We start from the raw sequence: 72,089 nt of genomic DNA, 5'->3' as shown, positions 1-72,089 counted from the left end.
TGTCGCAGGCATCTGGTTTAATCTCCTTTTTGATTGAACCACTAGCCCGTTCATTGGATGGCGCTACTCAATTGTGTGACTAGGCCGACACTCTACACTTTTAAAGAAAAGTCACATCACTTTTGAACGGCTATGCTAATTGCTATGGATAACTTACCTATGACCCTAAAAACCCAAATCGAAATCGTTTCAGCCGTTTTGGAGCTTCTCTACCACAGACATACATATACACACATAGGTACATAGACATGTAACATTTATAACACCTCTCTTTTTCCGTCGTAGGTTATAAACATTATAACCCTAGCCCCTTTTTCCGCACTTATTACGAAATATCTAGTCTACGGAAGCTGTGGGTTCTCACGAACCACTGTATAATTTTACTATAAATAAAATTCTTAGTGTAAAATTTCTTGGACCGAACTGGACTAGGGGCGCTTTGAGTATGGAAGAGGCTTCTTTATTGTACAATATTGCACTAATTGTTCACCGGTCCCTGTAACCATAAACGCTGACCAAATGTTTCATGACTTAGGTAACCTATGACGTGTTTGTTTAAACACAAACATAATTAAGTACATTGCATGTTGTATCGTCTACCCCTTTATTTTAAATAAATATTCACGTCAGTGCGTCATCATAAAATAGTAGTTAAAAAAAAAGATTATTTGACTTAGCACAAACGCGCACGTTGCATCTGTCAAATAACAATTTCTTTACCCATTGTTTTAACGTTTTTGTGGTAAGCAATATTAAATATTTATTTTATTCACCCCCAAAAGTTTCTCTCCACACTAGCCGAGCCCAGACTATGGGGAATCTCTAGCATCTCCGCACTGGGCGCGGGGACGGCCGCCATTTGCAAATAAATCAAAGCGCATGCTACTTACCCAAACGCTTCCGATATTAGACTACGGCGCAGGGATAACATTATGAATATTGTTAACCCTAAGTACTTACCTAGCTAGTAAAACTGACTATATTAAGGGGGGCTTGCACCAAAAACTAAATCAAAATTAAATCTTTGATCTCTTGTTCTGACATTATACTGTCAAAGCAAGACAGCAATTGATTTAATTCCGTTTAAATGTTTGGTGCAAGCCACCCTAAATTTAGTAACTAAGTATAAATTAATATTTAAATAATCAAAACACGTGGTCTTGTTCACCTCAGCTAAGTCTGTTGGAAAAATTAAAAGTAAAATTGTCCTCAGTGACTGAGCATTTGTGAAATGGTGGCAGAATGATTATCTTGAGAATCAACAAATAATTTTAAAATTTAACGTTAAATGATAATTCTGGTGGTGAATCGGGCTAGTTATGATTTTAATGAAGGTTTAGGTAAGTTGCTGGTTGTATTAACATTGTTACTATCGTATTGTATAATGTTCCATCAGATAAAACAAGGTGCTTTTTCCGACTGTTCAACGTAATTCCTTCGACTTCGACGACTTCCTTCGACGACTGTTCTATTCTAGCCAACCAGTATTCCATGACAATAGTTCCTCATTTCAAACGCGAATAAGGAAGTATTTATTAAACCATAAATCCTAATGTGTCTATAAACTCACCGCCCACTGGTTCTGTATAAAAAACAGACTATCTATAAATCCTAGTGGCATATTTTGCGGGTTTACTCGGAGACGCGTTAAGATTTCGTGATAAAATTTTACGATTCTCCGGTAAAGGGTGAGAAGCAGTCGACTGACGGCTCGTTTCCATTGTCCAGTAGCTCACGACACGGCACATTACATTGGCAGTCACCGACTCATGCTCTCTCAGTGGTAAAAACTTCATACTGAGAGCAACAAATTAAGTGTAACTTTGTCACTTTGGCTTATTATTGGCTACTTTACATTTGTATAGATTTTCATCAACATGCTATGGTTATTGGCTACTTTACATTCGTATAGATTTTCAATCGTTATATTGTTCGTAGCTTATTATTAATATACCGATTATGGTATTGGTCAAAACTCAACATCATCAAACTTACGCATTTAACAATTAATTTGTCCAATTTTTTTATAATTTGATTATACTTTATATAAAATATTATAAGCACGTAAGTAAAAAAAAGTAGGTACAGTACTCTAAACAGTGTGACCATCCCTAAACCCGTAAATCGGACTGGCATAGGGTTAGGGAGTTATCCCTTAAGCCGGCACCTCTTATCGTGCGGGCAAGGGTAGAACACTTCCATATTTACACTGCCCGTTTACCCTTAAGTCACTTTTTATGGTACAGCCGATCCTTGACTTGATATGGGCGTAAATTTCAGTGTTTTTATAGATTCTGCGATAAATATTAAACTAAAAAAGAGTCAAGTACTTACCTAAATAAGTCTCATTTGATATGGTAAGTATTTCTACTTGCTTTAGTTAGACCAAGTAAGTTCTACTTGGTGTCCTATGTCCTAAAAAAGGGCAGACGGCATCCATAGTGACTCTCCATCGCAACCGGTCTTGAGGTCACCTTTGATTTCAAGACTTTCCGATCTTCTACGCTTCGTCCACTACTACAGGACGCCAGGTCAACGTCATCATCATTATTATTATTATGTACTATCACAAACTTTATTATATCAATGCTAGTTGTCGGAGCTAGCGTCCTTATGTGACTCCATTCAACGTCAAATCGTCAATCGCAATGTACCACGAAGTAGACTACCTGTAACTGCAAGTGCACACACAGTATAAAACCTACCGACATAACAGGAACTAAAAATTTCTACCCAAAACTGCTTAACTAAAATCCGTCTGCGGTCCGCGGATAATGATAAAAGTAAAGACGCGGCCTGTAATCCCCTTATTGATGGATGGCCGCCCTTTCAGAGATAAAGTGAATTTCTTTTTTGTGGAAAACTGACGGTGGTAGATCAGGGGGGAGGGGGGATATTTTTATACAGGGTGGAATTTTATCAGTGACCGGGGCGAAGTTAGGTATATCTTTGAACACTCCATGTGTACACTAGTGTAGTGAACATTTTCATGAGAACTTATTTTATTAGATGGATTCGCAGTCTTACTTAATTGTGTGAAAAGTATAGAGATGTCCTTGTTAGTACTACTACTACTTGGTACCTAAGTATATACAAAGTTTTATTTGTAGATATTGTTTTATGCTGCAACACTGTAATAATGTATTTAAATAATAATGAAGTATTATTCAGATAACTCTTTAACAAACCAGCATCCACGTGTTTGAATTTTATTGTATCGTCGTGTGCCCTTTATAATGCAGATAGCATGGCTACTTAATTAAGTTGCCCATAATAATATCCACTTTTAAAGTTTTGTAGAGATAATATAAAGTGACCTAAGTATTAATTTTTTACAATTACCATTATTATAGATTTGATTTACTAGAATATCTAAAGAAAAATTTAATGGCTTTTCTATGTATAAAATGAATTGTTAGCTGCACTTATTTCAGGTTTATGGTCTCGTAACAAGTTACTGCGACAGCTACAAGATCACTAAGCTACGTAAAGGTCAAAATTAACAAAAACATTCACAAGTGTCCGCATGTCAGGACTCAGTTCTCAAGACGATTTATCAAAGCACCCCGCGAGAACCAGCTCAACCATTCATCAATATTCAAGAAATTCCACTTACACACAAACTAGTTCAATTCAAAATATGCATGCACATAAATCGCAAAATTCGCGAATTCTATTATGCAACGAACGCGGCCGTAACATTAATTATAAATTCTGGACGCATCCTATGATCTACCTCGCATTGTCCGTAAGGTCACCGCTTGACCCGTGAGAACTGACCGCTTAGAAAAAAAACTAAAAATAATGATTCGATATTCAAAATCGCGCGACCCTAAAATTTGAATATAGAATACGGGGACCGAAGAAAACATTGTATTGTGTGCGTCCGGCCGGTCAGCTTTTGTGTACATAATAATTTATTTTGGCGCATGTTTGGCAAGCGATGTTTGCAGTGCCATCTTATTATTATTTAAATTTGGAAGCAGGTGCGATTTTCGGTGGCCAAGAACTGACCTTTGGTAATAATAAATTCATAAGAACTAGAAATCAGCCTCTAAAGAGCATCAAAGTTATTCAGAAACCCTACTTTAAGAAACTGAATGACACGTCGAAGTAATAAATTCCTGTGGCATCCCCAGCCTGTCTACCTATTAATAACTTTAATTACTATCGACTAAAGTCTCATTTAGAACAAAATGTCACCTAAAACATACAGTCAGTCTCAGAACGTTGTCGGAAACCATTCACTTGACGAATTTATGCGGAGATTCCAAAATCAAATAAAATACAATGTGCCAGTGTTAAAAAGTTAATGAATGGTTGACAGGTTTCAAAGATGCTTTGTAAGTAACGATTTTATAAAGGATGCCAATTTTTTTATCTTTATCTTATTTTAATCATTTTTTTTTTCTATGGTATTTATTACCCTACTCAATATGTATACCTTATATATTATTTATACACTTAAAAGAAAAGAGCAGAACTTGTTAATAATATAATTTTTTTTAATAATATTTCTAATTTCTATTAATATAATCTTTCATTCTCCACCGCACATTATTTTAGACATTCCCCAAAAACCCTTGCAAGGAAAAAATACTTCGGAACGCCGCGAGTGTATTTACGGAAATCTAAACAAAACGGTGAAGTTTTTTAACAAGGAGGTTTATTCTCAAAATAATTTATTTAGTTTCCGGCCTCAGTGATTTGTTCGCCGGTAAATATCTCAGTAGACGCGCGACTGGGGTCACTCTATATGACGAAAAACTAACGTTCAGAGCGCTACTGCGCGAGCCACGACTCTATCTCGTTGTGTTCTATTTCTATTCTATTCTCTGTGGGGGTGTAAGTACCTGCACCTGGCTCTCTCGAGTGGAACCTTTGTGCATATCCTCAAGGTCTAAACTGCCTTCCTAAGGAACCATTGGACCATTTCCCACCACGCTGGTCCACTACGGGTTGGTGGGTTCACATATCTAGATGTGCTAAATCTAGATATGCAGGTTTCCTCACGATGTTTTCCTTCACCGTAAGAGCGATGGTATACCTACAATGTACTTAAGTTAAAAGAACTCATTGGTACATGTCAGCGCCGGGATTCGAACCCGCATCTCTTGCGTGAGAAGCGGGCGCTTACCCGACTGAGCTACTACCGCTCTCGTTGTATTAAACGTGCCGATTGCACGACAGCTGTCGTTCCATTCGTTTTTCGTCAGTATAGAGTAACCCTCCTGAAGCAAATGAAGTGTCACGCGTTAATGTCGGAATAGGCTCATTGTGGCGTTTTAAGCATTACTGGAATGTTTTTAGATTTGTTGTAAAAAAGGGGCATTTTTGGAGAGAAAATGGAAGAACGTCTCATTGTATTTTGTTTTTAGATTATGGTTTAATAAAATTTTATAAAATTATATGTCATTTAAAAACCATAAGTAGGTACTTACTAACTAATATAGTAGGTACGTAAGAGCTAATCAAAGAAGAAGAAGACCTGGAACAGAGATCTCAGACTATTATTAATACATAAGTAAGCAAATATTAATGAACCATCTGGTAATCTGTTCGATTAAATCGATTGTCTCCTGAAGATATTCGAATAATTTCGAACTCGCACAATCGCGATGCGGATTCGAGCTCACGTGCAACGCGCCACCAGAATAGACCACTCATGTACTGGCGACGATAAACATGTCTAATTAAATAATTAAATAACTTAATTAAGCTACAAAAAATACGATTTAGGGGATTCGTTTCAGAGCTGATAAAAAAATACTAATATACAGGGTGTTGCAAAAAGGGTATAAGTACTAAGCCGAAACCTACATGTGCAGCATGGTATATCTAAGCCTGAAACTGAAATCAGAATTTGAAAATTCGCGAAAAAAAAAATTCATTTTCCATAGAAACTTTGTTGGTCACGTGACTTTTTACTATGGGAAAATATTTTTTTTTTTCGCGAATTTCCAAATTCTGATTTCAGATTCGGGCTTAGATATACCATGCTGCACATGTAGGTTTCGGCTTAGTATACCAATTTTGCAACACCCTGTATATATTATGTACATACTTACCTACTTCATTTATAAATAAGTTATTGCGCACATTTATTTCTTACATATTATTATAGTAATTGATACTGCTGCGGATTCAAATAATAATTTTAAAGTTAGTTCCTCATACATGAAAGAATCAGTTCTTATATTAATTACAAGATATTTGTGCTTACCAGTCAAAATATCCTTATAAGAATGGAAATTTAATATCCATCTAATATTTTTCTCCTCAGCAATACCAAACAAACTGATTGAATTCAAAAATAGAACACACCATCCCTCTCTTTCTGTAATTTAACTTCTTTACTGAAGCAAGATGCAGGCATACGCTTTAAGTACATCCAGCCAGCCGCCATTGGTCGGTCTTAACCTCTAACCCCACCCATGAACAAAAAATATCACCCATTAAACTGAAAGAGATCCGTTTCAGCCACAGATAGTGGCCACTAGAGTGCCGTTAATGTGAAGACGGTCTTATCTTACCGCTTTTACTGCACTAAAATACTAAAAAGAACTTTCTTCGCAGTTCTGTGGAAGCGTTAAAAATGGAACGCAAAGAGGTTGGATAATCTTTCGTTCGTGATTTTGAGAACTTTTTGAAGTTTTACTTTTTATTTTGTGTTACCGCTTTCCAGCCAGCTGGTTCTGTAAATTATCCTGATAGGTTTTGTAAGATTAAACTGATTGTTTATGATATCAAAAAACATGTTAAAAAAAACAAACAATCATATTTTTCTTCTGCATAATAAATATTCTTACCTGGTCTAAGTGCCAATGGAAGTAGATAACTATGACTTGATTAATAATAATATGTACATAATTATTAACTATATGGACCGAAGTCGACCGAACACCATGAAAACCATAGCAAAACATCACAATGCACACAAATTCCTATAAAACTGTCGCAGAATAAATCATCAAAAAATCCAAAATTAAATCGGTCACGGAGAGGGGAGTACAATCACATCACATGCCCAAATAAAAACCATAAATTGCCATATTTTCATGAACGGAACGTTAGTTTCTGATTCGATGCGTCTCGCGACATTGAGTGCGGGGAAGCCGTTTATTATTGCAGTTTATGTTTCAAGAAGAAAATTATAAATTTCATAAATTTCATTCAGTATAGGTTAATATATTTTACCTCTGTAGGCCTCAGATTGGTACACAATCTAGGCCTGCACTTGTAAAATGCACATTGTACGTAGCTCATTTTTTTCTATGTAAAAGTTACTTAAGTAATGTAAAATTCGATTTAAATTTGAGCGATGGACTTTTGAGAATATTTTGTGGGATTTCAGTAGGATTTCAGCAAATAATTATATGAATCTTATTAGACATTTGCGACACTTGCCATACACCTTATTTTAAGTGAAAACTATGATTTACAGTTGCAAGCCAATCGTAAAATGAAATGTTCAAAACCCCGCATTTTAAAACCCATCCCCCTTTAATATGGTTATGAAAATGACACAATTCATTTACTCCCTATACTTTTAGCAAAAAAATCGCTTAGTCAAATACAAAATAAGCAAACCCGCTTAGCCTTAAAGAAATAAAGGGTACGTTGGAATAAAAATATTGTTGGCTGAATGCAAAGTTATCATTGCCTCAATCCAAACGAAAACTATGGAAATATTATGGCGGGAAGTTGCTTACGAATGGTCTGTTTAAAAAAAAACATGGTCGCAAAGGAAAAATGTTTAGAGCCAATGAATTTTAATGGCTACTTAGGATGGGATTATGGTTTTGTTTAGTGATTTTAGGAAGTGGATTTATTTTAAAGTGCATACTTAAACATTATCGTACAACATAATACTTAATAAATTATTTTGTTGCATACCTATTACAAAATTATTTAGTTTAGCCATTAGCATATCCCGCGAACCTACACAGCTGATAATTTAGTAGGTATACTTAACAATATTAAAATCTAAACTGCCAAATTCAAGTAATAAAAAGCTACTTATGTAAGGCACTCACATTAATAAACCCAAACATAGGGTACAAGAAGACAGAAGTCATTATCTTGTTACAATAAAAACAAATGCACCAAAATTGGGATTCCATTCAAATATGGCGGATACAGTGACCTACGAACTTCCCTTTCCGCTTTCTTTATAAATAAATGTACTTACGAGACCCAGTGGATCCCTAAAGTTGCAGTGTATTAATAAATCAAACATTCTTCCAAAACATTTGTACATAAATCATTGTAAAAATAAAGACTTTCGGCTTTGAACTTTAATTGCTCGAGATAAGGACGAAGCCTCTTGAAAAATATATCTCTGCTACTTTAAAATCAAAATAAGTTTTATGAAATGGAGATAAGGTACAATCAAGGTACTCCGGTTTCTGTAGTTTTTATGCGTACTAATTTGAGCATGTAAACGTTATTAACGAATGAGAAAGCCATCTGTCTGCGCACTGAAGTCAACACCTTTGTTATCTAGATTACGATTATGAACCATCATAATTATTAAAAATGCTTTCTTTGATGTCGAGCTACTTTATTTGTAGGATTAGGCACTTAAGTAAGTATTTTTTTATTCCTTCTAGATAATTTTAATTATGCATACGTAAGTACCTATACCTATTATAAAATAAACGTGTTGACCTATTATAAAATAAACGTGTTGACTACATCTGAAGTAAAAAATATATTATTAAATACCTACCATGACTTAAAATGAGACCACCGTAAACTCTATTTTTTATATTTTTTTAAAGATGGCGGCCACAGACCACAGGGCTGTCACCGACAGTAACCGGATACGGCTGGGGTCCGTGTGTCCACGTGCTACTTCCTTCTTCATACCACTTCCACGCAGTCAAGAGGCCATCGGATCTTGTGGAGGTATCCGTTACATTCGTATGTGTATATTTATATTGATATGAATTGTTGTAATGTTTACATTTATTTCATATGACGTAAACAGAATACAACTTAGGGACAAAAACTTTTATTGCTCGTGATCGAATGAAAGATAGAATATTTACATCTGATATCATAACTTTGTGAACATAATTTTGTGAATCTTCCAGTAAGTTCAAATTACTTTAAATACATACAACCTGAAAGTTGAAATCCGATGCCTGAAAACTTGAAGAATGTATGGAAGTTTTAACGTAGATGCTATAATTATGAAAACATAATACTATTGGTATACTTTACAGCATATTGTCTTAACACGATAAACCTACAAAACTTGGGTATCGGGAAACTTGTACACGAACGTGCTACCAATATTTCTACATGGTACCTTCATGAACTAAATTGAACCCAAAAACGTAGGTAACTTTAAAGAGGCCTAGACGCGTGATAGCGAAGCCAAAATAGTCTATCCTCGACTTAGTAATTCAATAGTAAAAACTACTTGATCTTGCCTACATTACAAAAGTAGCTGCTTCCTTCCGTTTCTTACGGCGAAGCCTTAATAAGTTCTGCGGTTAAAGTGAGCCAAAAGGCAAGACAGGGGGTGTAAGAGGATTCCATTTGACATGTAATACGATTGTGGACGCCACTGTACTCGATCACCAGGGTGGATATGGGTTCAATAATATACCGGTCCACCAACCCGCACTTGGCCAGCGTGGTGGACTAGGCCTAAACCCTTCCTTCATTGGAAGGAGACCCGTGCCCCAGCAGTGGGGACATAATGGGTCGTGATGAATATACCAAAACTAAAGTCAGCTCTAAAAATTAGGAGTAGGTACGTTATACGAATAAAGTTTCATGTTGTGATTACAAAAAGGAATTCTTAGTGTAGGTTTTTGATTTTTTGCACACGTCGAATATAGGCAGATTCTCGAATATTTATGTTTGTTACCTTACCTTGGAACTTTTGGCCCGATTAACCGATTTTGATGATCGTTTATTAATGTTTCATTTTATATTGTGAAATTGTAGGTAGGTATAGTAGTCAAAGCATATTCAATATTTCATATATTATGTATATGTTACTGTAAAAGCCCGAACAACGGTAAATCCTAAGATTTACGCGTAAAACCTAAGATTTACCAACTCTTTTAATATAGATGTAGCATTAACACATTTAGCACTCATCCAATATCATTGTCACCCTACTGACGAAGCCAACGGACAAACGGAAGTAAACGCACCAAAGAAGGTAAAGTAAGAATTGTGACAAGACTATTATTAGTTGTATTATTTCGCTATACCAAGCTAGTATAATTAGAATTTGGTATTGGTATAGGTATCAGCACTAATCCGTCGGGCTTCGGTAAATGAGGAGTCGCTGCAGTTGTGAAAGTTTCTTACTCTTTCACGGGAAATTTTCTGGATATTTTTTAATATGGCATGAAGTAGTAAGCCGGAATTTCCACGGTAAAACCTTTTGATCTTTTGAAAACAATCCACACTAGTTAATGAGTAAATGTACCTAATTAAGTTGCAATTTGTTAATCTTATTATTCTTTGTTGGTGTACAAATAAAGTGTATTCTATCTATCTATCTATCTAAATTGACACATTTTGTTTCATGCTTTTTTCAATGTAAATGTGTCATGTTGTACCTAATTCATTCATAATATAAAGAGGATACCACCAACAAATTATGCAATAACAAAGAGATTAACACCAGAATAGGCAGAGCTGCGACCAACTTCGGAAAGCTTCATGCTCGTGTATGGAGAAATAACAAGCTGAATATCTCTACCAAGGTCTTAGTCTACAAAACATGCGTCCTGAGTATGGAATGGCGAGGCCTTCTGTATGATGGAGTAGCTCACCACGACGAAGCCTGGCTCGATGGCTTGAGGCAGAAAAGACTTCGTGCAGTTCAAAAACCGTCTGCAGACTCACGCTACACTTGCGATCTCTGTGGCAGAAGGTGTCGAGCTGCAATCGGACTCTACAGCCATAGAAAAAGATGCGCACAAACCTCTTCCCATCGAATGGATTGACGCTGCAACTATCATCTGATCAAGATGTCGTGGCCAATGATGATGATAAAGAGGATTAAAATATTATGGATTTCAGTGTGGCTAAAACAGCGTCACTAAAGTTATTTAGCAAGAGACACTGATACAATTCCAATATAGGTAGAAGATGCAGCTGTCCATTGCATAATGCAAATGCAATGCAAGGATAGCACTAACCACATACATGGAAAAATAAGCTTTATCAATAATAATGTAGAGACTATAGTCGTCCTAAAGGTGTGTTTTAGTAGGAAGTTAAAATACAATGAAAATGACATAATTTGTAAGTTGTAGGAGGACAAAGCCAACAGTGGTCAATAGTGGTCATTCCGTATCAATTTCACACTAATTTCAAGCGGCGACACGCGTCCAAAGAAATCCTACATTTATTTCAATTAAGTGATTAATTTTATGGCAGTTTAGTGAATTTTGTATACAAAAAGACCGAGATATGTGGGCGTGCGGTCTCTATTAGTGGTAGAATTGCTTTGTTGCATCTGTCAGCGGACAAGGCACAAAAAAGTACAGACCACCGTCTTTTATTAGCCATTTCTAAATTATCTGCCCATTTTATGATCATGTCTTTACGTTGCTAGTTTTTTGTTACCTTAAATGTAATATTATGCTACTTAAAGTCTAATCTCATAACTATTATGCAAATGTAGGCTACAGGGAATGGGTCACCCTATAACACGAAAAACTGAGTTTCAGAGCGGTGCTGCGAGAGCCCTGACTCCAGCTCGTTGTATTTATTGCACGACAGCCTCTCGTTCGTTTTTCGTCGGTATAGATTTTCATATTTTTTTTTCAAATTCATTTATATCTGTTCATAGTATCAATTTTTTAAAATTAATCCTCCAATATATTTTTTTGCACACCTAATAAGATAGATACCTCGGTTCGCGATTAAAATGTATTGAGATTACTTACTTTATTTTAAGTGAAATTATTAATCTCTTAAGTACTTGTATGTACAGGGTGTGGTTTTTCATCGCGGCTAACGACATTCGCCGGATTCAAATTAGTGTGACAAAGTTTTGAGTCGCGTCGCCACGCTGACTACCGGAATTAATCTGTTGGGCGATTCCCATCAAGAACCATCAACCGTACCTATCTTAGAAATTAACAATATTTATTAATTTATACTTTATTGCACAATTTACAACAGTAATAATGTATAATCAGGTGGACAATGCACGAGCAGCGTCGCTCGCTTATCAAATATCTGCCAGATCCATACAAGTTACGTCAGATTTGACAAACGAGTGACGCTGCTTATGGATTGTTATTGGTAATATCCGGTGGTGGTAACCCCACTGCCCTTAAACAGTTTAAAACTATTTAGTAATCTGTGCCTGAAGTCTCATCTCAATATGCACTTACAAATAAATCTTGTAGGTTACCGTAAGAATCAACTTTGGTAGATTTACAATATATACAAGAATTTAGTAAGAATAGAACCCTCCTGTCTTCGATGTTCTATGCTTACTACGATTACGAGTCATGCGATGATGACAACTAAATACTTACCTAAAAGTAATTTAAAAAATCACTGACTGAATCTATTTTGATTAAACCAAACAATAACCTCATCCAACCGTTTCAGAGCTGATCGATATCGCAAATCGACAAAAACATAGATGCGGCAAAATTATAACTACCATATTTTCCAGCAGGGGTGTTCAAAATACGCATCGTTTGGGCAGGCCCCGCCTCCCGGCATGTTCCTGTGCGGACGCGGCCCTGATTTATTACACCTGGTCCGTCCGTGGTTTGGAAGTGTCCCACATTTTGCACTCCCGCCTTCTTTTGTTCATTAACGGTTTTCCAACTTCGGGTTTTGTCTGGAATTTGGGGAAATACAGGATCTTTTTAAACGTTTAGTAGGTAAGTAGACGACCGAATGGCGTAGTGGTTAGTGACCCTGACTACTGAGCCGATGGTCCCGGGTCCGATTCCCGACTGGGGCAGATGTTTGTTTAAACACAGATATTTGTTCTCGGGTCTTGGATGTGCCCGTAAAATGGCAATAGGCCCGCCCCCTATTACATTGGGACTAACATACACTCTGGCGAAAAGTGGGTGCAGCAATGCACCTCTGCCTACCCCGCAAGGGAGTACATTAGTACAAGGCGTGAGTGCGTGTTTTTGTGTTTTTTTTAGTAGGTAAGTATAAAAACACACCTATGCAATAAATATACCCTCTTTTAATGGATAAGTTTTGTCCCTCTCTGTCAAGTAACAATTTAATCTTTGACAGAGAGGGACAAAACTTATCCATTAAAAGAGGGTATTAAAACAGTTCAATAGTTAAAACGTCCTACAAGTAACTTTTCTATTTTATTATTACTCCTTTATTTGTATTGGGGTAGGATTTTTCTTCTGTATCATCGCAATCAAACATTGATTAGGTACGTAGCACACTGAAAAAAACACAAGACTTTTTCAACCTTCCCCATCTATTTACCCCCCTACCCCCTGTAAAAAGCAAAGACAATGCGTTGTGCTAACGAGGGAATATGAAAATGAAGTCACAGCTTACAGCAATAAATTAATACTTGGCGTTATCAGCGGCGGCGTGGCGCACGAAAATGAATTAATATTGTAATTTTGTTGTTTATGCGAGGAGACGGAAGACATTTTGTTATTTTGCAATTTTGGGTGAAGGTTGGTAGAGAGGTCTTATTAGAATGCTCTACCAAATCTGGAACGCGCACGGTTTAATTGACTCAAAATAATAGTAACAAAACACAAACTCTTTGCTTGATTCATAAAAACAATATTCCTAATACGATTACTCCTGTATAATTAGTAATTATTTCTGTAAGTAGCTAAGTTAGTTTGTTTTTTATAAGCAGTATGATTGAGGATGCGTATTGCGTGGTGCTATAGCATTACCGGTACGATATCTGCAGACATAATAATGTAATGTAGTTTCTTGCTTATGTTGTAGTAGCTAGTTAGTAGTACACTTGCATGCATATATTATAGGTTTATTCGGAGAGCTTATTAAGAGCGTACCGCCAACAAACTGTTACCAGTTTGGCGAAACAAATAGTTAAAAATAGTCGTAAGTTTTTGTTGAATAAATATATAAAAAAAAAATGTTTTCTTTTTCTTAAATCCAGCCAGTGAAACATTCAGAAATTAAAAAGACATAAATGTGAGTGTGATGGCTGCATACTGCGAAACATGTGTCCAAACCACACAACAATAATCCCATTAGTTGATTTCCGAACTGAGCCGTGGGAACGGAGGGAACAGGTGGCGTTCGGAAACCAAATGTTTCTGTGCAGAACAAATCACGCAAGGAAGTCGAATGAGTGGGAAAAAAATAGTTATGGAGTCCTTCTCATAGGTTATGTTGTTTTAGGATTTGTCAGGTGTGAATAAATTTAAAAGCTCTTATAAGAATAATAACAATGTCGTATTCGTCGTGTGTCTTAGAATACTGCATTTTAAGAATACGGAGAAGTATCGATAAATCTTTCGCTTCAACTCCCGAAATTCGTATTTTTAATCAACCTTACTTATTGTACTTTGTTTTACCACTGAATAATAACTAGTACCAGGTTTTACTAACATTTAACCATAGAACAACGTAGAGTCGGATGTATCTACTATATCACTCTACATTAATCTTGTTCCATTAAGCTCTGTACCAAAAAGGTCAACCTTAAACTATGTATTATCTTATAGGTCATTCTAATATAATAACTTGGATAATCTCACAGAAGTTAACCCAAAGTTGTGCAAAACATCTTGGTAAGTACCCATAAGGGATTCTGTTTAGAAAGCAATAAATCCTACAAAGGTAAGTAAGTTTGGCCAGAATTTATGTAAAAACTGCAATTTCCTGGTTAACTGAAATGTTATGGCTGGCTCCCACGGGTTCGGTTACATTTACAGGGTGATTTATTGAATTACTGAAATTGCACAACATTTAAGTAATTTGTAGGACTTTTTGTGGACAGCATTCAGATATTTGTTAGGTACTTAGATAACATTTTTTTTAAATAACATTGCAAAATCAACATTTTGATTTATACATTTGTAAGTAGGTACTTACTTACCTACTTCTTTCGAAATTAAATAATGATAAAATTACAACTAACACCAAAACCATAACATCCTTACTGCCTCATGATATAAAGGAAGTACTCAAACATTATTAATTATTACGTGTAATGTTTCAATGAATAGATGCATATTCAAACAGAGCACGCTGTATCACAAACATGAATGTCTGTCAGTTCCGCCCCCGAAATAACTGCAGTTTTTGTCACCAAATTCACAAGCGTAAGTATGAATGACGAAGGAATAGGATTTCCTATATCAACCCTGTATACAACTACTGTAAGTAAAAATTTATATATCTGTTTTGTTTCATAGTTTCGCTTAGATGGGTTTTTAGTTAACCTCTTTAATAGGATTAAAATATCGGCAAAATCAACCTTAATCATAATGACTAATTATGTTACTATGCACTGTGGATAGCGCATATAATTCAGAAGCCAATATAGCTGACAAGTGGGTTTTCAATGCTAGATTTGTCATTCAAAAACTTCACTAAGACAAAAAATACAAATCCGTTTTTTTTTCTCAATCTGAAATCCGTTCATTCCCGATGAATTTCAGTGTAAAGGTATTACTTTGCCCTTATTACTTTGCTCTAAATCTTTCCGAGGTAATCTGAAGATTAGTGGCTTAATAAAATACGGCTACAAAGGGGAGCCTTAATAAGCGTGACGACACCGTCGCTTCGCCTTAAGTTACCCCTTCCTGAAGATAGCTGGTGACAAGATACTGTATCAGAATGAAATATTATCTCAAGTGCATACTTGGAGACTTAAAAAAGGTACAGATAAGTTGTTTTGGGGTTAGGAACTTTAGAAAGAATTATGCTTATTAATTTGTTACTTCTAATTATTGTTTAACACCCGGATTGAAAAATAGAGGTGTTATAAAATTTATATTTGATACCTATCGGTGGCGTAGATACGTAACAATTGTACTTACTTTAGTTTTGTGACAGGGTGTGATATACATACAAAATTATGCAAAAATCATATTATTATACTTAAGTACATATTGTAAGCGAAAAACGGGTAGCACAACCAGCCAACAGAATGTTATTTCTGTCTTCCGAGGCTTTTCAGCGTAAGTATTTCCAATATCTTCAAAGAATTATTCAAGTTATCGTCAAATATTGTGCCTGCTGTTGGATAACTGTATTCGCAACACCGTATACAGTTTGGGTATATCATGTAAACAGCTTAATAGAATGACATGGGGTAGATCTACGTACACATGTTGACGTTCTCATTGGATCCTAACACGAACCATCGATTCTTCAAGTGGTAGAAAATCTTGTTACGGCCATAATTCTACTCAAATAAGTTGAGCAGTAGCTAACAGAGCTGTCTGATATGTTTTTAAGACGAAAATATAATAAATAGTACTGTGTGCTTTTGGGTGGCAAAAAACCACTGCGATTTATACCTACCAATCTAAAAAAAAATTACGACTAAGTATACTAATACTTACTTTTGCTTTTACTGTAAGTTTAACTTGTTGTTGTACTTAAAATTAATTCGTCTTCTGTCGTGCCTGTGCTGTTTCTTAGTTTAGGGTACGTCGGACGCATATAAGAAACACGTGATACGTGTCTCGCGGTGGTTGCTTTCGACCATCCTTTTATTAAATAGTAATTATAAAGTACTTATTCGTAGGTATGTTATGTACTTAATTCACAACTACATAACTCACATATTATTATTCTGCATTCCATTATAAGATACCGCACCACATCCACAGTCCGCTGGTAAATATTGCATTTGTGTGGTAAATATGACTAGGATCAGATTGATCGACTCCTAAAGTGGTGGAAAATCGCATCAGATCGGATCAATCGTTAATAGAGGGGTGGAATCCGATTGTAATACGTCGCTTTTTGTAGAGACATTATAGCCATGTGAGGGTGGGTGCGTGTTTGACTGTGATCAATGTATGATTTGCCTATCAAACAGCTGTAGGTAATAAATTGTAGGATCTTGTACCGGATTTTTAAATTATTATTAATATAAATAAAAATATGTATACATACTGATAACTAACCCCCTTGTGATAAGTAAATCTTCTTCTTCTTCTTCTTCCTTGCCTTATCCTTATTTAGGGTCGGCTTTGTTGGTCATGTCACGCCATTTTACCCTATCCTCTGTCATATCCTCATTCACTCCACACTTTCTCATATTTTCTTTCACGCAATCAAGCCACGTCTTTCTTGGTCTTCCTCTCTTGCGCCTTCCTTCGGGTCTCATTTCCAAACACTTTCTTTGTAACATAATCATCTTCTCTTCTCATGACATGCCCAAGTAAATGTCAATTAAAAATGCTTGAAATTGACCATTCATAGGTATACGTCACACGTATTAAACTATACTACATTTAGGTATAATTATATTAAATTAGTATCTCTACCGCCCCTTATTATATTTATTAACATCCCTAAACAGTAAACTGGAGCACAGACGCAAAACTCATAAAGCCATGTAGCCAACGTAAACACTAACACACACACCCCTTAATTTGAGTGGGCTGAGATCAAAGGTACTAAATGTCAAAGCACTGCGGTTTCCACTCAGTTTTCTTTCACATAGCCCTTAATGAGGCCTACCCCTGTGAAACTGTGGGTTTTGTTGCACACTGGGATGGTTGGCTCATGTCTGTTAGAGGAACGTTTAGGTTTTTTTAAACTGAATGTTTGTCTTTGGAAAAGGGGCTTTTGCGCGAACGATTGATCATCAAGTGTAGTATATCTCTGTCTTATTTGATTGTTACTTAATATTGTTTAAATGATGTTTAGACCATATACCTAAGTAATTTATTGCTTCTATTAAATTGTAAGCAACAGGCAAGAAACTAGCAACGCTTTACATTCGACAGTATCTTTTTTAGTGATGTGAAGAAAAGTAAAGTTAAGCTAGCCTTTTCCGTTTAGGATTAATTTGGTGTGCTATTTTCACTGGACCTTTTTCATTGCTCTCGAGTGTATCTACATCTACAATCGGTAACTTAACCTATGGTAATATAGGCTAGGTTACCTTTAGCTACCTGGTTTCACAGAAACCCCAGCTCTATTCAGGTACATATGTCCACCGCCGTTACACCGACACCCGGGCCTCCATCGACTAATCAGGGCGCTGCAGTAATGAATACCTCCGAGCAATTAGCAGCGGTGTACTGTGACAACACCGGTCCGGCTGCAGGGTCGGACTGCTGGGAGTGCGGACTTGGTCACGGGGGGGATATTAGGGAGGTCATTTTAGGTTTGGATCTTATTTTACATGATTGAAACAAAGTAACTAGTGCCATATTTTATAATAACAAGTACCTACTTGTTATTCTGTGGTAGTTCAGTCAATAAAAGGAAGGTAAGGTAGGAAAACGTCCCTAGCCTGAATACATTCAGTTTCACGTTTATGTTGTGTGTACTTATCTATAAATTAAAATATCCTTTAAAACATCTTTCCTTTAACTACATGTGTGACTTTTGTGATCAAATTGTTTACAAATGCGGTGTTGGGTGTGCAATTATTTCAATTCATGAAACAACAAGGTTTTTTTAAAAGTACGATACATGCGACCCAAGGACACTACGATAACAATTAAACAACAATGCGCAGTAGTTTAAAAACTACGCATTGTTATTATGATAAAGATTACGTATCTTTACGTAATTCACAGTTTCAGTGGCCACAAATCTAAACAAAGCATCGTCGATGGCGGGCGGGTGTACTAACTCACTAAACTGACTAACCGCTGCAATCTGACTAATCTGGTTAATTAACTGACAATGTGCAAGGGTCGGATGGTGGTTTATGGTTTAGAGTCTAGCCAGCCAAACAACGTGCGTAGGCCGTAGCTTTTTAATGGTTTGGGTGTAAATTAACCAAAAGTTTGGGCGTTTATTATGATGAGGGCAGTGAGAACATATGAAATTTATTGCCAACAGAGATGTTAACAATACTTAAAAAAATAAAAAACAGATAGAGAAAGCGTACTAGCAATCCTTACTCCAAAACAGGATCTCAAAACTTACCGCAAATTAACCAAAAAAACATACGTCTGAAAAAGTCGCCTGAAAGGCGCATATCCTCTTTGCAGACTCCAGGAGGTTGCTTGGTCTTGCGCGGGCGGAAAATCAATACTTTCACCCCTCTAGCCTCCCCCCTCGCACTGTGTCTGTGTGTCTCGGGGCCGGTCACTTAGACAAGGTCCCACCTGGAAAGTTTCAGCGACTGCTAAAGGACTCTTTCGTAATTAGGGTCGAAGGTGATTGTTGAATTGGAAGATCTGTTTTGGAACTTTTTGCAAACAAGTGGTTTTTAATTCATGTGCCTCGATTAAAGATTATTTTTCAAAGCTAAGTTACCTGTATGTTATGATTAGTAACTTAGTTTCAAATTACAATCATAAATAAAAGTAAGGAGATTCAGCAGAAGATTTATATAGGTATGGTTAACTTTAGCTGGATATTGTGAAGCAAGTAGTTATGATAAACATAACTATTTTGAAGCTCGCAATTTTTGTATACTATACAGGACGGTGCTCCAATAATTAAGAATACTTGAGAACCGGCGTGAAGATAGCGGTAAAAGATTTTGCTACGCCATGGAATCGTAGCAGTCGTAGCAGTGCTACGCGGCGTAGTCATTCACATTCATAAGATTTCTAAATTTATACGCTGATACGGTAGATACTTAAAATTTGATTGACTATTATTGTAGGTAAGTAAGCGAAGCATAACCCAAAAATGGCAAATAATTGCCTAAGTATAAGTACTATTGCGAAACATGTAAGAAAAAGTATTATCAACTCAGTTAAGTATAAATCATCATCAACTAACTACGCACATAAACGTAAATTATCATACCTACCAGGCTACCAACATATTATAATAATTTTTGCTATTTCCTTTCATTTATTTCTTTCTCACAATCTTCTTACCAGCCAGTATTTTTCAGTACACACATAGCCTCGTAATTACAGAGAGGGCGGCGCGGCGCGTCATTGGCTCCCGGGGTCGTGACCCCGGTTATATGATTGGCTGTTAGGTAACACCCACCGCGTTCTAAATACGAAAACACAGGACCGATTCAAGTGGAACTCCTTTATGTGGAAGTAAGGCCTCCTTGGACTAAGTTTTGTAAGGATTCTCTCTGGTTTTGTGTAATAACTAACTTGTTGTAGGTTGGTTAGTGTTAGGTACCTATGTACTTAAGTATGAATGAATATGACAAATATGCGGAAATGGTCCAACCGTTACGTAGCTACAACTCTGGGTACTCTAAATTACATAGTATGTCCCCATAAATACATTTTAAACGAGCTTCCCTTACCACGACTATAAAATCACATAGGTGATAGGTTTATCACATAAAAAAACTTAAATGTACCTACTTATTTATTTTCCTCACAAAACAAAACACTCTCTACACACAAGTCATCACATCACATTCACTGTTCATCATTTCCCTCTTTCACTTGATAAGACGTGACAATCGCTGTCTAGGGACCAGGGACTTTCCCTCACTTGAGGGTATTTTTTTTATATATTTTACGACGCGTTGCGATACCGATATCTTAATAACGGCGATTCTTTATTAGATTGTTGGGTGCTTTAGGAATATTGGGTTAGATATGAGCTTTTTGAGTAACTATACTGAGCTGTTGGCAGCTTCTAAAGACTGTAAACTTTCAAGATTTGTTTTAACACAATTTACCTACGTAGATAGATACTCATACCTACGTGTTGTCTGTGGTTCAGTACCTACCCACTGGTTGTGTACCTACTGGGTTTTTGTTTTAGATAAATTGTAATGTAATATAGGTAGTTCTAGCTCAGTATAATAAATCAGGTAGTCAGGTATACTTACCTACATTATCGAGGCAACGGAAACATCACTGATAAAATACCACCCTGTATTCTGATTCTAAAGAATCACTCATCTTCTTATCACGTTGCCTCAACATGGCTGCTCTCAATATTGTCAATAACGTGTTATTATCGTTCTGAGATAACGCAAGACATAAACAGAGAGACATTAATTATGAACATAAACTGCTTATCGCGGTGGTCTCTTGCTTGTGAAAAAATGGCGGATCTGTAGGAAATATTGTGGTTTTCTTTGAGGGTTCTTTCTTATGGAATAGACGGAATCTTTGTAAATCTATGTTTGTGTATGTCAATATGTATGGATACGCGATACGCAGAGCTAACTCAGTCGGAAGCGAATTGTTTAATAACTGGGGACGCAGCCTTAGAAAACCGTTACTAGCAGTATCTATGTGTTCTGAATTTCGGTAACCTAAAGTTGGAATGATTATGTGATGATTTATAAATGAACCGGTCTGGTTTCCAGATCATTAATAAGTAGGTACTTACCTAGTTAAGTAGAAAAATACTTATTGCTGTTTATCTACCTATTATACTTAGTACTTACCTAAAACTCACATAAGTGGTACGACTGTCACAAGTAAAACTATATACCACCTACATAATTTAACATTAAGTAGGTAGGTCGTAACTATATCGATGCTATTTAATCTGAATAACTTATTTGATATGAAATTATTATTTAACTTAGTATAACATAATGCGATATGGTTGCTACCTACTACCACATATCTCCTACCGAGTCTTACCGTAGTAGTACTTGTTATGGATACTCAGTAAGTACCTACCTACCTAGGTGCAAGTTAATCATATTGTCCAGTCGTGATGGTAATTAGGTATAATGTATTCATATATAGGTTAGGAGCTTAGGGTTAGATCATCATCATTCACAGCTGGACATAGAGACCTCTCACAGGGCTACAACAGCAATAATACCCTTTGTCTCCCTCAACTAGAGGTCAGTCAGGTCTTGCATGACAGCTCAGAAACATTATGTTTCATCAAGCAAATGTACTTAGTAGCCACAAGTCCCATAGGGTGGTCACTCAAAATCGCCAAACGAACAATCACCAGAGATCGAATAATCAACTAGATAGAATCGTGGTTAGGGCTGCAGTTTTGTTTTTCCGTAGCTTCGGAGCGCTGTGCTGGCTACGACTCTATATAGTGGTATTAAGCGTGCCGATATGCTTGATTGTTCATTCGTCGATTTAGAGTTAGAGAGTGACCCCCGTCGAAGATAGACGGCCATCTCAACGATCCTTTTCTTCGTGGCCTCAAGAACTCTGCTTCCGCGTGTGTGTGATCTATTCTTTGACAAATCTATTTGGTATGATGATGACGACCTCATCATCTAAGCGCACCGCATCATATTGGTCTCTTCACATATTCTTATCCAATGAAACGTTACAATCGACACCAAAAAAACTATGACATCACATCCAAAACACTGCAATCCGATTGGCGAAAATCCTTGAACAACCTGCCAAGTTTGAGCCCACTACCAAACTGTGCAACAAAACAAACCACGATTGCTTTTATAATGTTAACCTTTTTGTCTGGCCCTATGGCTATTGGCCTAGGGTTACAAGATACACTTTTAAGCCTCAGTGTCAATGCGTATCATATGTTACCCCCAGGGTCATAAGTGGACAGTACCGTATTGTTCTTTACGATAAACACCTACATACGACACTGTGCACTGGAAATTGTATGTAAATGAGTGCTTAATTAAAACTGTTTGTTAACGGGTTCATTTAAATGATAGGTAGGTGAGTCCCTCAATGTAGATTGGAAAGTATGTATTTACATAAATAAACAGTCATTGCTTGTTGATTCATTTGGATGAACTGTTTCAGGAAACCTTGGTAATAACTTTAACAAGGTAAGTTTTAAGTCTAGTAGCGCCATCTCTACTCCTGCCTTGGAACATTTGAGGTGGAATGACAATGTTAACAAATCTTGGCCTCATCAAGTAAGCAGCAAATTCGGATGCGCCTAACTTTAGTAATACTCTGAAAATATAAAAGATGGCGCTAATATCTAACGAAGGGTGGTGTGAAACAAATCGCTTGTTCAGTTATTTCTAAATCAATATTAATTTCCCTATTATTATCCAATTACGAATAAGGTCCATAAAATAATGTGTCCTGTTTTTGTGTACAAGTAAATCTATCTGATTAAACTAATGAAAAACGAAAATCACATACCATTTTACATTTTAAATTCAGTTTATTTTATTACACATTACATTCACTATCACCTTAATCGTAACATGATACAACGATCAATAATTAAATAAACAAAAATACAACAAATAAAGTTACGAAAAAAATTACAACATACAAAAATAAAAACACCGGTCACAGAAATATATTTTAGACACCATTTTCTGGTGTTTGTCTATCTAAAGCACTGGTTTAAAAATTTCTATTAGTTTACGTCAGATAATTAGAATGAAATTAAATTGAAATGAAGTAAAACATACACGATTTTCTTAATTTTCTAACATTTGTGACAACATGGATTTCCACATACCAATTAATGTTTTCTTCTATAAGTATACTTAAATTCTAAACAGTAATTTCTTCATAAAAGATAAATGCACAAATATGAATGCGGAAACAAGAAGTCTTATTATATTTACAGTTTTTTTTTCCATAATAGTTTTCCAGATTAGGTAATTGCTATGTTATAGGTTATATTGAGAAAAGGTCTCATTTATTTATGAACCAACAGTAGGATTTAAGAAAAGTGGTAGCCCATATTATAATTCAATTTACTTGGCAATTGGTTAGCTCGGGATACACTTCTCAAAATCATTTTCCAGAACCGTGGATAATACAATTTATTGTACAAAATCGTACATACACTTGTACCCTGGTAAATATGAATCCAGGATGGATATTAGAGCTGAAAACCTAGTTTATTCACAATATATTTTCGTTTTCGAATTCAATTACTTATATTACCTATACACCATATATTTATATGAAGTAAAACACAGTAAATGGAGCTTTGTCACCACAACATCCTTTAGTTTTACAAATAAGTATAGAGTTAGGACTATCATGAATGACTTATCTTTGCATATATCTACTCACACACTATTCTTTCATCTAGAGGTCCCTTGCAAGAGCTCAGGTCGTCATATTATATATTCCCTCCATTCAGCATTCATAATTACACCTACAAGATGACTTAAACGATTTTATAAAATCCTCTAAACAAGATACATTGTATATGAGACAGCACAGTCAAGTATAACAACTTCAAAGATTGTATATATTTATGTACTTATATGAAACACTCTCATATAAACCTAAGAACTTAGGAATAGTCAACACTTTGAATTTAGAAAGATATTTACAACTTATTTTAGCAGCAGAGTTATTACATAATATACCTTAGATCTCAAATAATATAAGTCTAAATGGAAATAAAATCGCGTTTTCTTAAAAAAATATAACAATACTGTTTCATATTGTAAACAAAAGTGCAAAATTACTTTAAAATATCACATGAAGCGAATAAAAGCAACCACAAATATGATAACTTAGCGACTAAGTCAGTTATTAATTACTATGAGACCATTTAGTATAATTCCATGAAAACACACACTTTCAACATTATTCTAGTCAATAATTCAAACATGCCTAGCACATCTTACGTCCAACTCACTCACAAGGTGTATAACAATCCCTCCTACTATCAATCAACATGCATCTTTTCCTAACTTTTTCGTTAACCGGGACAGACTCCTAACAATCCCTTATACATAATTTATATCTCACAATATTCCATTTAATTAAAATTTCCAGAAAACGTTTTTCCTACTACAATACAACAGCAATTTCATATCATTCTAACATTTAGAAAGTCCGTAGAACCGTCGAAAAGAGAACAGCCAAGAGGAGACAACACTTGAAACCTGAAAAACACATCGAAAACTTCGCGTCCACACCGCACTAACCCATCACTTTAAACCGGATCACAAAAAGCGCCCCGCCACGCGAACCTGTCACTTTAGTGTCAAAATTCACGTATTATGAGCACTTTTTTGAAGTCATATCATTCGGGTTCCGTATACATGAACGAAAACTTGTCGTGGGAGGTGGGGGGGATGACCCTGGTTTCGATCAGGCACTGCACAACCCAGGTGGTGGACACTAGAGGGATGTTATCTTGGTTGGCTTTATTCTGGACCACGTGAGGGCAGTCACAGTCGGTGACCAGGGCTATAGGTGAGCCCATGTTCATGTCTTCTTCGGTGATGATTCTGGTGTTGGCTCCGGCGAGGGTGCACACGCGGTCCCAGAACTTGACGAAGGACTCCTGGTCGCTGCAGAGAAGGATCAGCTTGTCTTTGAAGAATGATGTGCTGCGTTTGCCCGAGGTCGGCGCCTGTGGAAATAGTAATGGAAGAATTTGATTTGATACTGATACATACAAATACTGATACTCGAGGCCTCTGTGAAGTGTGATAGGTTAATTGTCAACTCAAGTTTATATCGTGTTGTTGAGTGAGTACTTAATTCATCAGATTAGTAAAGATACCGACATAGCACTTAAAATCTGCAAGCTAAATTGCCAGCCAATCGGACATATCTATGTCAGAAACGATTACCCTTAGGTTAGATGTTGAGAGTTCTTCAGTGGCGACTGGCGACAGGCCAACAAGACTTGGCAAATTAATGAGGGTCCGACAATGAAAGGATGAAAAATGTCGAGGATGGAGTATTGATGCACTCTTAAGAACAATGGTCAATTACTCTGCAATCATGATAATAAGATTAACAAACCACTCACCCAATTAACAAACTTGTTAGTGAAAAGCGACCACCCAGCAGGCAGCGTATAAGAGTCAAAGTCCTTCAGCCCATCAGTACAGGAAGCTATGACCCACGTGTGTAGAACCGCCCTTATGTCTGCCGCCAGACACTGTATGTACTTGGCAGTGAGGCAGGGCCGAGGTGCTATCAGCTTGCAGACGGAATATTTGTTCTTTGGTACGTCGTCAAAGTGGCTGGAATGGGAGAAAGTTGTCAAGTTATTGTATAGTAATATTTAGCGGGGTATATGAACACTGTTGAAATATTGTGAGGGTAAATAAAGGTTTTACGAAAGGAACAGGGGTACCTCTCATATATACTTTTTCACACATCTGACTTCAGAAACCATCTACAGTCGAGAGCTGGATGAAAGTCGACCAATGGTCATACGTCACCCACCCACATGTGGTCGAAAGTCGACAGCTAGTCGAAAGTCGACCAATTATCAAACGTCGACTGTGGTCGTAATTCGACCAAATATAAAGTACCTGTGCACGACGCCGCCGCCGGCCTGCAGCTGCTCGCGCAGGCGCTCCTTGTGGAAGGGGATGTCCGTGAACACCAGCTCTTCGGTATCGGTGCCGGCCATTGAACTGTCGTCTTCAGACGAGTAGTGACGGCTCTCCTGTGGGGAATAGCGGGGGGTATGTGTTAGAATATAAGGGTTGTAAGGCGGATGAAAGGAGCCTCTCCGAGAAAGTATTAACAGGAAACCAGAGACAATTAAAATCTATGGCGTCTGGTTTACGAATGGGTCATCGGGACGTGAGTGGATAACAGAACCCGGTCATCTGGTGACCAATAGGCAGTCAGTGCTGTCGCATTAGGAAGTCTACAATCAAATATTTTCACTAGACATTGCAGCTTCAGTCAGATGTACTAAGTCGACTGGCTAATCTTTTCACTAGACATTGCAGCGTCAGTCAAATTTAAAGCGATGATAGCACGGATTCACCAATCACAATCGTAAATACCTAAATACGCGCATAATTTCCCATCCTGAGAAATCAGACAAAATTAAAATCTATTGTCTCTAGTTTACCGCCCGGGACGTAGGTAAGTAAAGTTTTCTATGCGCTGTATTAACATTGTTTCAGTTTACACATAACTATACCTTCTCAGCGTCAGTGTGCCTCGGCGCCTCAGTGCACGTGAGCAGGAAGTGCATGCCGGCGAAGATCTCGCTGTCAGCGGGCGGCGCCGGGCCCAGTACTGAGACTGTGGCTTCGTCGTTCTCGAACTTTGTCAGTTTGGAGTTCTTCTTGCCGATGTTCTGTTTCGCCGCGCCTTTGAGTTGCAGTGGGCCCGCTGGAAGTAAAGATAATGGTTTCGTGAGATATATTTTAGATAGCGTAAGTGCTGATTGGCGAGGCATTTGTCAAGCAGTGGTCGATGCTAATGATGACATAAGGGTCGGGAATTTCAAAAGTTGCATTCTCTTCTAGCGTCATTCTTTCTTACCCTTGACTCCGTAAATTTTATTGGGTAGTATACATATAGCGAGACGCTAATATCTACATAATCATCTCTCTGTATCTTGATCCGGCTCGTAGGACCACAATTTGTGAGGGATTACAGAAGAAGTGGCTTATTTACGCACAAAAATGGTAGCAAACGTAATTAAGACACCACAATTAAGTCTCAAACGTTTCCAAATGTTAGGTAATCATCTAGAGTAATCTAGATTAAATAACCTTTGACTCCATCTATCTTCCGTGGAGTCTTGTGCATCTCGGGCTCGACGCCCGCCACCTCCTCTAGTCGCGCGGGCGGGGCCGAGTTGCTGCTCTCACTCACTGCATTGTAGTGTAGGACACAAACTGGTGACCCCGACGTGATTAAACGACACTTATGGATTACACACTAACTCATAAAGGGTTTATCTTTCCAAATGGGCAGTAGTTTTTGTTGACTTTCGACAAGCTTGTATTATACCGAATAAAGCTGTTTTTCTTTCATTTCTTTCTTTCTTTCTTACCTTTAACACCATCAATCTTCCGTGGCGTCTTGTGCATCTCGGGCTCGACTCCCGCCACCTCCTCTAGTCGCGCGGGGGGGGCCGAGTTGCTGCTCTCGCTGATGGAACTGCTCTCGCTGGCTACACGTTTGCGGGAGACGGGCGTGGTCTTGGATTTTAGGCCTGGTGAGGATGGGGTTTGGGTGGATTAGTTGATAATATTGTATATTATATACAAAGTAAGAAATAAGGATGCAAGTTATTATTGCCAGCAAGCTATTCAGGATACTAAAGTATTTCAATAATTTTTTGAGCGAGTCAGGTGAGTTGTGCTTAGTTGCTACTCTTACTGGCTACGGGGTCTATCTATTCAGTGATGCGACGAAAGGACGTAATTGAAAGCCATTTTTGTGGACTGTTAACTTAATGGATCCAACCGCAGGCACTATACAAAGTAAGAACGCTTGGACAGTTATCGGAAGTTTTTAGGAATTATAAGCATTTTATTTAATTTTTGCTAGATTCTAATAACAGATTATAATTAAGACTTGATATGAAATATACATCCAAAATAGCAACTTAAGCTGAAACAGTCTAAAACTCTCTTCCATAGCATCACAATCACTTCGGATTCTAGATTGTTCTATTTTTACAACGCCTAGTAAAACAATACATACCTGAGGTAGAAGCTTTAGGACTCTTCGGTGAGGCGACTCGTTTCCTCGCGCTGGAGCTGCCCTTGTCGCGCGACCGGGCGCTCCGGGGACCCTGGAGTGCGAAACAGATGTTTAATTAAAATTGGTTCATCATCATTAGCAGGCATTCAATATGTGAAGTTACAGTCAAGATAGACAACTCAAGTAGTAGTAACTGGTGAAACGTTAGTGTAGCAAGGATGACTCCGTATGAGATTATAGGCGTGATTATGTATAATATGATTATGGTCGCTTGAAAAACGCTGGAGCCATTTTTGTCTGATAAATTGTTGTTGTATATTAGGAGTTGTTATTTGTCCATTGTTATCGTCAGTCAAAAATGCGAGACATTTCGCTTTGTCCACAATCTTCCTCAGGTGTCCTCAACCTTCATCAGTTGTCTTCAACCACGTGTCCTCACCTAAATAATATTGCACCTGATTGCACTAATACCTACATTGCACCTTCATAATATCTACTTCGCCTAACCCAATCCTCAGACAAGTATAGCACCTTCTGTCCACACGCTTCCTCACGCGTCCTCACCTGTATAATATTATCCAGGTCTAGCTCCCGGAGGAGCGGGCGGCGCGGTGTAGTGGGAGGGGGCGGCGGCCGCGCCGTGGCTCGGTAGCACTTGGCTTGCTCCTCGGAGAGATATAGAACACTCTAACCTCAGAGTCCATAGCATTACTCTATCATCCTCACCTGTATAATATTGTCCAGATCGAGCTTTCTAAGGGAGCTCCATTAGCACTTCGTCTGGCCCTAAGACCAGTATAACATCCTTCAACCTTCCACACGCTTTCTCGAAATTCCTCATCCGTACTCTATAATCCTCATGTGTCCTCACCTGTATAATATTATCCAGGTCGAGCTAATATTACTTTATATACTATTACAGTGTGACTTTCTATGGTTCACCAATTTACTGGACGTTTCTGACAGTTGTTGTTAAAATGGTTCATCATCAGTCCCGATCCACAGACAGGTATAGCACGCTCTGTATTCAACCTTCCCCTAGTGTCCTCAACATTCCTCTCAAGTCCTCACCTGTATAATATTATCCAGGTCTAGTTCCCTGAGGCGCGGGCGGCGCGGTGTAGTGGGCGGGGGCGGCGGCCGCGCAGTGGCTCGGTAGCATTTGGCCTGGTCTTCGGAGAGATACAGCTCGCTCGCTGTCACGCTTACTGTTGTGTCACTGTGGGGATAGAAACGAGTAATAGTTTGAGTAATGCCCCTATGTATAATCAAAAAGAACTGAAACAAATAAAAAAAAAAAACACCTTTAACTGTAACACACACATTTATGCAATAAATGATAGACTTATGATGATTTTAGCAAGACACTCTTGTTGAGCGAACACCGTTTACTGTGTCATTTACTTTTAAACTTCTGGGATTGGAGATACTCTATGTCATTTTTTAACAGGGTCATTTATATGTAAAAGTATCATTAAACGACTACAACTCACCCATCAGTAGTGCACCGATACGTCACAGTGCCACTGCCATTCTCTTCCACCTCCAAAACCAACCCTGGCTCATAGTTCTGCTCCTCATCTATCATGGCATACACCGACTGCCCTTGCAACGGCAAAGACTTCTTGTTACCAAAGATTATGAACTCATCTAACAAAGCTTTGGACTGCCCATCATCGAATTTGATCAAGTACTTGTTAGGCTCAGTTATCTCCATCACTTTACCGGAATAGTAGCAACTGTCCACCCATCGCGCTAGAACCACTGTCCCAGGCGGGTATCCTGGGTATTCTGGCTTCACAACAGCCTTCTCAACCGGAGTAGCCGGTCTAGGAGACGTTGGCCGGCTTCGTTTTTGCTTCAACTTGTTAACTGACTTAGGAGTTGCAACCAAAGTCGATAATGGCTTGTCATCTTTGCTCGGCTTTGGTGAGGTCTTCCCGTTTTCGGAGGTACTCGGAACCATTTCTGGCGAGTTGATTCCTTGCATGTATTCTGGCTCTTCGGCTTGTGTGGGCAGGATGGCGCGCTTCGCTTTACCGGCTAGGGGTCGACGGCCTCTAACTCGCGTCTTCTTGAGAGAGCTCTTAGGGGTTGCTTTGTCGCATTTGCTAACTTCCCCTGGACTGGCATTGCCGTTGCTCAGAGTGGCCTCGCTTGAAGGTGACGCCTGGATGCCAACAGACACTTTCTCGTCGCTGGTAGAACGATTTCCCTCATCAATGGACGACTCTCGGACGTGGGCAAATACCTCTTGTATCTTCTTCATTAAGGCTTCGCATCCTTTGACGGTGGTTGAGGATGGATGCGATACTGATTTTCTGGGTGGTTGCGGCACAACGAAAGCCCCATCGCTTGTCCGACTGCTGGCGTTAGAAGTTGAGCTTGTAGTGGACACGTAAGAGATCCTGTTCGGCAGAGATATCATTCCAGTGCTGGTGACACTGTTTGGAGAGTTGCTGCTAGATATATCACCCATGTAGGGGTCTATAGTGAATCTTTTCGAGAACCTTTGGTATTCTTTATACATGTCCATGCCCATATCATTGTCAGTTCTAACAATATACAAGGACATGAATTCGCCGTCTTCATTGTGGCTAACATGCATGTCGAATGTGGGAATGTGAGGTGTATTTATAGGTAGTGAGTGTCCATTTTGCAGGGGCGAGATGGTTGAGGGTGTATTGGTGTTGCTCATCTTGAAAGACTCATGTGCTCTCTTTCCTTTCTTGCCGTTGATTGTGAGCATATCGGGAGTTTCTCCATCGCCCACAGCCGTATGTTTGGTGTTTTCCAAAGCTTGTTCTGTAGGTGTTGAGGAGTTACCATTGGAAAGTTTTGAGATCAACTTAGAAGTGACAGTCGGGATAGTGTCAGGGCTGTCAATGATGGTGGAGCACATACTGTCAGTACTCTCTTGATCTGTGGCTTTATCTTTACCGTAATCTTTGGATTTGATTGGCTGAGAGAGATTGGAGCTCAGGTCTGAATAGTTGTAGCCCTCACTCCTGGTTTGACTGATCTTCCCTGGGTCAAGGACCTCTTCTCTATCCTTTACCACATTTGGGTCACTATTTGATTTGTACTTTGGCTTCTCTTCACTATCCTCCTCAGGAGATGGTGAAAGTACTAAATGGAAGTTCTGAGAGTCATTGAGATCACTGGCAGACTCCTCTGCTATTGGGTCACAGGAGGCATCCTTGGGTGGTGGTATTTCTTTCACAAACTCCACACTGGGGCGAGATGTGGAGCTGTCCGAGCTAATAATGTGAAACTCCTCTGACATTTTATCATTGAACGGTTCCAATTGCACCTTCTTCGGTGTTTTCCTTTGTTTGACAATGTCAGCACTAGCCGGCCTGGACTTTGTTTTAGGAGTCCGAGGTGATGAAACTTCAGAGCTGTTACTCCTTTTAGACACTTTCTTAGGAGTCCGTCCAGTTCGAGATGGTGTGCGGACACGGGATGTTGAGGGCCCGGCTACGTCATCTTGTAGTTTTGACATGGCTGACTTGTTGATTTTGGAAACTTCCTCATCAAGAGGTTCTGACAATATTTTGAAGTCTTCGCTGTCCAGCTTCGGAATCTTGGCACTGTTATCACCAGAACCGTTGCTGAGTTTCCTCTTTCCTTGTTGTGTGCTATCATCTGAAATACAGAAATTGAGAGTTTTTAAAAATTTTATTGTGGCTTGTTTCTAAACCATAATAATAAAATTTTATACATCTAGGTATGTTTGTAAAAATGGTTACATACCATTTTTGTTCTTCATATTTTCAGAGTTCTTGTCGTCATCAATGAGAGAAATTGTGTTCTGAAAAATAATAATGTTTTGGTTTAATCTCACCTTAATCCACAATAATAAGTATGTAAAGGCATTGAGATATAATGCAATAACATACTATAGCTGCTATGGGCTATGGCGGTGTAAAAGAAACTATGGGCATCCCACAAGCTTCCTTTAAACTGACAGATTTTTCTATGAATTTGTGTGAGTTACATTAAACTTCTGTTTGAACTAAGAGTGTAGTGATGTTGTTCTCTTTAGTATGTCAGTACATCATAATATATCTCAATGTGTAAGGTAAAAACTACACTTACATCACTCTTCATGTCAACAATTTGGCTGTCTTCGGGTTCATACACAGGACTATCCGGGAAGAGGTTGGAGGAGTTCCCGTTGGAGTATGTCTTTGATGGCACCTTGTTGCTGTCATCCGTTGGCACTGAAGAATCTGTGAAAAACATATGTACACAGCTGCATTAAGTATTTAGATAATTATGTACATTAAAAATTTAATCTAAAGTAAAAAGAAATAAATACATTTCAAAATCAAAATATCACAACATACTAGTCTTTAGCAGCTGTGTTAGATATGAAAGGACACTGTAAACCTTCGCATTTATAATGTTAGTATGGACAAAACATTGGAAAAGCAACAAGTGAATAGCCAATGCACAATACCAGTCGCTTAGCTCAGTATCTAAAAGCAGAATTATACAGCATACCTTCTTGATCGTAGGTTACCAACCAATCAATAGATTATGTTGTAAAATCAGCAAAATATGTGAGCATTTTCCATTTTTAATATAACCTCAATCACAATAAGAATTAACAACTGGGATATTATGTAGAATTTTTTGTCGAAAAATCAATAAATGTTTATGGTAAAGATAGTAAAGTAATGTAATATTTTCTTTCAAATACATTGAGATAGGTATAGTTATAATAGGTAGCGTAGCTATAGTGGTTGGGAGAGTTTATTGATGTTTGAAGCAGGTATAACACGGCTAATGTGAGTAGGTATAGTTTGTACACATAAGGAGAACTGAGCAAATCGTAGAAAATGCTCCAAAATCATAAACATACAGGTTTTTTTCGCAATATCTATAATTTATTTACAATTTACCTCTAAATAATAAGTTAAATCAAGAATTCCAGCAAGAAATTCGGCGTTACAGTGAGAATTTAATTCTGCCGGGTTTTACAATTGGATTGTCAAAATCGTGTACGATTATGCTTTTGTAGGGATACAATATTTTTAACTTCTACGTAGGTGATCTTACCTGATATAACGTGAACTGAGTCATTTTCAGATAGAATTGCATTGGTTTCTTCCATTTCTTGGTGCTATTTAGGTTCGGGAAGCTTTTATTGCCGCGTTTACGAACGAAACATCTGTCACTTCTACAAACGAAAACTAAACATAATTTCCAGTTACAAAAAGTAAAAAAAAATACTGGTCACGTGAAACACTGCTTCAATAATTGAAAATTACGTTGGATATAATAAAAAGATCAAATTCACAGAATGATTATGAAAATTCATGCGACAAAAAAATAGCCGCCCGCCGCCGCCGCTTGTTGATTTTGCCGGTGTTGCCAGTTTTTAGTCAAAGCCGTCTTATCATCATTTTGTTCTGTGTTTGACTTTACCTCAGAATAATAATATGAGAATCAAGTAACCCAAAAGTTTCGTGCGTTCAAGGAACATAATGCATGTACAATACTAACTACTGTAACGATTTTCTCTGCCCGCTGTGCTCTGCCTGTGTATTTGTTTCATTCTGTGATAAAAAAAGAGCGCGTTGCGCACGCGATTTTTTCATAGGTGGATATTTTGTTAAACACTCTTTAATTTTTGGTAGTTTGTGTTGGTGCACCGATTGATTTTATTGAAATGGCTTCGAGTTCCCGTGGATTACGCTTGATAAAAGCAATAGAAATCTACACTAAGTCAAGACCAAACCAATGGGATACCAGCACAGTATTCAATAAGGTAAGAAAACAACAAACTCTAACAACGCTAACTTTGCAACGGGTAAAAGATGGGAGACAATTTCTAGCCCTAAATAAAGAAGGAACCGTAAGAATACGTGTTAGCTACATTACTTACCATTCTTATCAGAAATTAAATTACTTAATAAGGAATAATAAAATTGTTGCCCTAAAAGCCTATGAAAATTTCGTTAAACTTTACATAAGTATAGTAATTCGGACTAAACTTACAGTGCCGCGTTTTCTATGCTTATAGTACGTATTTTTTGTAAGTAAGTGAAAATATTTCCTACTTGCTTGTACTTGCTCGTACGTACGACCAAACGGATTTCCATAAAATGTATGAAGAAACGGCGGCGGCGCGGCGTCGGCAATTCTGAAGAAGTGGACGCGCTTGTGTGAATTTCTATACACAAAATACTGAATGTGATGCGTCTGTTGCGTAGGTACGATGCAGAAAAGTGGACGCTTACCTTTACTTCTTATGTGTGGGTAGGTGGGCTCTTACTCTAAGTAGATACCTATCAATACTGGGTTTACACTAAAGGAGCCTTCCCCCCGAGTGACGACGTTTCAATCAACTGTATACGTATTACCTATACGCCCGGGCCCCCTATTCTGGCTGGCTAATCATAGCGTGGAGCAACCCTATGTCAGCCCTATTGTTAGTCACCAACAGGCTAAGAAGAAGAAGAAGCATACATACATCTCCAAATTGCCATCTAAGTAGAAAGTGGAATGGACATTGGCAGATTGCATAACCCCACCAGACATGGAAGCGACTGTACTGTGCATCTATTCTATTCTATTCTAAGTATAGTAGGTAATAATGGAAGCATAGGTTAATGCAACAGAACTGTGAATCCATATAATCAGTCCACAACATAAGCAAAATTACTTTCCTAGTAGAGAATATTATGAACTTAGTTACTTACCTAATTAGGTGAAATTTAATGTCTTTAATACCTACAATACTTACCCACAGAAAAATACCCTAATTTCCTAAATGTGATTTCTTCATAACAAAATGTATATTTAATCGATCGAAAATCACAAACTTTTACTACGTGCACTTACCTAACGATATTTTAATCGACAGAGGAAGTTGTTGAGAGACGATATCGGGCTCACTTACGTAAAGCATTAAATAATAACTTGATTCCATTCCGATAGTAGAACTATGTAGGTAGGTACCATTTGTATCAGTTTAAAAACATGACATCAAGGAAGGTAACAGGAAGTTAGAGATACCACTTGCAATAGGGTTCCCCTCATCTGGTCTAATCTTTATTGTCCTAAAATCGTTTCGCATAACTCGTAAGGTCTAAACTTTTTTGGTAGAATCATCACTTTGCCAAGTCTTATGTGGCATAAGACTCGTTTGGTCTAAAACTCTTTTGGCACAAACTTGAAACACCTAAGTCTCGTTTGCTCTAATTGTTCGTATTGGTATAATCTTGTTTCTCCTAATATTATCTTTACAAATACTATATTAAGTATGTTTTAAATGTACAAATTGTGGTATTTTTCTCCTACATCCCGAAAATCACGATATTAAATGATCAAAATATCGAAAGTGAATGACCATTATAATTATTACAAACGCCATTAAACCCCATGGGATCGAAACCTAAAGATAGGTGCGACGACGAGCAAAGCGAGGATGAGCGTGTTAGGTGCACATTTTCGTCAAAAGCAAAGCGGAGTGCAGCGAAGCGGAGCGGAGCGTTTCCCACTTAGCGGCCACAATACAAGGCACCTGTTTGCGCTCTGTAGGGAGACGCCTCCATCAAAGTTAAAGCCAATCGAATATTATTACTTTATAAATTATAACCTATGCCATAGCATTATTAGGCTATTCAAGATTTGGCTATATTATTATTAGGCTAAACAAGATTATGCGAAATAACTTTTTACTATAAGAGATTTATGCCATACGATTTTCGGCGAAACGAGATTTTGACCAAACGTTACTATGCAATACGAGATTAGGCAAATAAATCTTAGGCCAAAAAAGGTAGAACCCTTGCAATACACATGCAGACATCTTTCATAATTATCTCAGTTGACAATCAAGCTGTTTGCGCAAAGGGTGGCATACATATCTCTTTTGCTAACTGTACTATGTTAAAAAGTTTAATAAGCTCCATATTCTATCCCCCTTATTTATAGAAAATGTATGAAATGTATGTGGGACCAGGCGGTGGAAATGAAAACCAAAAGTATTTCACTGAATCACGTTTATTCCAGTATCACATCCTTTAAAAAACAATTTTATCTTCGAGCACAACAACCTTTTCTAATCCTCCATCTTTTCTTAATCCTTTCACTCACTCATTCTTCGTTCCTTTCATAGACAATACTTCCTTTCATAGATAATACTCACTTTCATAGACAATAGTTCCTATCATACACTCTGCACTATCAAATATTATTAAACAATAATGTTACATTCCTACAACTCGGCCATCCTGTATAGTAGTCTGACCTCAGGCTACTCTAAACAATCTAACACAACTTTAACTTCAATAACAAACAACAATTAAATAACTTTACAATTTTTCAACAACAAAAAATATTAATCTAACAGTTAAGTATAACTTTCCTTAAGTGACTCTAATCATTCACACAAAAAAACAAATTTAAGTACAGTTTCAGAATAGACCTCTACCTAAATTACACAAACATTTAAAATAAACACCTTACTCTTAAATAAGAAAGTTATGTTAATGTTAACATCAGCTAGGGAATAAACATCACCCTTAAAACACAACAAGTACTTCAACAAAAGTATGAACTTCTTAACATCTAACACAAAAAAAAACATTCTTTACCATAAAATGATAGTAAGTAGTTACAGAATAACACTGCAAAAAAAAATCTTTAAGTTAAATCAATAGTATTTACCTTGTTAAACTACATAGCTACTTATTACACATAACATAGCACACCCTTACTTAGACTTCAGTAAATACAAGCTTATTATGATATTAAACACAACATTTAAATACCAATATAAACATTTTATATCCCTACCTAACAAAATAACAGCTGTAACTTTATTTTTCTGAAAATAAAGTTATTATTATTGAAACAATCTTACATATTTTAAGATGTTAACTACTCTTACTCAACACATAAAAATACAGTTAAACTTTAATGTTATTATCTTATTTTAAATTTAAGCACAATAGAAATTTAAATAACAGCTAATACCTATACCAAATCATATTGGGTAAACCTCTTTCAACCAAACTGTTATGAAATTAAAATCATGGCCACATTTTCATGTAGTCTACACCCGTTGAGGTTTTCCTAGGTCCTTCAGTATTAAGATCAACTTTCTCTACATGGTACCTACCTTTACCTACTTTCTTGACTACTTGATAAGGTCCGAGAAATTTTGGTTTAAGCTTCAAAGTATTACCGAATTGAGTTCTCTGTATGGCTACAATATCCCCAACTACATAGTCCTGAGCTTCTTTCCTTTTCCTATTATAAGTTCTTCTGTTCTCTTCTTGAACCTTCAATATCTGTACTTTAGCTGCTTGTCTTACATTGTCTCTCCTTTCCATGAAATGTTGTCTGCATTCTTCATCTAATAATTCTATGAGCTTTATATCTTCTTTCTGCTTCAGCTTTGTACCGGTAAGCAAGTTAAATGGTGATGTGTTAATCGACCTTTGATAAGTGCCATTTATCACTCTTTGCACCTTACTAACATGTTTATACCAATGAGTAGGTTCTTCAATGCACATCTTGGTCAAAACAGATATGATAATCCTGTGGATGCGTTCTACTTGGCCGTTTCCTCTTGGTATACCAGTTGTTACAGCATGATGTTGAATCCCTTCTTCTTGGCAGTAATCTTTAAATTCTTGTCCAGTAAAGGCAGCTCCCTTATCAGTAATATACCTCGTTGGATTACCATAGTCCTTCTGATGTAGCCTCAGCTTCTCTACAGTTTCCTTTGCAGTCAACGTCTTAGTAGGGTAAATCCAAACAAACTTCGTGAATGCATCTACTACTGTTAAGATATAGTTGTACATTTTCTTGGTTGCATCCAATGGTCCAAGATGATCAATATGTAACGTCTCTAGTGGCAGCTCTCCTTTGTCTATTGGACTGAGAAATCCTTCTTGTTTCCCTTCCTTCTTGCTTGCTAATATGCATGGTACACATCCTAAAATCACTCTATCTATCTTCTTGGCTAGGTCTTTTATGTAGTAGTCTTTATCTATTATGTCCATGGTCTTCTTTTTTCCAAAATGTCCAATTTCATGTGCTCTCTTTATGATTTCGGTCTCCATGATGTCAGGTATTACCAACTTTTTCTCTACACCTTTGTATATCAAGTCATTTTCTATGTAGAAATCCTTGTATTCTGTCTTCTCATTCAGTACTTCTCTTAACACACTTAAGTGGCTGTCTTCCTTTTGTGCTTTACATATCCGTGCAAGTAATTCTGAATGTATCAGATAACAGTGAGGGTTTCTGCTTAATGAATCCACATGAGACATCTTAGCTCCAGCTCGGTGTTCCACTTCATAATCAAAATCTTGTAGAAATAAAACCCATCTTGCCACCTTGGCTGATACTTCTTTCTTATAAAGCGTCTTCTGAAATGCTGCACAATCAGTGACTATCTTGAAGTGTATTCCAAACAAATACTTCCTAAATTTTCTCACTCCTTCGACAACTGCTAGAGCTTCGAGTTCATAACTTGTATAGTTTCTTTGTTCCGTCTCGCTAGTCTTTCTACTCATGTAGTGTACTGGATGTAACTTCCCATCTTTCTCCTTCTGCATCAAAATGGCTGCATATCCATATTTTGAGGCATCTGTGTGCATCTCCGTGTCAAGACCAACTTCATATATCTTCAGTACCGGTTCACTACATAGTTTAGTCTTCAATACTTCAAAAGCATGTCTTTCCTCTTCACCAAAGTAGAATTCTTTCTCCTTCTTAAGTAAGTCTGTGAGAGGCCTCGCTATCACTGCATAATTCTCAATGTACTTCCTGAAGTATGAGGTAAGACCCACAAAACTATGAACCTGCTTTACTGTCTTTGGCTCTGGGAAACATCTGACTGCTTCTGTTTTGCTTGGTGAAGGCTTCACTGTACCATCTTCAATGACATGGCCTAAATATTCAACTTTTCTTTGTAATAACTGTGTCTTCTTCCAATTAATTTCAAGTCCGTACTCAGACGACACTTTCAATACTATCTTTAGTCTTTCAATAGCTTCTTCTTCATTCTCTGCCAGAATTATAACATCGTCGATGAATATTAGCACTATTCCACTAGCAATCTGCTCTCTGAAAATGATGTTAATAAATCGGCTGAAGTATTTAGGACATATAGAAAGTCCAAAAGGAGCTCGGAGGAACTCGTACTGTCCTTCAGGGCTGCTTGTCACAAACGCCGTGTATTTAACTGACTCTTCTTCTACTGGCAGATGAAAAAATCCGTTTTTCAAGTCTAAAGTACTAAATACCCTAGAATTACTCAGCTTGTCTATGTGATCATCTATAACCGGCAATGGGTATTCATCTTTAATCATCTTTTGGTTAATTTTCCTATAGTCTACGCAAACCCTAATACTACCATCTTTCTTTGTAACCAATACTAATGGACTTGCATACTCAGAATAACTAGGTCTTATTATCTCCTTAGCTAACCACTCTTCCACCTGACGCCTAACAACTTCTTCCTCTTTGATAGCTAACCTTCGTGGACGCTGAGCTACAGGCACTTCATCTTTTAAAATAATCTTCAACTTTATTGGAGCCTCTTTAGTAAACATGGGCTTGTAACTAGCAACAAGTTCCTGTACCTCTGGATTACTACATAAAGGTTCATCAGCCTCAATAGGTAAACACAACATGTACTGACCACCTTCAGTTTGTGCCATGAGCTTAACTGTACCCTTGTCTAACAACACAGTTGTATTTAACAGAAATGGTTGACCCAATATGACTTCGTATGGCATAACACCGCATGGAACAATATAGAATACAGTATCAAAATATTTACCATCAACTTTGATCGTAGTATGGAACTTTCCCACGGAACATACCCTAGATGCACCCAGTCCAGTGAGCACCACCTTGTCCTCATTGTCCTCGTCATGTCCAGCTTTGTTAAGCCGGGACAACAGCTCCGACGACATCAGGTTGACATCGCTGCCCGAGTCTATCAAGGCCTCAACGTCTACATCACTTATTTTGACTAATTTCACTGATTTATTCGAATTACACAGAGATTCACTGACCGCACTGTTTGTGTTTACATTTACTCGCATGACACTTTGACTTTGACACTGACAGTTACACGATCCCGTTCCTTCGGCTTCGTTCACTTCGTTCGTTCCGCGTCGTTCCCGTTCACCGTTCACTGCAGCGGCAGCGCCATCTTCTGGAATGACCGATACGCACATCGTCCGCTGACCGGAGGCGCCGTTTCCGCTTCCGCGGCTCCCGCCCTGTTGTTGTTGATGCCTCGTCGTAGTAGAAGATCGGCATTCCGTTCCAATATGGCCGAAATTGTTACAACGAAAACATTTCACGCCATTGGGACACCGATTTGCGAGATGATTCTTGTCTCCGCAGTTGTAGCAACTGCGACCATCGGGTCTCGCCGTCTCTTTCTTCTCGCGTGAAGATGAAAACACATTTTGCGTTTTACTTTCGACTTCAGTCTTCTTTACCGTCTTGGATTTCATCTTCTCGTAAATGGCCAACTTCTCCTTTAGAACAGAATAGGTAGTGACACCGTATAAGATAGCCTTGTTATTCTCATAGTCAGTAATGCCGTCAACGATATATTGAATCGCGACGTAGTCGGCAAACTTGGCTCTTTTGCCCAACTCCTTCATAGTTAGCATATACTGGTAGTACGTCTCATCTTTCTTCTTCTTCCTCGTAGCCATCAGCTCGTGCATTTCCTTGCTGTTCAATGCATCGGGAAATTCCTTTTGTAAGGCAGCACTTAGTTCATCGAATGTTTTAAACGTCTTCTCCGTCCTCAGCCACAACTCAGCCGTACCAACAAGCGACCGTCGAGCGACAATGAGCTTCTGCTGGGCAGTCCAACCGAATATCTCGGCATTATCCTCTATGTCGGCGGCCCACTTCGCCGAGGAATACGTCTTGTCTTCGCCATTAAATTTGGTGATTCCGCTGAATCCGTCGTTTGACGCCATGCTACCAAGCATCGCGTTGCTGCTTGCGTCGTTTTTTGTTGTCGTCGTCATTTTCCGTCTTCTTCTTCTTATATTCTTCTTATATTTAGTGACCAATCACTTTTTCAACTTTTATTTTATTTCGTCGTAGGTTTTTGATTTCCGTCTTTAATGGCCGTCGTCGTCCTGTGTGCTCATCATCATCACGCGTCGTTTTTTTTGCATTTCCACGCTCGATCCCGGACGAGCCCCCAAAATTGTGGGACCAGGCGGTGGAAATGAAAACCAAAAGTATTTCACTGAATCACGTTTATTCCAGTATCACATCCTTTAAAAAACAATTTTATCTTCGAGCACAACAACCTTTTCTAATCCTCCATCTTTTCTTAATCCTTTCACTCACTCATTCTTCGTTCCTTTCATAGACAATACTTCCTTTCATAGATAATACTCACTTTCATAGACAATAGTTCCTATCATACACTCTGCACTATCAAATATTATTAAACAATAATGTTACATTCCTACATGTATGTAACTTCAAAAAAAAAACACGCACTCACGCCTTGTACTAATGTACTCCCTTGCGGGGTAGGCAGAGGTGCATTGCTGCACCCACTTTTCGCCAGAGTGTTATGTTAGTCCCAATGTAATAGGGGGCGGGCCTATTGCCATTTTACGGGCACATCCAAGACCCGAGAACAAATAGCCGGGAATCGAACCCGGGACCATCGGCTCAGTAGTCAGGGTCACTAACCACTACGCCATTCGGCCGTCAGCGTCGTAGCGTTCTGTAACTTTTCTATGAATAAGGGGGTAAGTATAGCTTTTTCAACCGACTTTGACCTGTCTTACCCTAAACCTTACAGGTGAAAATCCTGTCAGCCAATGAGGGTCAACTCCGCGCTTCGTTCACAGTAGACTCGTCAATGTGCAACCCACTGGACACCCTCCATGGGGGGTACGTGTCCACGGTGGTGGACGTGCTGTCCATGTTTGGACAGATGAGCCATGCCCAGGGGAAGATAGCCTGGACTACCAACATGAATGTTGTGTGAGTATAATTATACGATTACCTGTACATACCCTTTATAATGTACCCACTTATATTACACTGCCGGGCAATGAAAAAGTTCCACTCACAAAATTCCGACAACAAACAACCCCTATTTTTTCAAAGATTGAATTTAAAATTAGAACAAAATATTACCGATTTTAGTTGGTAATATCCTGATGCTCTATTAAATGTATTTCAATGTTGCACAAGACGGCATTAAGCTAGCCTTTTCCGTTTAGAAGTAATTTTGTGCTTTTCTCAGTGGAACCTTTTTATTGCCCGTGAGTGTATAAGTACCTATTTGTATTTATTTACATTATGGAATTGTACACACTGTAACACTTGACTTCACTATACAGTATACATGATCTAGAAGGCCTAGCACCGGGCTCAAGAAGCGTAGTCGTAGTCGCAGTCACTCACAACGCGCTGCTTAGAGAGCAATTTTTGTCACGTCTTGGCATACACCTCTTGCGCCCCGTAGGCCCTTAGGAAAGGGGCCCCTTAGGCCTTTAGGAAAATAAGTCACAACATCCTATGATATATGGTGCATATAACTGTACGTAACCTTTATCCTAGTGCCTAGTGATATACATACGTCTGTTAATAGCACATAATCTGATCTCTTCATAAATCAGATTTTCAGTCAAGTAGACACCTGTGCAAGTAGACCATAATTATACCTACTTATACGTATAACCTACTAGGTAATGAGTCAAATTAATGACTAATAAAATAAAACTCTTTGCAGCTACCTCAACGCAGCATTCAAAGGGGACCAGTTAATAGTCTCAACTGTCCCTCTGACCATGGGCAGGACGCTCAGCATGGAAACCACTCTGGTCAACGAAAGATCCGGGGCGGTCGTGGCTAAAGGCACCACGATGTTCCTGCAAGGAGGTGATAAGTTCCAGACAGGAGCTAAGGATATATTAGGGTTCGATGTTTATGAGAACTAGTGTGGTAGATCGGGTCTGGTGGTCTGGTGGTAGCTACTTATACACTCACGGGCAATGAAAAAGTTCCACTCTCACTTTCGACACCGAACGACCCTTATTTTTTCAAAGATTTAATTTAAAATTTGAACAAAATATAAACGTTTTTAGTTGGTTATATCCTGATGCTCTGTTAAATGTACTTCAATGTTGCAGAAGGCGTCATTTAGCTATCTTTTTCTGTTTAGGAGTAATTTGGTGCTTTTCTCACTGGAACTGTTTCATTGCCCGTGAGTGTAGCTTTTAAGGGCACGACAATGTTCCTGGAAGGCTGTTGAAGGGTGTTTATGAGAATTACTACTAATTGTCATAAACATCTATTATTATAATTCTGAATTCATCATTGGTCACATCATCTGTTGCAGGTGGTAGTTGCAGCACTCACACAGTGTTGCAAAAGTGGTTTATATAATGTTTTTATTAATGAAATATCGACTTAAATGTAAAAGGGTTAAGGGATTGTTAGCATGTTTGAATAGGCACCTAGAACCTGTGTACAAACATGTAAATGAATTAAATTATTAATAGGTATATTAAGTAAATTAATATAACTACCTACATAATTTTGCCGAAAATACCTTTAAGTACACGAAAAACTTATTAAAAGTTATGGTTATGAAGGTAGGTATTAACCTAATCCTCTTTTGCATTCGGTAGTTAGGTCAGGTTTAGGTGTTTTTCAGACAATCAATAATTCGGAAAATAGGCAGGGAATAATGAAATACTTATTCCAAAATGTAATGAAAATTGTCTACACCTACCATTTTTACGAACATGTTTGATAGTTTAAGCAATAAGAGTAAGGCCCTGTTTCACAATGTCTGTTTTGTGGCTACCTGTGAGATAAAACAGATGCTGTCACTGTAAAAAAAATAATAACAGAGAGTGACAGCATGTCTTTTATTCTTACAGGTAGGCACTAACTAGAAATTGTGAAACAGGGCCTATACCATTTTCCAGAACCAATGATATGGGGGACGTTTTCATGACGTTTTGAGTTTGGCAGTTTTAGAGATGTCCGAGAGTAAAATTCTATCGACTTGTACCTATCGATACTTGTACGGGTCAATTTGTATGTGTCAGATTAAACACCGACATTGATGATCAGTTCATCTTGCAAACAATCTATCCGAGCCAAATAGTCACAGTCCTGTAATATAATTCTTTTTGTTCTATCAACCAAACTCAAATGAATTACAAACTCACGACATTCCGAGTTTAAAATAGCCTTTCTTGGCATTTTGACCAAAATAACAAACAAAATGACAAAAAACAGACCGAAATTATCCAACAACAATAGGATAATAAAACCATAAATTAAACTTTACTCAAATTATACGAAGGATATCGATGAACTACATGAAGGTAGATTATTAATAAAATATATTAAAATTGTTATTATTCTGAGAGGCAGCATGAGAGAGATATAAACTCTGATTAACCCTAGAGTGCTCGCGCTATGAGCATTTTGCCGCCCTCCGCAATAAATGTCTATTATTTCGTGAACTATGCACTCGTCAAGGTCAAGCGTCTATGTAGCTGCCCTCGCGTTCCTCTCCTACGTGTTACGTTAATTTGGAGACATTCAGTGCACAGGTTACGGCAGGACAAGAGAATTAAAGTGAGTGTGTCGCACGGGGCGGCAAAATGCTCACTGCGCGAGCACTCGCGTCACTAAAAATTAAGTTATATTTTTTTATTATTATTGAAATATTTTAAGTTTTTCACTATATTTAGGTAATATTAAACTAAATATCATGTAAGGTATGCATATATTTCAGTTTACATTGGATTTATGATTAAAAAATAGTTGTTTACTAACGAGTTAATATTACGACGAATTTACCTGAAATAAATAGCTCTGCCTATGAATACACCACATATAACAAAAAAAACTTACATATGGACAATACATAAGTGTTTTTTCTTGGTCTTGTGGTACAAATCTCCCGTTTTGTACCGCCTGAGCAACAAAAAACACCCTAAAGAAGAGAGAATACATGCGTATAACTATCTCCATATAAGAAAAATATCAGGTCAAAAAAGGGTGCAATACATGAAGAAAGTTACTGTGCAACGAACTTTGTGTGTTCATGTTTCAGGACTGTGTTGCTGAAATAAATGCTGTAGATTGCGATAACAACTAAATTTCGTTATAATTTTGAGATTTGTTGATTTTGTGTGGCTTAAGACAAATATGTTCCTAAAAGTTCAGAAATTTTCCCAAAGCATGAACGATAGCACATATAATGAACAATTAATATATAAAATTTATAAATATTACTTTTTCTAATACCATATGTTACATTTTATTCAAATTATAAGCATTTATAAGTTTTCGTAATTATTAATTATCCAAAAAATACACTTTAATATGGGCGGCAAAATGCCGCCACGCGAGCACTCGTGTCACAAAAAAAGGCGCGACTACTCTAGGGTTAAAAACATCATAGTTTGTTTTAAAGCTGTTGATAAGAAAGTAAGTAAGAAATACTATATACCTACTTACTATAATACAATGTAAAAAATTCTAATATTTTATCGATTTCAGAACGTCGACTTTGATGTGTCCCATCTCTAGTACGTTCCATTTTACCAAAGTGTGTACTCAAGAAATATATATTATCTGTGGTCGTTGTCAATAAAATTACAGATTTTGCAATAGTATTCATGCGTTAAATGGAAAATTTTAAAGTGTCACCCATATCATTGGTTCTGGAAAATGGTATAAGTATAATATAATCATGTAGGTAGTTACTTGTACTTGACAACTAAGTTTTTACTTTCGGTAATTTTTTGTGTGAATTTGATTAACTGTCAAGTTTGTTCTAAATTATTATTGCTAATGAACTGTAATTAGGTACATACATAAGTATTTAGAATTACATAGTTACTTCGCTATTTAATTGTACGTAAGTACTTAATTAAATAAGATAAACATAAATGATTAATTAAGTAGTAACCATTATGTAGGTATAGATTCACTTAAGTACCTATATAAAACACAATCTCGCCCATAACATGATAATACTTACCTATGTCATAAAGAAATATGATATAAATTTATCTGTGTAGTAGTTATAGTTATCGCATATGGTGGAATTCAAATCCATTGGACTCTTTAAATTTATCTTATTTAAATTTATGAACACACAAACAGTCACCAATAAATAATACTTAAAAATGTCTGTTCCTTTTTAATAGGTACCTACCCACTCGTAGGATAATAGTCAATTGATCGGTAAAATAACAGGATAAATTTCAAGCTGAATTACATAGAATGATCCCTGTTAGGTCCCTGACAATAATGTTTTCTTTGTTAAAAGTATACCACAAACTCACAAAATCTCATATTTTTTTGTCTACCCTCACATCGTAAATAACGAACTGCATTTTACATAATGTCCGACTCCATTTTTGTTTTTGGTGAAATATTCCGGGCAACGAGAAAGCAAGACGTCATATCTGCACTTCCACTGGAACTTTCTTGGAGAATTTTCTCGTAAGTTTGCCATTTCATGAAGGGAGACACATATTTTTAACTAATCTGATTACATTTTTTACTTGCCGCGAGGAAAAATTTGCGAGTGCTTTTATACTGACGTGTGATGCCTGCTCGCTGAATTGTGGTGCGAGAACTGCTTTAGTAAAATTAATTAAATAGAAAATTTACTCAGTTTAAAGCAAAGAATACAACACCATGTGGTGTGCAATTCTGTGGGCGAACATTAATTATAATCTGTGTTCTCCAAAATCTTGAATAATTATTTAAAAACTGTGGAGAAAAAATAATAAATTTAAGTACTTTCTAGGTATTTGGACTCATATTCACTCCGCAAAGTAACACTAATCAGTAATCTGTGGAAAAACATAATTTTGTCCAACAAAAAATTGCAAGACCGACTGAATATTTTTGATTTAGCTGTTACACTTGGCTCGGATAAACTGGCGAAATTCCACAGAAGAAACCAGCGTAAACTCAAGAAGTTTAAGAAGAACAAAAACTTTATTCCTATAATGGAAACCGATGGTATGTACTTAATACGTTTTTTTATTCACTTATTGTATTATTTACAGGAGAAGCTAACTATACAGGATGTTGCAAAAGCGTTATACCACACCACTTTTGGAAATTCGGTATTTTCTAAATTCTTTGTCACAGAAACTTTGATGGTCACTTGACTTTAAGAAAAGTAGTAAGTAGAACCAAAGTTGTTAGGATTGACTCTCTTAAGAAAAGTACCTAGTAAGTAGAACTAAAGTTGTTAGGATTGACTCTCTTACACCTTTCAGCTTAGCATACGACCTTCGCAACACCCTGTATAAAAGTGTCCAATTTGTGAATTTATCAGTTGCGCCGTAGCGTTTCAGTAATTAATTTCTAATTCGCAGCGGTATCGACGCAGACCACAACTATTCCGCGGTCAAAGCGGCGCGGGGATACATTAGTGGTCAGCACAAAGCGTTATAAAATATTTTAATTATCTCTAATACCACTTAATAGTCTCTCTGGACAATTAAACCTGCCTTTCTATTTTGAAATAGACGATGCGTTTTATTTGATTTTGCCATTATCTGTTGTACAAAACTGGTTTAAAAATAATAGGGACTAATAGCTCCAACTGGATAAGTGTGGCATAGGACCGTGAAACTTTGCGAAATATGGAGGAGGCCTATATATACCCTGCAGTAGCTAAGTTGATATAGGCTGAAGAGGGAGATGAATAGCACCAAGCATAAAAATAATATGTTTATGTTGAACAGGGTGTCACTAAAGTGGTATTGGTATTCGTTTTACTCAATAGTTACGATGCAAGTTGGTGGTGAAGTGGCAGTGAGCTGGTCATATTTGCGAAGAACCGATAACCGTTATGATAGACGAGTTCTCGAGTGGAGACCACGAACAGGCAAACGCAACGTGGGACGCCCTCCTGCCTGCTGGACTGACGACCTTAGGTGGGTAGCCGGTAGTGGTTGGATGAGGAAGGCCGAGGGCCGAGTGTTGTGGCGCTCCTTGGGAGAGGCCTATGTCCAGCAGTGGATGATTATTGGCTGATGATGATGATGATGAAGTTGGTGGCGAGGGACGGTATAAGGATGCAGCAGACGACGACGATATGTTGCGGGGACACTACTGGTTTCTTCGTATATGGAATTCACTCGAACCACCGAGCGACCGCAGATCTAGTGCCACATAATTAATTAATTATGTATTAACCAACCCCTATATGCCTACTAGTATAGTACTTACTAAACTTGTTTGCACACCACCCGGTGCCTATAATACTCAATTGTAGGACTGCCGACTCGACTGTAACTACAAAAACGCACCACAATTTGCCGAAGCACCTTCACCGCCGACTGCGTTCAGAGTACGTATCCCAACATTACGTTCACAGAGTAAATTGTGAAACATTTCATGTATGAACCGGCCCGACGTGATATATGAACGCAACAGCGCGCCATGGTGTGGAAACATCCAAAATTCTGGGTAAAACATGAAGCATTCTATACGGTTTGAGTTCGCACCGCAAAATCTGAAGTTTTAATTAGCTGCGAAGTTCCCGCTCTGTTGTGAGTGGCCGAAGATTAGCTTGCACGTTAAACTGTTAGCTAGGATGTTAGTAGACTTATTTATTTATTTATTACAAAAAAATACTTTATTGCACAAATATGAGATATAAGTGTAGGTACTTATCTGTGTGATATTTACATAAAGCTGTATTTGTCATTACTTTAAAAATAAGTATAGATAGGCAGGTAGGTATTCACTTATACACTTTAACGTAAACAGTAGATAACTAGTAGGTACCTGCTAGGGACCATAAAATTTGACTAGGATAGCGGTTTCAGGCCACTCTTATTTAAAAGACTGTCACCTAATCAAGTAAGTAGGTACATCTCGATTAACCGTATTTGGAACCTTTCGAGGTCTAAAAAACTTCAATCAAGGTATCAACCCAATACCTAAACCGAGAAAAACAATGCCCATGGTAACGAGGATATTTATACAGTGTGTTTTATTTCCATTCACCGCAGAGGGGCTAAGAAAACTACGCAGGATTAATTGCTGCCGGCACAGATTGCCCGCAACCCCGGGGTCCGAACAATTGGCTAGCTGCACTATTCTGGTAAAGAGGCTCCTAAAGTCATTGTGAATTCGTACCTAGCGTATAGTAGGTTGTAGTGATGTAACGAATGTGTGTTTTTGGACATTCGCGAATGCGAATGCGAATGCGAATATTTGATATCGATATTCGCGAATGCGAATGGGAATGCGAATATTCAGTATGTGATCAAATTAGGCACAATTTTTATGGTTTGGCAGTCTCGTACTGAACGAGGTACGTTCCGTAAAGTTCCGTTCTAGGCGCATTCCGAATCAGACTAGGCAATACTAGTCGCAGTTTATTTTAAAAGTAGTTAGGTACTCTTTATTTAGTTTATTTAGCTCCGTAACAACTGACGACACATTGCGACATCTGAGGGCGACTTACACGAAACATTTAAACGTATTTAAATCTATGGCTGTCTTGCTCTGACACTATACTGTCAAAATACGTTTTTTTTAGTCAATATCATTTGTGTCACATAATCGAAAAAAAATCGGGCGGTCGGCGGCTGTCACCGATCAGTCAAAGATCCGTCAGTTCTCTGGTCAGTCAATTTTGTGGAATTATAAAGAGCTGCCATTACACATCGTTCTTAAGTTTTTTTGAAATGATAATTTAATTTCAACTTTAATTATTGTTGATGAAGCCTTATTATGAGGCACATTTAAGAATAAAACACTAAATTTATTTCAAAATATTAATCCATAAAAAAATAATAAAAATGTGTTAGTAACAATGTGTCCTTAGCCTATGTTAGTAAAGAATTAAAATAAAATAGAAAAACAATGTCAAAAAATTAATTAAAATAAGAATAAATGATATGTAAGATTGATCTGACTTCACTTTGTCAATAAAGCCACACCCAAAAGACCAAGTTTGTAATTGTAATATTATTGTGAAATGATCAGTGCTGTATTAAATACTTTTGAACTGAGATTTTAAGATTTTAATGTAAACCTGTGTTTGAAAGATTTTTTTTCTTCTTCTTCTAATATAAACCTTGTGTGATTGAAACCTTCTTTCATCCATCATTACATCAGCTTCAGTAAGACACTTGAAAAGTACTGTAACATTATCGATGTAGGTAAATTTTAATATTACTAATGACAATATTAAGAATTATAGAATCAAATTTCGTTACTGATAAATCAATATGTTTTGTAGCACCAAACACATAATTCTACTAAAATTGCATGAAGAAAATGCACTTAACCACTCTAAATACATAATATCGTCTCCTGACGCTCGCGGAATACGACCGTTGCCGAACTTACGAACTTACGAAGATTTCTATGCGCATTATCAATTTTGGAGAACTGTATTTATGTTTAGGTCTTATGAAACTATTAACTATATCTAAAGTTTGGTTACCTATAGTAAATAAATAATACCAAATGTTGAAGTAACACTGGTAATGTGATTAAGAGGGTAACTTGTAATAAAAAGGTTATACTTAGATGAATGGATTTTAATTTTGTTAACCTACCTACCATTATTTTCAAATACTTAGTTTTTCTTATAAGTACAGATATTCGCAAAACATTCGCACAAAATTTTGCGAATGCGAATGCGAATGCGAATATCCAAAAAAGTGCGAATATTCGCGAATGCGAATGCGAATGCGAATATTCGTTACATCACTAGTAGGTTGTTAATTTATGAAAAAAAACAAATTTCTAAGTACTCACTCCGTAATCCCATCAGAAAGAATTAAGAATCTACAGGGTGTCCCGTAATTATAGTGGACTGGGTGAGGTTGATCGGAAGTCCCGTTAGAGTCGTATATACTCTTTACTTATTTAATTTTTATACCTACCTACACAAAATAAAGAAATGAACTCAAGCATTCCTAAGCATCGCTGCGTTGGCCTGAATAGGGTACCTAGCATACAATACCTGTGTTGCCAGCGATGAATAGCGATTGCTAGGAACTCTGAAAACGCTTCAGTACCTACGTAGGAACGTAACAATAGACTGCCTCCTCTTTTGAAGAGAAACCCCTTGTATAATAATTAATGCATGTCTAAATGTTGAGGCATTATTCAAAAGCCGCCAAAAGACCTTTTCGGGTAAGGAGACGTTAATCAAATGTTTTGTTTTAATTTGCTCGGCACTTAATTTGTATGTTACTCAGAATTTGTTGGGTCATTTGGTATGAATGTCTACTTGGCATTTGTCATTCGAATAATTTAATTGGTAGGGTATTACAGGGATAAAATATGTAGGTCAGAATCAGAAGTCAAACAGGTGGAACATACGTTATTGTTCCGACAGAAACGCCATCACGTCCATTAGAACACCATAATTTATCGCATGCTTAATTACTGACTAACTGTTCTAGAAGAGCAAGGGAATGCTCCAGTTTGTAGTTAATTGATAGTACTTAGGTACCTAATTATTATCACATCTAAAGCACTGTTTTGTTAGAAAATGACTTACAGACCACTCTGTATATCCTCAATCCCCTTGCCATATCTAGTCACTTAAAGATACACCCTACGCTAAAATGAAATCGTTTTAAAATTTTGACACCGGAAAGTGGGAGGCGCACTGAGTAAGAACTAAGAAGTCACGTAAAAAATTGAATAAACCAGTCTAGAACCACCTGCGAGCGTGCCACTCGGAATATTATACAGTGCCTACATAAAACGTAAACTCAAAAATAAATTGTAGGTACTTACTTCCCATAGTAAGAAAAGCACGCGTGACTAAAAAGTTTCGCATTATTTTAAAGTATTTTACTTACATGCTTCGTTTTTACGTAGTACGTACGTACGTAGTACGTACGTTATTACGTAGTACGTAGGTAGTCTTATTGCTTATTCTGACTCAGTCTTACTTCGATAATTATGTAATTAATTAGCATTTATTTAGTGATTATTTTAGTACATTAGGATGTCATGATAGCAATCATATTTGGTAAAGCAAGTCAATTCGCAACTATAACACACATGAACACAATCAATGTAAGGTTTGAGTAATCACTTCCTGAAAATGGAAAAACTTCTTAAAAAGTAATACACTTGACGCCTACACTCTTAAACTGTCAAGAAACAAGATGGCGACAGGCTTAAATTGATACTTCCGGTAAGGCTTTGACTGAGCTCACCGGATGTGCCCTCGTGATATCCACTTGCCCAGAAGTTCGGAAGGCTTCCGGTAGAAAAGTGTCTTTTTTACCAAGGAAAAGTACTTGTTAAGTTCCCCTTTATGTTTTCCCGCTTAGATTTGCTTAGTGACCTACTTTGCGTTTCACTTGAGTTAATATTGGTTGGAGTTATAAAATAAACTTCTTTCTTCCTATTACACCTACTTACCCTGAGTACCTACTCTGTACCTAAATATTGGTAGCTTGCTGGTATACAGGCTTACCAGCCAGGTCAGAGCTATGTTGTAGTTATGTAGTAGGTACAAGAAGTAGCATGACATCGTCAGCTACCGACTGCCACGGAGTGTTGTTTATTCGTTTTAAATTATTTTAATAAGTACCTATATCAGTTAAGCCTATTATCATATTTCTATCATCATTCTTCTTCATCTAACATTAATCCGCATCGTAGGTATTATACTCCTTAGGGCTGATTTTTCAATAGTCTGATAAAAGTTATCTGTGGAATAATTATAATACTGTCGCGACGGAATGTTTGTGTTAGACAGTGACAGCAACAATTTTATTCCTCAGATAATATTTATCTGACACTTGAAAAATCAGCCCTTAGTGTATGGGAGACAAAGACTTGCAGCCTAAGGTGCGCCACAAGTACAGTTGATACGTCATCAGTCGGCCAGGCTCCTTTCATGCAACCTATCCTACCTATGAAGGTTTAGGTCATAGAACAACGCGGACTCGGGTGTGTTTAGGTAGTCAATTTACTTGTACATAATAGTATAGGTATAGCTACTGTAACTAAGCGTTAGAAACAACAGCAAAAAGTCAAAGCTGAAAATAAAAGAACAATTTTCAAGCCGACAGGTTTTATTTTTGTGAAGTAAAATCAGGGGATTTTACAAAACAGTTTCAGGCGGACGCGCCATCGATAACATTCAAATAAAATAAAATAACTTCTAGTGCATACCGTTGTTAGCTTTGTTCATCGTCCACACTTGTTATATCGGAAACTAATACGGAAAGCTATTGCAAAAATACAAGTTTGCTAGTTAGGCCTTTTTTTATGGGAATGCTTACAAAATAAGAATTTGATTGTGGGCGTGGCAGACCAATATTATGAACTCCAACTATAATTACAATAAACAAACCAAAAAAATAATCAACTCAGCTGATATTTCAAAATATACCCAGGACGTTAATAAATTGTACGAACGTGGAATTCATATTATTTTTAGGTCTTTGTAAGTAACACTAGATAATATGAATGAAACAGGAAAAATATAGGCAGAGCGTTCCTTGAAAAATATAGGTAGTAGGTATTTATAATGGACTAAAGAAAGACTGCAGAGCAAGCATAAATACTTGCTTAAAATACCTACTTACGAATCCATTATTCATCCATCGATATCGGAGTATAAATAATTGACACTAAAGTCATTAATTTCGGTAATCAAAATTAATGCAGGTATCATTACGAAAATCAAGTAAAACAGGCTTTAGACACAGTTTTTGTCGATAAAAGATGCAATTTTTAACCAACTTCAAAAACGTATAGGTACGCGTATGTATGTTTTATACATGCCGCGTTGTTCTATGGTTACGTGTGTCAATAGTTTCCTATCTAGTGAACTTTTCCTATTTTATAGTTCGATACATTTTATTGTAAAACGACCCTAAGGACTTCGATAGTCAGCAACAATGAAATATGTCGACTTGCGACCTGCGGTGAATATTTTATCGAATAAAATCCTCGTTGGATTCCCAATAAACCTTTTACATACGTGTTTTAGAATTTAAGTTTATTTTCCCATGTCTCGTGTTACCCTGAAAATGTTGTGTAAAAAACTGTATAAATAAGTAAGTTTTCCGACCAATAGATCTATTTATGTAAGTATAACAGTTACTAAGTATTAATGGTAGTGGTTGCAAAATTATGTATTATAGTTTGTGAAGTTGTAGGGGGTAAATTACTATGTTATCAATGAGTATACAGCATCGATTTATAAAATTATGAAGTTTTGCTACGTAATAATAATAATATTATACTCTTAGGTACCCGAGTAGCAAAAGCTTTTAACTGAACAAATTGCTATAAAACCCCAACGACAAGCTGACAATTTTAAAAATAGCTTCAGCGACGCACAACAAGGCTCATACTTGAGATAGCTTCTGCTATACGAGTGCTGTATAATCAAAAACCCCCTGTATAGCAACTTCCTCGGAAAAACATCAACAAGTATTCTTGGTAAACAAAGCTTATTAGGTCGAAATACATAGCTGCAGATTTATTTTAAAGCTAGAAGGATAAATACGTTTTAAAGATAAAGAAAGGAACAAAGCCATGTAAGAAAAGCTGTTATTTTTTTTACAGTTTAGTGTTTGAGGGCTATGTTAACGCATTTTTGTTAGGATGTAAGTACTTATACCTACTAATGAAGGTACTCAAGTCAACACAAAAATAATAACAAAAAAACTCAATATATTGAATGGTATATTCTTGCAACAGCAGAACCGAAGAATTGGAATTTCGTTACATTAAAGCACTCAAAAGAGTATTTAATAAGTCTACAATACTTAAAGTATTAATAAATAATAATAAATATACATAAAATAGGTGGACACTGATGAAAAAACCGTCATGAAACGCACAGGTGTACTAGCACCGGTCGAATGATACTTTGTTTACTCTCACGCGATATTGGGTAGTAACGGCACAGATACAATACTAACAATCTGCTTAACTTCAACGGGGCCTTATTCTAGATTCCTCTAACTTAATATTATCCAGGATTAACAGATACATATATTAGGTATATAAGCTCACGACTGTAATCCCCGAAGGGATAGTCCGCTTTTTACTGTACATAAAAAAATGCACTTACGTGATAGGTCACGAGCCGTATTGACGTTTTGGTATGAGTACAATGTACTTAGGATGCACATCTAGAAATCTAGATTTGCAGGTTTCCTCACGAAGTTAACCTTCACCGTAAGAGCACGTAGTATAATTGTACCTACTTAAATTTATTATTTTTAGAGAATTCATCGGTACAAGACAGAATTCGAACCCACGACATCATGAATGAAAGCCGAGATCCATCTTATCCGTTATACTATCACGGCTGTCAGGATTAATACCTGTTTACACGCTTTTAAACTTGACACTTCGGCTGATGTTAATAAATAGATCTACACTCATGCGCAAAGAAACAGTTCCACTTAAAAAAATTAGACACCAAATGACCCCATTTATTTGGAAAATTAATCGTAAAATTTAACCAAATATGTACCTATACGTTTTTAGTTGTTAATATTCTGATGCGCCGTTAAATGGACTCAGACATTGCAGAAGGCGTAATTAAGCTATTATTGTCTGTTGAAAAATTATTTGGTGATTTTCTCAATGGAACTTTTTCATTGCCCGTGAGTGTATAAGGTTTATGGAGATTCACCAAGCCTTCCAAAGCGTTTGATGCATGCGATCGCCAAGGAATCGCGTTTTCTTCGCAGGATCGGCGCCCAAGTATCGGAAACTTATACAAATTTAGTTTCCAACTTAAATTGACTCGAGAATAGTCGAGAAGTGTTGTGTTTGACTCAGGTTACATAGGGTAATATCATTGGCTTATATTCAGGATGTCGTACTTAGGTATATTTACTTGTATATGTTTAAAAAATGTTGAGCTACGTACTTTAGATCTCTGTAGTACCTGCACATACATAGATCTCTTGAATGGAACCTTTTTGCATAATATTCTAAATCCCAAGATCTATCTATTCCTAAGCTTGGACAAACTCCCACCAAGCTGGTCCACCACAGATTTGTGTGTCTATACCTACGTATGTAGGTGTGCTATATATTGCTAAAAGTAACTAGGACTTCCAACTAGAAACCAATTATCTACCAAGAAAACTGTAGCCAAATAAAACTGCTATTTCTCGAAAAGTCCCGAAATAGGTACTTAAATAAAAAAAAACTCACCAAGATATACAGATCTTATCATAGCAAGCACGTGCCAAAACGACAGGCAAGAGTTTTTAAGATAATTTCCTGGGAGACTATTCCCCTATTTTATCTCGCTCTCGTCCTGACATCAACACCTGCAGTTGCTTTCAAACACGCAAGAAACAAAGGCAATGTCCGGGAAACAATGCTTGCTGGTATTTCGAAATAGTTTGTGATACCGTTATTGCTGGTGCAGATAGTGGAATGGCCCCCCGGACCGCAATCACGTTGGCAAGCGACCATATTATCACGAATAATTTTAAAACTCACCGTTTTCGAAGTGGTTTTTATGTTTTCTTCACTTGATTTTCTTTTGTTATTTTACTTGTTTTTTCAACCTCGCTATAAAATGGTAAATTATTATTGAAATTCAGATTAGGTACTTATCTAGTTACTTTAAACATAAGTGCGTTTTATTATAATATTAATTACTAACACACATACTAAAATTAAGCCTTTATTTAAACATAATACATTTCGAAGTAGCTTTCTATAATTAGGGTTTTAAAGGACAAACCTGTTCAAGTTGAGCAAATGTAAAAATAATAGTACAAAAACACCTACCATATCCGAATAACTACACTGGGAAATCACACTTACCCTTAAGAGGCAGCGCAGCTTACGACAAAATGAGTCCACACATAAAAATTTAAGGCTAAAAACCATTTGCCATAACGGAGAGTGCAAAAACTGCCGTACTCATTTGTAGAACAGTAAAGGGTACAATTTAATCAGTGTCACTAATGGCAGAAAATTTACCTGATAACGTTTTGTGTACTGAAATATTTACAAAAACAAACACTCACACCTTGTACCAATGTACTCCCTTGCGGGGTAGGCAGAGATGCATTGCTGCACCCACTTTTATCCAGATAGGGGGCGGGCCTATTGTCATTTTACGGGCACATCCAAGACCTGAGAACAAATATCTGTGTTTAAACAAATATCTGCCCCAACCGGGAATCGAACCCGCCGGGACCTTCGGCTCAGTAGTCAGGGTCACTAACCACTACGCTATTCGGTCCTCTATATATTTACCTAAGGGCTTATTTTTCAATATTTAGATAAAAGTTATCCTGGGAATAATTTCTGATGCTGTCGCGTCTGAATGTTTGTAAGGCAATGACTGCAACAATTTTATTCCTCAGATCACTTTTATCTGGCCATTGAAAAATCAGCCCTAAGTAAGTTTGTTACTTTTAATTAACACAAAACTTGTGTTTGAAAGTAATTTCAGAATGTAAATCCTTTCAGCATGGTAAAAACCTAATCCTATTAATAGAAAAGAAGAAAACGAACAGACCAGTAGATCTTTATTTTTAGCAGATATTTTTATGTACCCCGTACCTAACATCAGTGTGCATCCTTATATCACGGATAAATTCCAACCCTGTATAAACATAACAGTAAAAATGTAATGAAGTGGCGAGGTGGCCGGTGGAAAGTATCTTCTGTAATTTTTGATACAATTAGAAAAAACAACTTTTTCTTTCCGACTGTTATTGGTGAACCTTTTTGTTCTGTCTGTTGAGAGATTCTGTTGGTTATTGCCCCGAATCAACACGGAGAGGTGTTATAATTATGTTTGTTTTTGACAGCCAAATAGTAATGTTCATTGTTTAGCTTTTTACTTAAAATTAAACATGTAGTAGGTATAATTTAACATAATGTTATCCTATTTAATTAACTTATTGTACTTGTATAATCAAAATATGCAAGCTGAAGTGGCAGTGGGCTGGTCATATCTGCCGAAGAACCGATAACCGTTGGGGTAGACGAGTTCTCGAGTGGAGACCACGAACAGGCAAACGCAGCGTGGGACGCCCTCCTGCCCGCTGGACTGACGACCTTAGGCGGGTGGCGGGTAGTGGTTGGATGAGGAAGGCCGAGGACCGAGTGTTGTGGCGCTCCTTGGGAGAGGCCTATGTCCAGCAGTGGATGATTATTGGCTGATGATGATGATGATGATAATCAGATGCCTGCCTATAAACACACATACCTACATATTTTGTCAGAAAAAAAAAAAAAATTATAAAATTCATGATACATTTACACACACATTTAATAGTATTAACAATACTTACCTATATTGTGTTGTTACAATTTGCTGTAGCACCGTGTAACGAACAGAGAATGTGCAAGCGAACTCATCGCAAAAACCATCGATATTTCTGTATCGCTAACACAGTAATAAACTACTTTTATCGTGCAATATCTCGGTTTATTTGTCACGGGATTGAATGCTGTTATTTCGATAGACAGGGCCGTATTTAGGAAAGCTATGTGGACTAAAATTGCCCTCATGACCGCCCAGGTAGCCAAAGCAAAAAGAACTACGTTGTGGTTCAGTTTCATCTTGTACATTGGAATGTACAAGATGAAACAGTGTTTGTGTTATACTAGTAGTCAAATTTGACTCTTGTGGCGTAGGGATAAAGTGCGACACAAAATCCAAAATGTTGGAGCTTACTGTACTAGGTTGCCAGCAGCCATGTTGTGAAGAGTCATCGACACTTGGAGATCGCTTCAACGCTGAAAAAGGGGAAAAATAAAATTACAATGTTGGCACTACGTTACATCAATATTGGGGTAGGGTTTTTAACGGCTACCAAACACTTAAATGTTAAATACACAAAGGTTAATAAATTTCGCTATAATTCAGATTCGAGAAAGTGTTATTTTTTGGAAGAGGCCTATATCGAGTAGAAAACGATTACGTGCTGATGGTTGTGATGATGTTTCCGTGGGACGCCCTCTAAGACCTTACACCGACAACCTTAGATACGAGTAGATATAGTGTTTGATGAAGAAGGTGTACACTGTACAGGCCTATGGTCAACATTGGGAGATTATTGGCTCAAGATAATGATTTGATCCATTATCATATCGTCATTTCTGGTTAAGGTGTCGGTGGCAAACTTTAGAGCTGTCCCCGTGGTTTCAGGATAAGCCATCATACTACCTCACGTCTTGCTTAATGCCACGGGGTGCGCTGGATGTGTAGTAGATAGACCAGAGGAGCAATAACATACTACCACACAATAATAACTAATAGATACCTGGTACTACCTATTGAATAAAAAAAATCCTAAATGCGTCCACAAAACGTCACAGTTATTTCGTTGTAACAGTTATTGTTGTAATTATGACTGATTTACCGACTCGTACGTTTGAGGGCGGCGCGTATATCAATGCCTAAATGGTTATTGGTTCAGCTCTAAACGGCCCCAAAAGTTATTGGACTGCCGTTCGTACCGATGTATGGTAAATTGCTTCTAATATTTTGTCAGGCGTTTTGGGTTGAATTTTGAAATATTTTCACATAATACAATTTACGTTCCCACTGTTGATAGAAAAACTGCCAAACAAGGATTTGTCAATTTTTTCATTTCCCCTGGCATTCTCAAAGGCATCTACAACACACCTAAAACAATACATTAGAAGATGAAGTCTTTTGCTTATTTTAAATTTCACCTCATGTATACTTGGTGTTTTAAACGGAAAATTTTGTGATAGGCTTTTATACTTTAAGCTGAGTTGTGTATAGATACTCGTCGTCTCAGGTAAGCAGGTGACACCTTCACCTGGCCGTCTGGCTCTAGAGTGGGCGCGTGGGCTACAGGTGTAGACCAGGGTATCATTTTGTTGTAAATATCTGGAACGCACGGCACTAGCGCTCTGTCCCCCCGTGTATTCCTTCCTCACGAACCCCCGCGTCCCCCAGCAGCGTGCCTACTGTCTCGGCACACGGACACCTGAGGAGCACAGCGGCTAAAGTTGCTGGGCTACGTATGTAGCCCGCGCGACCATTCTAGGTAAGTGTTTTTTTCTGATTTTCTGTTTTATTTCTTAGATTAAATATTTTTTTATGCACATTTACGTTAATATGAAATGTATAATCATATTACTTGATTGTTTTTTTCACTTTGTTAGTTCTATTTTGGACTAAAGACACAAAAAAAAATTTGAATCATTTTAGGTAATAATGGCGGTGAACGAAGGTCAAATTCGGAAATGGCTTATGGAAGACGAGGAAAATAGTGATAACTTGAAGGAAAGCGAAGAAGAAGGTCCTATGGAACCGTTAATTCTTTCCGATAATTCTCATTTATCGCAGAGTGAACAATAAGTAGAAGATTTGGACGAAGATGATGTGATGTGAAGGTACCATCATCATCATCAGTTTTGATCAGCTACAAGTCCCGGAATGGTATGAAATGGAGTAAATTTCCACCATCTGCTACTATATTGTATCCTATATTGTAGGAAACTATGATCAGTTTATAAGTTTTGTGTCCTAAACTAAAAAAAATATCTAATTTGTGCGATGGTCCCAAATAATATCGATATTTAGAAGTATGTTTTTGTTTGTTAATAAATTTGTTAAAATTAGAAAATATTCATACGTTTTTTAATTTAAAGTTTAAAAATAAATATGATAGTTGAAATATAGCAAAGTGTTTTACTTTTCAATCAAATATCTGTGCTTATGAGGCATTACAAATGGGCTACATATGTAGCCCGCGCGACCATCCCAGGAGTTAAATGAGCGCGCCTACTCTAGTGTTAAAAGGGGTTATGTAGTATCGTAGCTTAGATATACGTACTTGGATTAGGTTCATATACATTAGGCCAGATCGAATAGATTATATTGTAAGGGCAGAAGTGAAATTGCAATTAAAAAAAAAGAATTATTTATTAACCTAAAAACTAATCACATGTATTTACAAAAATTATAACCAAACTTAACAAACTAACAGAGGAACAGAATTATTACCAATTATACAAATCAACAATAGAAATTAAAGAAAGACACAAATACCGAACAGCAGATTACACCACGAGCAGAGCTTCCGCACGCCACCGAGTCCAGCCGAGAAAAGAGGCCTGCGCCGCCGTTCGCTGCGCTTTTATAGGGAACGCCCGGCCCTTGCTCCTACGTAGGGTAGTAGGATCCAACACGGCCATCCTGATCATGCGTCGTCCTCGACAGCATCTGATATGTCCGGCAAGTGCTGCGCGGGTGCCTCGCGGGTCTCGCTGGCAGGACGGGAAGGACCAGCGACTGGCTCTGGGTCCTGGTGAGCGGGGGTGGTGGTGTCCTCGGACAGGTCGCCTTCTGCGAAACGAACAAAAAAATTATAACCAGTGCTAGCATAGCACACTGGCCTACTCTTCACAGCCATTCGTTTCATCTTACAAGGCCCTTTTCAGTCATCAAACACACACACCAACTAGCTACATAAGTTTATGCAGTACTAGGACTGTATCTTAGTACTTCATAAAGTTCCATTCATCACACATTAACATTACAACTCATGTCATCATCAGCCGTACATCACACAATACACACACATGGATCCATGTTCATTCGCTGTCATATGGGGCATTTTATAGCCAAAAGGATCGTCTCGCAGTCCGTCCTCCATATGACCCATCATGTAGGGCAATTACCAAATCGCCAAAAGGATCGTCTCGCAGTCCGTCCTCTACATGTACTTGTACCCGTGAGAGACTTGTCAGGTACCTCGCAGTTTACCTGACGTAGGCGTCTCGCAGTCCGCCTACCGTCTCATCACATGGAGATCTACACGGCTCTCTATAGCAATGCAGACCCCTTAAAGTGCACAAACATATGTACTCACGCTCAAAGAATGCAGCGCAAGTCTCAGGGCACCACTCCCCTTTCCATGGCATCATATACTGAGCAGCAGCTTGCGTCGTCTTCCCATAGGAACTTGCCAACAACTGCAGCTCATACCGCCCACTTGGCAGAGCGCGTGTGACTCTGTACGGGCCGCGCATGCCGTGATCCATCTTCCCAGTAGCCTGCGAAAACTTAATCACAAAGACCAAATCGTTCACATTAAACACCCTTGGAGGGCATCTGTTACGGTTCACATACTGGTCCTGTCGAGATTGGTTTCGTCTCAACAGATCACTCGCTCGGGCTCGGCGTAACTCCCTTTGGGCTTCCCGATTTGGTTGTTCGCCTTCGAATGAAATGTCACGGACTAGTGACCTGATGACAGGGGTCGCTGCGTCTGCACCCACCAATAGGTTTAGTGGCGAGGCCTGGGTCGTCTTCTGCTTGGTCACGTTTATGGTCAGCTGCAGTCTCCACAGCGTCTCAGACCAGGCCGCCCCTTTGTGGTTGGTCTCGATGCGGAGTAGGTTGAGAACTGTGCGGGCATACCTCTCAACTTGCCCATTTGATTGGTGCATCTCTGCCGTTATCAGGTGTATCTCTGACCCTATCTCTTTTACAAAGTCTAGAAACCTAGCAGACTGATACATTCTACCTCTATCTGTTACAATGAGTTTTGGTGCACCAAACAATGAAACTGCATTTGTAAACACACGTAAAAGTTCCTCAACATCCTGCCTATAAATTGGGTAAAGCAACGTGTACTTAGTAAATGCATCCACAATAAGTAGTACGAACTTAAAACCATTCGATTCGGGAAGGGGACCCAGTACATCTGAATGCAGCACTGAAAAGGGCTGATCAGGTTTTTCCCATGAAGTTATATTTTGCTGTTGGGACCTAGGTACACGTTTCTTCGAAATACAAATCAAACAGTGCTCAATGTATTTTTTAACAAACTGTCTTAGGCCTGGGAACCAAAAGTGTTTTAATACTAAATCCAGGGTTTTGTCGTAGCCAATGTGATTGTGCTCATCGTGAAACACGCGAAGTAAGCTAAGTCTATGACCGCGAGGAATAAAACAAAGGAGTCGCGACTGTTCGCCTACTGGCGAGTACTTGTAATACAGAAGATCATTTTTCTCAACATAGCGATTGGGGTCCAGGCCACCCTCTCTAAGTTTCTCGAGGAGGTCTCGCGTTTCATTATCTGCAGCTTGTGCTATTTGGGCCCAATTGCGATGTTGAGTCACATTCAGTACTTCGCGAACGGGGTTCCTACTCAGGTAATCGGCATGTGACATCATCGTTCCCTTTCGGTATTCCATATCAAAAGTAAAGTCCTGGAGATAGATCCACCAGCGGGCCACTCTCGGAAGCAGGTCCTTTTTACGTTCGGTTGATTTGAGAGCATTGCAGTCTGTAATAAGTTTAAATTGAAGCCCAATCAAATAGTGTCGAAAGTTCTGCAATGCTTTCACAACAGCCAACGTCTCTAATTCATAGTAGTGATACCTACTCTCTGCGCCTTGAGTGGTCCGGCTGAAGTAGGCTACAACTCTTTTGTTACCGTCCGGGTGGGTTTGCAAGAGGACCGCGCCGTACCCAACGCTACTCGCATCAGTATGCACCTCCGTTGGTAATTTTGGATCAAAGATGGCTAAGACAGGCTCGTTAGTTAAAATTGTAATAATTTCCTGTCGCACTTTCTCCTGTTCGGTACCCCACTTAAACTGTGCGCCCTTTTTGGTTAGTTGGGAGATGGGAAACGTTTTAGTCGCGTATCCCTCGATATACTTCCGGAAATAACCAGCTAGCCCTAAGAACTGCCTGACCTGTTTTACGTTCTCCGGAGCGGGTGAATTTACCAGTGCTTGAATCTTATGAGGACTCGGCCTAACCTGACCTTGACTTATTATTCGCCCGAGATATTCGACTTCAGTGGTTAGAAAGACACATTTCCGTAAATTTATCGAAAACCCTGCCTCGGTTAAGGTGGCGAGTACTTTCCTCAGCAACTCTATCCCCTCGTCTATTGTGGTACTCATCAGCAGCACGTCATCGATATAAACCAGGACTTGTCCCGCGTCTATAAATTTGCGCAATGTTTTATTAATAATCCTTTGGTACACGATTGGCGAATTTGAGAGTCCATAGGGCATTTTTAAATATTCGTAGTGCCCCTCGGGTGTGACGAATGCTGTCCGATGTATGGATTCATCACTGATCCTTATTTGGTGAAAACCCGAAGCCATATCAAGTGAGGAGTATCGCGTTATATTTTTATCACCTAGGCGGTCGATGTGATCGTCGATCAACGGTAACGGATATCGCTCTTTGACAGTCACCCTATTTAAAGCGCGGAAGTCGACGCAGAGACGGTCCGACCCGTCCTTCTTCTTCACAAGGATAATAGGACTAGAGTACTCTGACTGCGATTCCCTGATAATGTTCTTTTGTAGAAGATCATTGATGATTTCGCGAACCTTGAGTTTTTCAGCGATCGATAATTTGTAAGGCCGATAGGTGACGGGTACATCACTAGTTACATTGATATGCATTTCGCCCGTGGTCACAGTAGTGGTTGCTGTGCCTGTTATAAAGAAATCCGCAAAATCATCAATTACCTTCATGAGAGAATCACGCTCGGTACCTTTTAGCGGGGTAGTTATAAGTGCTTCGGTATCTTTTGTCACGGTGAAAACGTGGGCATTTTTATCACTGACAGGCGTACGAGTTAGGTATTGGCAGTCTTTAGTTCTAACGTAGGTAATACCATCCCTATTTAAAATGTCGGTTCCGATGATTAAGGGTGTTTTCATAAACTTGGCTGGCACCACTATAAAATCAGCTTCTATCGCAATGTTGGCAAATTGGACCGTAAGAGTTGTGCATGACGTGGCTACAATTTCATGGTTACTAATGCCCCTTAACACGCATCTAGTAGGCTTTAATGTAGGATTCAGATGTTTTATTACGTCCGATGATACGAGAGAAACATTAAGTGCCCCACTGTCTATTAACACGTCAACCGGTACGCCTTGAATTACAGCGGTAGTTATGTCGTTTGTTTTTCCGTGGAATCCTGACAAAAATTTACATTCCGATTGTTATGTTGACCTTGAGGGCCAGTCGATCTTTCTTTCGCAAAACAAACACTCTCCGTGTGTCCTATCTTTTTACAGAACGTGCAGGTCGGAGCACCAGGCCGTGCCTTGAAGGTCGATTCTGATGGCTTAAACCTCTTGGGACAGTTATGAGAGAGGTGGCCATGCCCTTTGCAGTTAAAACAGATTTTACGTTGGCTCTGATCCGCATGTTCTGTACCACGTTTTCGTGATGGATGGTCCGTCTTTGTTTTAATGAAAATAGCCTTGTTTTGCTCTGGTTTTACATAAATAGACAGAAATGACACAAGTTTTTCCGAAGAAAGTTCGGCGTTCGCTGCCGCTGCTCGCACCTGTGCATCTTCTATTCCACGGATAACAATTTGTGTTACTAACTCGTCGGGAAGTCCTTTAATTATGTGTAGGCGTAACAAAGTACGACGCGCGTATTCCGCGTATGAACTAAACTTACTAGAAGTCGTGCACATTGTCTCGAATAGTATCGTCGCGTAGTCAAGTTTGCGAGAACAAAGCGGCTTAAATTCCCGCTTGAAGCTGCTCCACGATCTATCGGTCGATACCCATTCGTTTAGCCAAGTTCTAGCGTCACCTTTTAAACACCCTGCTACACGTGATAAGCATTCTTTGTCATCCCAGCGATTAGCTAGTTGCGCGCGGTCCACTTCATCACACCAAGAGTCCACGTCATGGATTGACGGGTCAAAGTTTGACACATAGTAATGTGAACGTCCCGGGTTTACAAATTGAAACGCGTCAACAATCGCTTGAGTAACTGACGAGGCGGATTGATCTGGTTGTGAGATGGGGGTAGAAGTGAATTTACTTTCTATCATTTCAAGGCGAGACAAAATCGTATCGAGTGTTCGCGATTCTACGGGAACAGGATTAGGTGTCGCGCTAACGTATGACGCAGGTGGCGACGTCACAGGGGATCGAACCCTGGGAGGTGTACGTTCATAACGATGACGTGATCTACGTGAATGTTTTCGCGATCGATCGCGCCTTCGTTCTCGTCGATGCGACCTGCTGCGCGATCTACTCCGCGAACTATGCGTGTTAGGCATGATTGTTTTGTACAGAAAAAATAGTGAAAAACACACAAGTTGGCAACGATAAAGTTCCTCTGTTTTTTAATCAAAATTGCTCAAGAAACGCAGATGTGGGTGTTGGATTGGAATCCCACTTCTGATGTAAGGGCAGAAGTGAAATTGCAATTAAAAAAAAAGAATTATTTATTAACCTAAAAACTAATCACATGTATTTACAAAAATTATAACCAAACTTAACAAACTAACAGAGGAACAGAATTATTACCAATTATACAAATCAACAATAGAAATTAAAGAAAGACACAAATACCGAACAGCAGATTACACCACGAGCAGAGCTTCCGCACGCCACCGAGTCCAGCCGAGAAAAGAGGCCTGCGCCGCCGTTCGCTGCGCTTTTATAGGGAACGCCCGGCCCTTGCTCCTACGTAGGGTAGTAGGATCCAACAATATTATATTAGACTAAGTATGTATTTAGTCACGGTGGCTCGGTAACCTTAGAACACATCTTAGTATACTACATGTTATTATAATAGTTATACAGATATATTTTTTTAGGCCATTTATTTCAGAGTAGATGAAAACCATCGAAAGACTTACTCTTAACTTATTACACCAAAAACTGGGTCTTTTTAACGTAGTGGGTATTCTCAGAAAGTGAAAGCAAAAGGATTGTCCAGTCACATTAGTCATCAGTCGCAGCGACTTCCCAGAGAGCACCAGGCCCTGTAGCACAGGGCGCTATTAAGACGTGACAAGAGTTCTCCATCCCGCTCGCTCTTGAGGCTGCGCGATGTGAGTGAGCGCGATGCAAAACTCTTGTCACGTCTTAAATGCGCCCCGTACTAGCCCTTCATGACGAACTTATATTATACATTTTATACATGAACCGCGTATGCTTATACACACCAAAAACGGGGCTAAAATTTGTCGAGCACGATAGATAAACATGCCAACACACACACACAGACAACACACATTTCAGTTGCCGGTGGTGATTTGTGTCCGTGTCACGGTTTTGGGCAACGCTAGAATTAATAAACGTCGCGACGAGTGACGCTGGCGTGGCCTCCCCATTCGTATTTAGGCCTGGGTCTCCTATTTATGCCGCAGGTCGCGTCCAGCGTCACGCCATAGGCCGCGTCACGATGCTCACTATAGAAATGTACTGATGCGGTCTCCCTCACACGCCGACGTTGGCGCGTAGACGCCGTAGGTAAGCCGTAGGACGTTGATCAAAACGTTTACGTCAAAGTCGGACGCCGCATACAGCATAAAATAGGAGACCCAGGCCTTACTGCTACGCTATACCACGCTTCCATGGACAAAAAAAAGTTATGTTATAAGTTTGAATCTAAAGGTAAGCGTCCATCAATTGGTATGGGATCAAAAGGTTTTTCATAAATGTATGGAGAAACGTTGGCGGCAATGCCGATTAAGTGGACGCGCTTGTGTGGATTTCTACACAAAGAATACTGAATACGATGCGTCCGTTGCGTACGATGCCAAAAGGTGGGCTAAATGGTTTTATAATATACTAGCTGTTCCCGCGCGCTTCGCTTCGCCTTAAAAAGTTTTCCCGTGGGAATTCCGGGATAAAAAAGAGCCTATGTTCTTTCCGATGGTCTAGACCGTATGTATACCAAATTTCATTCAAATCCGTTCAGTAGTTTTGGCGTGAAAGAGTAACAGACAGACAGACAGACAGACAGACAGACAGACACAGTTACTTTCGCATTTATAATATTAGTTAGGATTAGTTAGGATGATTATTAGATATCTTTCAGAGTCGCTCAGCGGGCCTAAGTATACCCGCATAGTATACCTACGCCAAAACTGTATATTGACTCGAGGGAAAAAACCGTAAACATTCATGAGACTTAACAAAGTTTGCTGAAAAGCTATCTGAAAATGCTTAACTTACTTCAACCTCCGATTATTCACAAATACCAGTAATGTAAGTAACTGAATGTTTAACAACTTAGTGAACGATAAAAAATGCGCAGTGCATGATAACTATAATAGTCCACTAGGTACAAGAATTTTTAAATACAAATAAAATAATAATTAAAAAAAATTCAAAACCGACTTCAAAAAACCACTAAAAAGTAAGAAATAATTTAAGGTTTAGACCAATCCTAGGTCACAGTACAAATAAACCTAAGCAGGTACTGTTCTTTTTTGATGTTGGTGCGGTGACAAAGTAGTTAATCTGAAGAAATATGGCACCAACTTCAAAAAAGAACAGTACCTTCTTAAGTATATTTAAAAAAAAATTTTTCAAAATCGGTCCATAAATGGCTGAGTAATCGACGAACATACATAAAAAAGAAAAAAAAAACATACATACAGACGAATTGAGAACCTCCTCCTTTTTTCGAAGTCGGTTAAAAAACTAAAAATGTACACTTACAATATCAGTGTTGGAGGTGTTACACAAAACCAACACCCAAAAACCGATTCCAAACCAACAAATTGAATACTTGCTACGGCCGTGAATCCAACCCGGGACCTTTGGCACAGCAAACAGAGTTACTATAGGTACATACTATAACCACTATACTATACTACTCCATCCGGTTTTTTAAGCAATGCAATGAAAAATCCAAATATTCAATGTAATCAGCCTAATTAACCTGCGGTTTCAATCCCAATGAAAGCGCCTTATTTAGTTAAAACAATGCACGTTTTCACCTCTTTTCACAAGAAACCTAATCAGTTAAGTAGTTGTAAATCACGGTGAGATTGTGAGATTTATAATGATTTGATTCACAAAATTTTGCATTTTCAGCTTACATAACTTGGAAAGTCCAATTTAGAAACAAATTGTAAAGGTCGCATCCCTAAATCGATGGAGGCAGTCGACGAATTTAAATTCAAGACGGTAAAGGGCTGGATTCTGGAAGAACCTGGGCCAGTAATGGAATTAAATTAAATGAAAATGCACGATAAAGAGGTAAGTTCAACTTGTTTATATATTATGTATATTTGTTTATTTTGTTCTTTATTGCACAAATTTAGGATATACATGTACAAAAGGTGGCTTAATGCTAAAAACATAAGCAAGCTTGTGCTGAGAAAGTTGTCAGGTGAGATGGTCAACGCGACTGCTATCAGGACCCACGGTTTAACGTGCCGACTGAAGCATGGAAGGGCCCAGAAAACAACCACTTGAAATCGGTCACCCATCCAATGAGTGACCGTGCAATGTGTTGCTTAACTTCAATGATCTGACCACTGATGCTAGCGGGTCTACGGGCGTTTAACAGTAGGTACCTACTGGCTCACGCCACAGAATAATAACTAGTACAGGAACTCACGCCCAGAAGATATCCTTTATGATCGAAGGTTAACTTTTTAGCTAGCATTCCGCACAACGAATACAAGTTCCAATGTTAAAAGAAAAGCACAACAAAGTCTCAATGAACCCAGAATAGGTGTTGAAGAGGCGGCTATTAGAGCAAGGGGTGAGCTCAAAAACGTCTGAAGGATTAAAAGCGAGCGCAAACTGCCACTGTAAATTTATTAAACCTTTCTCCAGAACCGTGAGCGAAATTCCAGTGTGAACGTTTTACTGATTCCGAATTACGGAACAAAACGCTTAAACGTTTTATTGGGTGTTGTTTTTTTTTCGTTGGCACAATATTTTATGCGATATTTACGGCCAGTTACAAGGAATTGCGAGTTTTAAGATCGTTTAAATGTTGTATTTGGAGATTGTGTTTCAGTACTTGAGATACTGGATGAGTTCAAATGGTTTTGATTGTTGAATTGTTTTAAGGTTTGACACTGTAAAGAATGGAGCCTTATTTCGTGAACCCCATACTATAAAATCCATTTCATTTGCAGACTGAAGTAGACCATAAAAGTTTTATAGTAGTGTCCATTATTTTCATGGATACTTACCTTCATTTTTTATAAAACTGGGGATGGAGATAAGAGTCAGATAGGGGTTAATTCTTGTAGTTATATATATATATATATATATATATATATTTAATAGGTATTCAGTTACTTACTACTTATTAAGTTTAAACGGAGTGAATCCTTGAACAAAATCAAGTTATGCATATAATTATTATCTCCAGTACACAATTAATTACTTAATGGAAAATTTTCGGCCACTTCATGTACAAAATGTGCACAACGCAATTTATTTTTCCACAAAAAACTTAATGCTTTTATGCAATTACAGTTAACCCCTATCTGTACCCTAATCTGTACAAGAAGAGCATAAAAAGTCCATCTCGGTGCCCAACTTTTGAACATTTTCTGGCGAATGGCTCTCTTAATAAATTAATTTATGAAATATGCGGTATTCAGTAACTTTCAAGCGGTCTGGAAACTGCTGCTTAAAGCCAAAAGCCTGCCACAACGAGATAAAACCTATACTAGTGACGAAGACGGAACGTAGACGGATTATCCTAAACTTTTAAGTGATTTTATGTGAAATAATAAAGACTGAATAAAGTTTAACCGTACAGACCGCAACGGTTGTAATAAGTTTTGTATGTGTATTAGTTAAATTAAGTTAGTTAAAGTTAAGTATGTATCTGTTATAACATACACACACACAGTCATATTATAGCCATATTATGCCGAATTTAAAATAGTAGATGTTGTTTATTTAGGTGATTGGCCAGCCTGTGTGATCATTATTTATTTATGACGCGCCGTCCTATACATGAAAAGTACCCGGAGACACCTTCTTTCGATGCAACTCTGCAGCCAGTAAATATAAAATACTTTAATAATCATTATTACCTTGTGTATGTCGCAGGATTTGACAAGTCGAGTTTTCTGGAAAATTCTGGGGATATTGCGAAAACCCGGATGCCGATGGTGATTATTTTAAACTAAAATTAAATATATTTTTCAAATTATCCTACGACATAATAATATACATAAACCGAGCTAGTAAATATAATAGAACACTTAGCGCTGTCGGCATTATATCCGACTAAAATACAATTTTATTCTGGTTCTGAAACTTAATTAAAAGTTGTCTTAAAATTAAGATTCATTGTAATTAATTTATAAACGTCTTATCTTTATGAAAGTTCATTTAACGAGTTGTACCGAGGGCGGTTTTTTATAGATGAATATTAATTATTTTAATTACAGTATACTAGGAGTTACTAAAGATGACCAAAAATTGCATTATGTTTTCCCAGCACTACAGTCCAATTTGAAAGCTTCAGAATCGGATTAATTGCTAGAAAGTTTCTCACTTTTAACACTACTGTAATGACCTACTTTCCTCGCCCATATCACTCTACTATTCCAATACACTCCATCGTTTAATTTATAAACATATTGCATTACCGAAGCAGACATCTGCCGAGCGAGTAAACAATAGTCCATGACATCGCGTCGCTCGGCTTGACTCGATTCATCGAGCAGCGAGAATCGAGCCGAGAATCGAATACTACGGCATTGTGTTTCATTGAGTTGAATGACTTCGGGATATGCTTATGAATACTGTTTAGTATTTTGCTATTATTATTATAGTAATGTATTTTTAACCCCTTGGGGAATAGGAAGAGTGAGAGTTATAATACATAGATATTATTATTCTTTTCTGAAAACAAAATTTGCTACG

General features: G+C 37.9%; 3 protein-coding genes across 3 annotated transcripts; 2 read left to right on the top strand and 1 right to left on the bottom strand.

Moving 5' to 3' along the window:
- Window positions 1–24,688: 24,688 nt before the first annotated feature.
- On the bottom strand, window positions 24,689–33,794 carry LOC105394739 (TP53-binding protein 1). Its single transcript, XM_048628575.1, has 11 exons — window positions 33,489–33,794; window positions 32,523–32,656; window positions 32,178–32,235; window positions 29,915–32,069; window positions 29,493–29,640; window positions 28,422–28,512; window positions 27,766–27,927; window positions 26,902–27,095; window positions 26,276–26,412; window positions 25,765–25,981; window positions 24,689–25,359 (listed from the first exon to the last, which is right to left on the bottom strand). The coding sequence occupies exons 1-11, from the start codon at window positions 33,541–33,543 to the stop codon at window positions 25,027–25,029; spliced, it is 3,684 nt and encodes a 1,227-aa protein (XP_048484532.1). The 5' UTR covers window positions 33,544–33,794; the 3' UTR covers window positions 24,689–25,026.
- Window positions 33,795–34,075: 281 nt separating this feature from the next.
- On the top strand, window positions 34,076–43,538 carry LOC105394734 (acyl-coenzyme A thioesterase 13). Its single transcript, XM_038116007.2, has 3 exons — window positions 34,076–34,200; window positions 42,253–42,437; window positions 43,192–43,538. Exons 1-3 carry the CDS (start codon window positions 34,102–34,104, stop codon window positions 43,397–43,399), a joined length of 492 nt encoding a protein of 163 aa, XP_037971935.2. The 5' UTR covers window positions 34,076–34,101; the 3' UTR covers window positions 43,400–43,538.
- Window positions 43,539–46,745: 3,207 nt separating this feature from the next.
- On the top strand, window positions 46,746–47,963 carry LOC119693226. Its single transcript, XM_038116068.2, has 3 exons — window positions 46,746–46,937; window positions 47,248–47,465; window positions 47,828–47,963. The coding sequence occupies exons 1-3, from the start codon at window positions 46,837–46,839 to the stop codon at window positions 47,914–47,916; spliced, it is 408 nt and encodes a 135-aa protein (XP_037971996.2). The 5' UTR covers window positions 46,746–46,836; the 3' UTR covers window positions 47,917–47,963.
- Window positions 47,964–72,089: the final 24,126 nt, after the last annotated feature.

Source organism: Plutella xylostella, chromosome 21, assembly GCF_932276165.1.
Source record: "Plutella xylostella chromosome 21, ilPluXylo3.1, whole genome shotgun sequence".
Taxonomy (NCBI): Eukaryota; Metazoa; Arthropoda; class Insecta; order Lepidoptera; family Plutellidae; genus Plutella; species Plutella xylostella.
The sequence above is the reverse complement of the archived record's forward strand: the minus strand, read 5'-3'. Positions and strand labels throughout refer to the sequence as shown.

Excerpts from the sequence above, each read along its gene's own strand:
- LOC119693226 (XM_038116068.2), top strand. The coding sequence starts at position 46,837 with ATGTCCGACTCCATTTTTGTTTTTGGTGAAATATTCCGGGCAACGAGA. Across the intron at positions 46,938-47,247 it reads CTTTCTTGGAGAATTTTCTC|GTATTTGGACTCATATTCAC; the intron begins GTAAGTTTGCCA and ends AGTACTTTCTAG. Across the intron at positions 47,466-47,827 it reads TCCTATAATGGAAACCGATG|CGGTATCGACGCAGACCACA; the intron begins GTATGTACTTAA and ends TCTAATTCGCAG.
- LOC105394734 (XM_038116007.2), top strand. The coding sequence starts at position 34,102 with ATGGCTTCGAGTTCCCGTGGATTACGCTTGATAAAAGCAATAGAAATC. Across the intron at positions 34,201-42,252 it reads CCAGCACAGTATTCAATAAG|GTGAAAATCCTGTCAGCCAA; the intron begins GTAAGAAAACAA and ends TAAACCTTACAG. Across the intron at positions 42,438-43,191 it reads ACTACCAACATGAATGTTGT|CTACCTCAACGCAGCATTCA; the intron begins GTGAGTATAATT and ends AACTCTTTGCAG.
- LOC105394739 (XM_048628575.1), bottom strand. The coding sequence starts at position 33,543 with ATGGAAGAAACCAATGCAATTCTATCTGAAAATGACTCAGTTCACGTT. Across the intron at positions 32,657-33,488 it reads CTCAGTTCACGTTATATCAG|ATTCTTCAGTGCCAACGGAT; the intron begins GTAAGATCACCT and ends TGTTTTTCACAG. Across the intron at positions 25,360-25,764 it reads CTAACAAGTTTGTTAATTGG|GCGCCGACCTCGGGCAAACG; the intron begins GTGAGTGGTTTG and ends CTATTTCCACAG.